The sequence below is a fragment of the Eumetopias jubatus genome, unplaced genomic scaffold, assembly GCF_037043125.1.
Source record: "Eumetopias jubatus isolate StellerSeaLion01/CBP00866 unplaced genomic scaffold, mEumJub1_p1.0 scaffold_11, whole genome shotgun sequence".
In the NCBI taxonomy this organism is placed as follows: domain Eukaryota; kingdom Metazoa; phylum Chordata; class Mammalia; order Carnivora; family Otariidae; genus Eumetopias; species Eumetopias jubatus.
Window position 1 is genome coordinate 4,881,036 of NW_028274817.1, and position 72,089 is coordinate 4,953,124.

The 72,089-nt window shown below is 38.1% G+C and overlaps 1 protein-coding gene across 12 annotated transcripts; it reads right to left on the minus strand.

The window, feature by feature from the left end:
- Positions 1-328: 328 nt before the first annotated feature.
- On the minus strand, positions 329-38,516 carry FMR1 (fragile X messenger ribonucleoprotein 1). 12 transcript variants are annotated; one of them, XM_088028628.1, is made up of 17 exons: positions 38,330-38,513; positions 28,146-28,198; positions 24,757-24,850; positions 22,093-22,164; positions 21,660-21,808; positions 20,470-20,563; positions 20,266-20,382; positions 17,874-18,044; positions 17,702-17,780; positions 13,718-13,827; positions 12,826-12,960; positions 12,251-12,313; positions 9,870-9,956; positions 7,199-7,394; positions 5,467-5,574; positions 4,905-4,987; positions 329-2,680 (listed from the first exon to the last, which is right to left on the minus strand). In XM_088028628.1, the coding sequence occupies exons 1-17, from the start codon at positions 38,378-38,380 to the stop codon at positions 2,570-2,572; spliced, it is 1,773 nt and encodes a 590-aa protein (XP_087884754.1). In that variant the 5' UTR covers positions 38,381-38,513; the 3' UTR covers positions 329-2,569. The 12 variants fall into 12 exon arrangements, with proteins under 12 accessions (XP_087884754.1, XP_087884753.1, XP_087884750.1 ...); XM_088028627.1 differs by having other exon boundaries at positions 5,467-5,613; XM_088028624.1 differs by having other exon boundaries at positions 5,467-5,649.
- Between the last annotated feature and the right edge of the window lie 33,573 nt (positions 38,517-72,089).

Sequence of the window (72,089 nt, forward strand, 5' to 3'; positions counted from 1 at the left end):
ATGGCAGGGTATATTTATGTGTGCACAGACAGGAGTATATGTTTAATATGGTTTGGTGGCACGCTGTGTAATTAATGTGTTGAAATCATAACTGGGAATACGGAGAATCATTTTCCAATAGGTATGTTTTTGCCTTTTAAGGGCACAGAAAACATTATTTTGCAAGGCATATACGCTTTGCATGATAAGTAACTCCCCCCTCCCCAGATACTGCTAATATTTGTTATATTTAGAAATTTAAGAACAGGAGCAAACATCTGTCAGACTAATTTTTTGCTTTTTCATAAGTGCAACTTTTTAATAAAAATTTACATCTAGATAAACAATCTTTAGATTTTTGAAACTTTAATAAGATTTTAAAAACATCATGACTTAGAACTGAAAAACATACACGTTTAGCACACAAATATTGTAATACGAATCAACTCCAACTCCATTTGAAAACATGTGAATCAAATTACAGTTTTAGAAGTTAGTAATTCACATTTAAGCAAGTTAGCGCCTTGCTGAATTCAGCCTTTGTAAAAAAAGATACTTAGTGCATATTGTAATGGCACAATGTGCTTTTGTACCATTTAGTTGATTTTTTTCCACCTTATTAAACAAGATCAAGTTCTTGAAAGTTGGTAGATAACAGCTAACTTCCTATGACATGTGAAACTTCCAGTGGTAACAGTTACATTTTGTAACAGAACACTTTCTATAGATTTCTTTTCCTATCTTAAAATTTTAAAAGCAATCATTTGTAAGGATTGCATCAACATCAATTTAGCAGAGGAAGATCAAACTTTATTGAAACTGCTTGCATACAAAATATATTGCACTATAACCAAACAAATGTCAACATAAAATCCAATCTGTTGTCGCTAATATGTACAGAGAATATTGCCCAAGAGCAGTTACATTACAAGGTCATTCTACCTTGGTTAATTATCTACAGTATTTTAAACCAAACAGCTTACAGATGATGTGTGCAAGGTACCAATTTCTGTTTTCAAATACTATACATTCCCAGAATAAATAACTAAAAATCAACATTAATGTTTGGCAATACTTTTAAAAGACTTTTTAATATTCTTGAAATCATGTGCAGTTTGTTGCCATTTTTATATGCTTATTTGTATGCAAGGAAAAGTAACTGTAAAATGAAAATTCAAAGAAACAAACTCACAAAATACATCAGAGGCAGAACTTCGGTTCGCACGGCTCTGTACAGACTCAGTGGTACCCCTACTTGGAGTTATTTTTTAAGAAAAATATAACATCTTAAGAGTGAAGGTCCTTCACATATTTTTCCTCAGTAAATTTCATTCATAAAAAAGACTCAAAAACAGAACCAAAACCCAACACATCAAAAAACAAAAGAAAAAAAAAAACTAAAGAAAAGAAGTATTTGTTAACCAATTCTAGTCTGCTTTCCAATTCCGCTTATACATTAGACCTAATACTTCAAAGCTTACAAAACATTTAACCTGCTTCCAATGTTTCTTAGACAAAGTACCTGTACTTCACAGGATTATTATGCACACATGAAAATGACCTTTCTATCTCCCCCAAATACCCTTGAAATTAAAATATGAAAAACTTCACAAAACTTGGGGAGGAGAAAATAAAAAAGGCTCTAAGTTAAAATTGGTCATCAGGCCAAAGAGCAGGCATATCCTACTAACTTTCGACCAGGAAGATTTGTTCCTAGCTGAAAACATTTTAGCCTCTCTCAAATGAAAAGATAGTTATTTCTTCTCCTGTCTATACAGAAAAATTACACATCCCTCTCGATAACACTATTTGTCAAACTTCAGTGCAACAAAACAAAAACAAAAACAAGTTCTATTCTTTATACTGCCTAACCTGATGTTTCTGTAAGGAAAAAAATATGGAAAGCATGCATTCTTCTATAAAGTACTAATGTTTGACAGGGTTTGCTACATCTTTTAACATTTAGTGTTTCCAACTTATCTTCCCTGAACTCTGCATCCAAATATAATATTCCTACCTGCCAAGATATAAAAAAGGCACAGATCATACAACTTTTTTTTTTTTTTGCTAATGAAAATGACAAACGTCACATCACACACATCTCAGGGTCCACTAAAATACTGGAAAAGTGGACCAAACATAAACTGACACAGGACATGAAATGACAGTATTTCATGGACTTCTATAGGAGATTGAAAACGGAATTGTAATATAATTACCAAAAATGCTATTTATTCAGAAAAACTGAAATGTACCGGCGAGTTATCACCCGATGCAGGAAAATGGTCCAAATTAAGAAAAAATATCACTGCTCAGTACTTTAAAAAATAAACCAAACTAAAATCCTGCCCTGAAGTGCTAAAGTGTACTTAAATGCAATGTTTCAAAATTTTAACGTATCTTTTTGTGCAAATTTGAAAATTGTTGCTTATGGCCAATACCAAAAAAATAAAATTCTTAACAGAATTTGTATTCATTTCATGCCCTGTGCCATCTTGCCTACTATTTGTCTTTGGCCTAACAAAGTTTTCTAATATGGAATAAGACTTATGGAAATGGTTTAGGAAATATAACTTCAGAATTATGCAGTTTAGGGTACTCCGTTCACAAGTGGTTGCTGACCATCCACGTTGTCTGGCTTTTCCTTCTTCTGGTTACGATCTTTACCCGTGCGCAGCCGATTACCTTCACTGGAGGTATTCTGTAATGTTTTAGTGTGGACACTCCTTTCATTATTGCAGTCAACTCTGATCTAAAACAAGTTATAGTTGTTATATACACAGACCATATCCTATTGTAATCTGTAACTGGCCTGACAAGAAATTTTAAGCCTGAAGTGTAAGTTCCACATGTTAAAAGGGGAAATGGGAGTGAGAATAGAGGAAGTGCAAGAAATTAAGGTCCGGTAGGATTTTTTATTTAGTTTATGATTTTAAAACACTCTTCTTCTTTAATTGGAACACAATGGTCATCTCATTGCATTCAAAGTTGGATAAAAACTCACAGTCCTACCATGTCTTCTTCTAAGCAGAATAAAATAGCGAGAAACAAATAGTTAAAATGAATTACTATTACTAATCACAAGATAATATATACCCATAATACTAGGGTTCAAAAGAATGGGTTGTTCTTAAAGATTGTGAAACACACAAGGGACCCAGATTGATGCCTTCCTATTCCACCTTTACCAGGATAAGAACTCAACTCACTTGTTACATAACTAGCCTTTAGTTTACACCTGAATTATCTATCACGGGCAAGATTAACTCTCTATACTGAGGCTCCCACTGTCTTACAGCAGAAAAATTTGAGCGTTGCTTTCTTAAAGCTTGTATTTTCAGTAAGGCAAGTCAGATATACAACTTGAACTCTGTCTGAAGAATAATACTGATATAGGGAAATTCAACAGCACTCATATGTGGAAGGACTGGAATCCCAAGACATGTGTAAAGATGAATGCAATTCAGAAAATAATATCCTAAGATTCATACAATAGTTTAAGTGTCAACATGGAACACTTAAAACACTGCTAATAATTCCAGATGCTGTATAAAAGGAAGATAATATTGACCAATGGGCTTAAAACAACTACAAATACTGATCTGCTTGAAGTACAAAAGCTATATAGATCTCAAAATGGTTTGCTCTAATTTCAGAAAGTGCGTTCAAGCTCTGGGTCTCAGTGTGTGTTCTAAATGTTTGGCTATCAAGGGTTTAGTGCTTTGACTTGGATCTATTCTCCTACAGAAAGCACAACGTTTTTATGTGATGTCCCATTTTAATTATAAATATGACTATGCATCCTTTTAACCGATACGATCAGATTGCCAAATTCCTGGAACGTGTCACCTTAAGCAGGGAATTAAAAGGCCGGCAGATAAATGCCTTACGTCTCTGTAAAGCACATGTATGTACATCATTTCTTCATCTCTTTACCTAGATCTAAGGTCTTTTCTATTCCTTAAGAACCTGCCAATAGTTAACACCTACTTACAACTACTATGAATCCTACGAAATATTGTCATGAAGATTCTGCTCTTAAAAAGCATCTCACTAATCTTGGGTGTTGGTCCTAAACCAATCCATGGTCAATAAGGTACCCTAACTACTTGCATTAAGGATTAAAGAGTTAAAAGAAGCAGAGGAGAATATGGGCTCTGGGAATCATATACACCAGGGTTCAAACATCACTCCACCGTATGCTATGTGACTGCAGACAAAGGACTGAATCTTTCTAAAAGCTTCAGTTTACTCACCTAAAGAATAGAAAAATAAAACTACTTACCTCAGGGGGCTGCTGTAAGATTCAATGAGATAACACACACACAAAGCACTTAGCAACGGTGTCTCACATGCTCAGGAGTAATTTTAAAATTATTTAACAATGGGTTCAGCATAGGTGATGACCAACTGAAATGGGGTCTCAGAATAGAGGCTGGTTCCAAACAGCTGGCTGATTCAGCACATACTAGCTGAGAGCACCACTGGCCCAGTCTATCATGATTATTACCTATGAGATAAACATCTTCTTTTCCTTACGTTCCACTCAAAGAGATCACCCTATCCCTGCAACTCAGGGGAGGAGGGGTCCACAGGGTTTACTCAGGTCTCTCAATACATTCCAGGATGTCCCTTTTCTTGGGGGACTTGGGGGGGGGGGACCACCAATGTGGTATGGAAATCCTAATGGACTGTCAAAGTCTTCACAAATGCTTAAGACTGCACAGTCTCTAGAGAAATTTTCTTTGTATATTTGTCATGAAGAACTAAGACTGCACACAATTATAATGCTGAAAGGAAAACATTTCTTTGCATGTACCAACTTTGCAACTTTCGAACATGCTTAAAAATCAAGTAAAATAAACTCGTAAGTCTCAAACTATAGTAATTCAAATAATTTAGATGTAAAGAGGCACACAGTTTACCTGGAGGGATCCATCTGCTGTTCTTCCTTTAGCCTCTCTTGGATTACGTGGGCGATTATCTGTTCGGGAGTGATCGTCGTTTCCTATAGGGTCATTTTCAAAAGGTTCAACAGTTAACGGATTCTGACGTGCTTACTGGAAGTTCTTTATTCCCACATTCTCAACTGATTTAGACCACAGAATCTAAAATATAATCAACAGTCTAGTGATTCCAGTTACCTAATACTTAGAAATGTAGCATGCTACCAAGAAGCAGAAAATATTTCAAAAGCATCATAATTCTGCATCAACTACGTTACAGGTCAACCCGAGCTAACGATCACATTATGTGTAGAATCCTCAAAGAAGCTGCATTAGTTATCAGTGTTTCTTCCTGTATTCTACACGGACCATGGGAAAGCTAATGTCCTGTTGACTACTGCTGAGCCTTTCCTCTGTTGACCAGTATAAAACAGGACAAATGGGGTTTCAGTAACACATCCCTGAATCACCAAGATGTTTCACAGAACTTCCGCGGTTAAAATTCACCTGTGATTATTAAGACATGAACACATCTGTGTACCTTTGAAGCCACCTCCACGTCCTCTTCCTCCCTGTCCTCTTCCTCCACCGCCACGTCGTCGTCCGTCTCCTCTGCGTAGAAAGTTCTCCCTCTCTTCCTCTGTTGGAGCTAATGACCAATCACTGAGTTCGTCTCTGTGGTCAGATTCTGTTTCAGAAGCATTTGATGCTTCAGAATTAGTTCCTATCGAGAGTTAAAAGTTATATACCGTTGTCCGACTTAAAAAAAAAAGTTAGGTTAACAGAAGCTTCCAGAGACGTTTCAGGGGTAATCCAATACTCTTCCCAATTTATAAGCCCAAAGAGTACTATCACCTTCCATTTTGTAAAACAAATTATCTTAAATTCAAAATGAAGGGTTTCACAATATTTGAGGTTATTTTGGTTTAAAACGTTTTTGGTTCTCATTAAAAAAAAATAAAAGGTATTTTATTAGCCATCTAAGTTCAAACCTGAGTATGCCACATCATTAAACAGCTGTGCTCCTTTAAACATCTGCGCTCTCTGGAGGAAAAGTTGTCTACAACAGTTAAATGCAATACCTTGATAAACAAACCTCTATAAAGAGAGTTCCTTTTAACAAGGTTTGGCCCAGGGACAGCGGGGAATGCATATATTTTGGTCACCTCTGAGAGGGTGGCAAAGGCCACCATGGCAACTGTCTCAGGGAAGGGTCTTTTGTGGGATCAGGGATTGAACTTAGCTGAAAGGGGATACGCTTGCCTGATGCTTGGTCCACAACCTTCCCTCCCATTCCCACTGAGATAATTTATCATTAATAAAGGAATTATTAAGATAAACTCATTATGCATGAGGGGGTGGGTTAATGATGTAGGGGGGATGGGAGTGGGGAAAAGAGCTCCATGGTGAGGTGGGACTTCAACAGCAAAAAGAACAGACTGCTGGGAGAGGGGTTAGGGGTTAGGTTCAAGGTTGGCCTTAGGAGTAGGTGTCTCTCTCCCCCACTCCAGAATATCAACTCTACTACCTCTCTCTCTTCCTCTGTTGGAGCTAATGACCAATTATAGCTTCACCATTATAGCTTCTTTCCTGTGGATCTTGAAGGCTTTTCCATCTTAAAGAGTTCCTTTTTGAAATGCAAATATTTGTGAGATGGATTATACCTTATACCATCATTAGCAAGTTACATAGTAGATACACAGTTGAGCAAGAAAGACAGTAGGCACTGGCAGGTGGGGACAGTGTTCAGTGGAAGGTACTGGGAGAGAAGAAAGAAGCACTGACAGAAGAGCTGGGAAGGCAAAGAGAAACTTTGCCTACTTCTTGACTGTGCCTAGGGCTGACTTTGGCCATGACACTCAAAATCACCTTATGAGCCATAGGATGCAGAGCCCTGATTTACACAGTCCATCCAGCAAGTATGACCAGCACATGCCTGACAAAAAATGAGCCACAGTACACAAATGAAAATAATTTTGGCTATACAGTAATAAAATCAGGAAAGGCCTTAAGAAAGTCATCAACACACAAGGGCTTAAGCAGATTTATCCCCAGTCAGAACGTGGACAGAACTCACACCTGCCCTGTAAACTCTGAGTGTTATCATCAGGTTTTAACTCTATATGTCTCTTGCAACACAATTTGACCCACTGTGAATCGGAAACCATGTAGTGAGAAACCGTTATAATGGGGTTCTAATGAATATTAGAGAGATTAGCAGCTATTAAGTCTAGGAACAGATAAAGTTACTGAGTAAAATGCTTAGTTTGTACCTGAAGTATATCCAGGACCGCGTCTGCCGTGCCCCCTATTTCTGTAAGGTCTACTACCTCGACCCATTCCTTGACCATCATCAGTCACATAGCCTTTTTCCTTATCTGTACGATTTGGTGGTGGTCTAGAACTAGCTCCAATCTGTCGCAACTGCTCATCAATTTGTAATCTCTCCAAACGCAACTGGTCTACTTCCTATTTAAAATATACAAGATAACAGTAAAAATAATTTGACATTTTACTTAATAATACCTTTCTCCTTTTCATCAGATAAAAAAATATACTGGAAATATTTCAATTTCAGTTCTAAACTTATAGTAAACACTGTTACACAGAATTATCAGGAAATTGAATGGTCTCCTTAAAAAGAAAAATTACTACAGATAACAGATTATTGATGTCCATAATTAGAGATATAACAAAAATACTCAGCATTAAAATTCTACTGAATAGAATTTAAAGTTGTTTGATTTGGCACTATTATCCAACAGAATCTGTTAAGGCACAGATATGCTAGTTGGGGGACTTCTTGATGATAGGATATTCAATAAAGCAACTTTAAAATGCAGGTAAATGACATTTAAGGTTTAACGAGCTAACCTTTAAAGAAATCACACACTGTAAATAATCTTAATTGAAATATATTTGCCAGTTAATATCTTAATTTACAAAGCACTGAGTTTGGGTCATCTTCTGCTTTCAAAGAACATATATTATGGTAGGTCTTTGGATGTGATTATACCATTAAGGAAAAATTATTTTCAGGGAACCGAAAATGCTCCTGTTCCTTATATGGCGGGGAAGGGGGGGGGAGCTATTTAAGAGCTAACCAAAAAAGTTAGATCTTAACATCATGCCTTGAAACCTCTTAAAGACTACAACTGTGCTAGAACAAGTACAACAAAGAGTATTCATGTTGATCAAAAATATACACCTGGGGTCCACTGACAGACCCTTACACACAGTGCTTCTGATACGTTGGGTTCTGTCAGATCCAGATGAAGCCTCAATTCTAACCCCCGTCCTTCCAATCTCCCCATAAAACATCTCCTTTAATGGCTAAGAGGGAACTGGATCCATAATTCTAATAGTACTGGGTGTCTTGAGTAAAGCAGCGGCCATCATAGGGACTGTCTACATGGACAGTCACTGGATAAGCCCTGTTAAGCTAAGTTCTTAAAATCTTGGTTGTGGAAGCTTCTGGCAAAGAAAGGGCAGATACATTTAATCTGTGCTCTGAACCAGAATTTCTGTTTTACAAAGGACTTGAGCAAAGGAGAGACTGAGTAGCTTACTCCAAGAGTACAGTTATAGCTCATGGGATGGGTGTTATCTTGCAAAACAGAATGGTAGTCCAGGTTATCCCACTGGGGCAAAGCAGTCACCTTTTGGTGAGAGATGCCAGGCCCAACCAAGGGAAGATCTGGTGATGGAAAGAATGGCAACAGGACAGCTGCTGATAACCAAAAAAGATATTCAATTGTGAAGAATAAATAAAAAGATCCAAAAAAAGAACATTAGTCAAAAGAACAAGGGATTGATCACAATGCAACCCTAACTCTCCAGGTCATCATAATTATTTAAGCTAAGAATATGAAGAAAAACACATACAAGAGATTACAAATAAAACACACTTTAGAACAAAAATAAGTAAGCAAACCAACAGGGTATCCTAACCATGCAAACCTTGCTGGATGAAACCTTCCCATTTTCAATTTATTAACTGACCACTCTAAGAATGAAATGCCTAACTATTACACTTTCTTCCCCCTTATTTGCATCCAAGTAAAATTGTTTATTTCTTTCAAGAAATCAGCAAAAATATTCTTATTAAGATAGGATCATAAATAAAATAGAAAGCTGGATTATTTTTAAAATCCTATTTAATACTAGTCACTTGTAATTTTGATGCATATGGATATAAAGAAGAAATTTTAAAAGTGACATGGGTAAGATTTTATTTAATTGGATTATAGAATATTTTGGCTAAAAGAAATTTTAAAAGGCATCCAATATAGGGAGAAGTGACTTGCCTAAAGTCACATAAGCTAGTTCATGGTAGAAGAGAGACAAGAAGCAAGTCGCTGGACTGCCAATCCAGTGCTCTTTCCACCACTAGTTCCTGATTTCCAGTTTGCAATCTAGAGGAGGCATAACTGTACAAATTCTAACTAAAACGAGCATCTACAAGACACAAGTTGTTTATATTTTGGATAAGAAAGTATAGAGAAAAATACAAAGGGTAAACATTTAAACAGAGGACTTCAGGAAACACTGGGATTTCAAATGACAAAAAAGGACAAACAAAGGCAAGTGTAAACAGACACAAAATTTGGCCTGGAAAAAACTCACAGAGGCTAGAAAGGATCAACTGGATGAAAAAGCTATGTACAGGCATACCTACATTGAGTGTAAGGGTTTAACAGAAAAATAATGGGAAATAGGGGGATTTATTGAGAACTGGGATATTGGTCCTTAAATTTATAATGATAGAAAATGGACTCGTGTTTTCAGAAGGAATATAATAAGCAAAACAAAGTGAATATTTGCTCTATTGTCATTCATTGTAATGTACAGGCTAGAATGAACCTTCACTGCTAAAAGACTGACTGTGGAGTTTTTATATTTTAGTACAAAAGGATCAGAAGTTAAAGTTCTTCTTGTTCTTACCTTTAAATAGTTCAGGTGATAATCCAGAAGAACGGTGGCATTAGCAATGCTGTCCTTTGTTCCCACAAAAACAAATGGTACCATACCCTGAAAAATAAATGGCAACAATAATCCTATAAAATAATGGATTAATCTGACAAAAATGCAAATAATAACTAAATCCCTAGCACAGGGCCTGACAAACAGTAGGTACACAAATGTTTGTTGAAAATATAAATCAATACATCGAAACAAAAGTAGTTGGCATATTTTACACATCTACTGTGAATAACGACAGATCAATACAGCAACCCCGTGAGTGTACCGGATTATTATGTTTTAAATGCTACTATTAAATGTTGGCAAAATCACAAATTATGTAATTCAAAATTATACAAGCTCTGATATGAGATGCATATACAAAATGAACACTTTAAAGTACTCTTATGCATACACTACAGATTTTCTCTAGATCAAATTCTTTAAAGAGAAATTCAGAGTTAAATACTAGGGCACAGAAGTAAAAACTAAATCCGTTTTGCTAACCAAGAGAGTACAAACAAAACACAAAAAGAATTAGGATAAATTAAAATGCACTAATTATTCTGTGCGGGGGTTTGGGGGTTAGAGGCAGGTCCATGAGCACAAAATTTAGCATTTCAGTAAATTTCAATAATGCACTCTGAAACTTATAAAAGGCTGAATCAGAAGGAAAGTTTGATCTTTTCCCTATGGTACTATTTTAATATAAAGATAGATTTTTAGAAAGGAGTATACTAAAAGATTTATACTTCTAGCTCATCAGTACAAATGAGAAAAAAAATATTTCTTGTCACAAGTTCTAAGGAAGCCTAGGTGTCATGCAAACTAATAGCTGGCAATTAGGGCCTTCGAAGTCAAGAATACGTCAATATTTTGCTAATATAGAGAAATACACATGGTTACTGATATTCACATGTGACTATAGAAAACCATATGGTGGCTTTGATGAGGATATAATTTTCTAGCTGTGAAAAATCAAGAAACTGTCTCTTTAGCAAGTGTCACTCTTTTAAATAAAAAGAGCATTCATTTGATAGGTGTGGCTACTGATGGGCTGCTTTTGCTTGCCTGCATTCAGGAGACAGCATCTTAAATGTATGTGGGGCTGGAACAGGGTTTTTCTTTTCCCTTCTACATGAACATGGCTGTTGATGGGGAACAAAACTGAACAATTAGGAAATAATGCTTGTAAAATGTGCTTTATCTGGTAGGCAAGGCACTGCTTCCTAGTAGCAATGATCACCTGAAGAGTCAGGTGCCACTGAAAACCCATGGGCTTCATATGGATTTTTTTGCATTGAATAATATATGAACTATGGAAATAATCAGGCCTGTGAATCAGATCTACTTTTCTCAAAAACATTTTTGACTGTTTTTTCCCCAACTGACATTGTTACAAAGCAGTTAAACCTTATTATTTCCCAAAATGTCATATGATGAAATGCTACACTCTTCCCTCTAGATCACGTATGTCCAAAATAGACTTTGAAACCCTATGTCATAGATTTAGTCTGACCACTTTGGAGCAAACAATTTTAAAACATTTTCTCTTTCCCCACATCCAAACTTTTGTTGTACCCAAGTGCCACTCTAATTTGAGCACATCACTAGGGGACCAGAATAGTAAAATGAAACAGGGCCAAGAGCACAACGGTGGCCTTCAATATGGATGCTAGGAGAAAGGGATTCCTTGACCGGGGTAAGAACTGAGCTGCCCAGCAGAGAGGAATATCCAATCCACTTGTGGTTATATTTCTCTTTATAAAATGGCAGTTTTTGCTTTTAATCTCTGGTAAGCCACAACATTTTTCCCATAAATAGTTCTCGTGGGCCAGGTAGGGGGCCCTGAGCCTTCAAGGAACTCATGATGTGGCCAAAGAGATTAACAAGTGAATGTCTATGTAGAAAGTGCTACTGAGAGGGATGAGCACACTGGAACACAGAAGGGGAAAAGGGGAGGAGACCGTGGCAAGTACACAAGGCAAGCTGCACAAGGAGCAAGGTCAAAGCAAGGTGGGAAGTTGGAGGGTAAAGAGCACTCTGGTGTAGGAAACATATGCATACAGAGATAATAGTGTTCAGAGATCTCTAAGTACTTCAGTATGGTTCAAGCCACTCTGGAAGGCAAAGGGGGGGGGGGGAACGGTAAGATGTGACATTGGACAAGTGAGCATCAAAGAAAAGCCTGATAAGCAACAGGAAGGAACTTGAGCTTTTGCCCCAGGGCAATAGATGAACATACCCCAAAACACTCCTCCACCATCCCCCAACCCTGATGATCATTTGTAGTCTTTCTTAACAAGGGGAATAAACATTAAAATATAAAATTAAAATGTATTTTTCAAGGAATGTTTTCCTACCTGCCAAGCCTTGAGTTCAGGTTTCTGGGATTCCCCTGCTACAATTGATGAAACCACTAACACCTAAAGCAGTATAAGGAATGCAAGTGATGTCATTAACTATAACAAATGATACACAGAAGCCTGAACGCAGGACTTTCACTGTAGGACTTCTAAACCCATTTCTAAACAGTTAGGTTAGTTCAAATAGTGAAAACCAGTTTCTAAAATATGGTTCTAAGTAGAAACTAAATGTATCTAACAGAAGGTACATTTTGAGCTACCACAGCCTGCAAAATTTCAAGATACAGCATGAAAAAATGAAAGACCACCCTCAAACGAAAAAATGTGATCATTAATTGTAACCCCATATTTTATGTTTATACCATCATATTTGTCACTGTGAGTAAACTGAGAAGTAGGTATCACTTTGGTTTGTAATCTCTCATAAGATGGCAATCAGATTTCAAAAAAAAAAAAAAAAATACATGAGTAGACTATAAGCCTAACCAGAGAAAACACCCAAAACACCAACTGTGACATCTGGGTCAAAGAAATTCCTTTTAGTATAATTCAAAGTGACAAATATTTCTTACCCTCTGGACTTTTGTACTGTTAGGTTGAGAAAAATGAGTGCTGTTTTCCTTTATATCTATATGTTTTTTTTCTTCAGAGGGAGCAGGTCCAACCCTCGAGTTACTGGAAGGTAGGGAATTTGGTGGCATGATTTCCTTGTAAAAAACACAAAACACAAAAGAGAAAAAAGGACCAATTTAAAAGACTGTATTTAGCCCTGATTTTGTATCAATGATCGTATTTTACGAATATAAATTATTATAAACATTTTTGGCAGACAGAATTAGAGAATGCAAATATTATGCAATAAAACCCCCAAAAGGTCTAATATCAGCTAAAAGCAAAGAAGACTAGACAATGTGTGAAAATTATGGCAATTTGGGGGAATTTTATTTTAAACAGTATCGTACAGAAGAGTACACCCTTACCTCCCCCAACCCACACAAATACTTTAAAAGTTGCTACCAAAAAGCATATATTCATGAAGATAAAAGTGAGGGTTATAAAATTTAATGACTGGGAAGAGATATTATGCCCAGATAAAAATTTAAGCACACAAAATAAATATACATACACACAAACTAAAAAAAAACAAAGGATGAAAGCCAGAAAACCTAACTAGTGTCCCAACTGGGTCTCTGTCAGCAACATTAAGTAGTATTTGAAAAGTGCCTTATACTCTTTTTAAAATTTATGACCATCCATTTTAAAGACTGAGAAAGAAGATTTGAAGGCGTTCAAATGACTAGTCCCAAGTCACTCTCCAGCTACGACAATGACTGGCATGACTCATTGTCAGAATTTTTACATTCCCAGCATGTGCATAGTTCAGAGGCCTCTAAATTAACATGTTGAATAAAACAATAAGAAACTTTTATCAGACAAACCAGAAACCCATGCACTATAACATACCTCTTCTTGTGGAACACTTTTCTCATTTTCGGCTTCAATTCTCACCCTCACAACTCCGGACTTGTCTACAATTTCCTGAATCAGTTTTCCATTTTTTCCTATTACTTTGCCTAAGTCAAGAAATGAATAATTCATGTTTGGTTTTAAAAACATGTATCTCAAACCAGTAAGCACACCCCACTGTAAACTATCACATAAAACTGTAAGATTTCAAAACCAAAACTTTTCAAAAAGAGTTAAACTGGCTTTCTGTTTTATTAGGTTGTCACTGTTTAAACTACTTTGGTCACGTATCAGAGGTATTTAAATCTCAATAACTGACGGGCTAATTTTGAATTTTTAAGGAATCTCCAAGATAGGCTCTTATTTCGCATAAAAGGGTCTACGTGAAACTTGCTGGTACAGTGGTATGTATCACTCTTTCTGCAAAGTTCTGTGAAAGGAATTAAGGGAAAGGACAGATAATAGAAAATACATTCGCTTATTCATTTGACCATTTTAGTTCTGTCTGTACCTGATTTAAACCTGCTTCTTTGCCCATGGTAAATACTTTTAGAATTTTGTATGTCACATTTATAAAAGATAGATTCTAAGTTTAAAAGGGATTTAAGCAGCTGTACATACATCTAAAAGAAGTGCACATTTTTCAGGCCAATGTGTTAACATAATATTACTCCTGTGTATCACTCATAAATTGTACCAGTATATTAAAACGTGAAGTGTGACTTCTTAATCTTTATTAGTCACAGAATAAAAGATTAAGAAATCACACTTTAAGATAACTCAAAACCAAAATGAAAAAACTTAAAACCAGTTCAAGATTAACTACTATTCAATACCATCTTTTAAAACTCCAAAGACTTCAAATACCGGTAATAAACAGTCATGCTTTCCCTCATTTTATAAAACTCAATCATATCCTTTAACTGGGAAATGACTGCTTTCATAGCCATCATCATGCATTAGTGTAAAGCAAGACTCTGCAAATAAACAAACTATTGGCTCCGGACGTCTACATGTGAATTACATCAGCTTCTAAGTGCCCTCCCAAGGTACCTAAAGCACCCTTATACCAGCCAAGACCATCATGTGCTTGTCCCACCATCCCATCTAAGGCAGGGATGGGGAAAAAACTGGAAGTCAAAATTTGCTTTGAGTCAATCCTACAGAAGAACCCAGGGAAAGCCTCACAACAGGAACTGGTGGTTCTTCTAATCAGCATAACCCTGGCACTCTTGCCATGTCTGGCAGCCTCACGCATCCCTGTAACCTCTTTTGACTGGTCAGTGGTCGGGGAACAGAACTGACACGAAATCAGGACTCCTGATATAGGTAGGTCCTTTTGTCAATTATTTCTGCTCCTCTTGTCTTCAAATGAAAAGAGGTGCGGGGAAGAGAGAAGTTACATGGAGTCATCCCACAGTTTGTTTTTAATCTATAACACCTGTATTTTCATGAATTAGTGTGATTTTAACAAAGGTCTAAGTGAGTCAGGAAAAAGAAAAATGAGCTTGGCACATGTTGCTCTTAATATCTTAACTATCCTATGTATTACATGTTAACTATAATTAACTGAATAATTAAACCAATTCACTGTCAGAGTGGATGAAAAACAAGCAAATTTTTAGAAAAGAGTGACACATCCATGTACATGCTAAAGAGAGTTTGTGAAAAATAAAGAGATCATAAATCATACTGTGAAACTCAAAGAAAACTCATGCAATACTAATTAGACATCTCCCCAAAGATCGGCCTTGCCAAATCTCTTATTATACAAAAATGCTTTCTGAAAACTCTCAACATTCCCAGTGTTGTAGTACACAATCTCTAAAACAGACTTGTTTTATTTTACTCACTAGAAACAAAACAAAACCCAGGCTGACTGTACTTCAGCAGGCTTTCTGGTGAAAGGTCACTGCTGGAGCCCTCTTCTCTTCAGGTATGACCAGAGGTAGAACCTATTTTTAACAGCAGATAATGCAATTCTACACTACACGGTTATTTCCAAATCCCAACGACAGCTTACTACAATTCTGCTCTACTAAACTAGATGGAATTGTTCTACATAAGGAGGAGAAAAGAGAAGTAACATTTACAGAGTCCCCTACTATGTCCAGAGCTTAGGTAATGTACATCTATCTAAACCTTTCTATCTACATCTTCCTGTTTAATTATCACGGCAACTCTGTGAGGTGGACACTATTACTCACATTTTTTAGAGGTAAGGAAAATAAGATTCAAGGGGGCAGTGTCAGTTACAAGGTCAAACAGCTACCAAAAAGTGAGGTAGGGACTGACATCTAAATCCAGCTCCAACTCCAACACCCAAGAACTTTCCCCCAGAGACATCATGCCATCATCTCCCAAATGAACTTTAGTGAATCCGACACACAATATTGAAAACACTGTCTACTGGCTATATAAGAATTCCTAAATTTAAAATAACTTTTCTAACTATAAAATGTATGCAATTGCTTGACGAACTGTAAATAAAAGGAAAATAAGTATCATTCAAAACCCCACTTATCCTGAGGTAATGACAGTGCTACACACACAACTGTGTCCTAGTTACCTCAATAACATCACATTCTTTAGCTGTCTGTAGAATACAGCTGAATGAATAATTCTGCATTAATGTCACTGGTATTTATCCTTAAACTAATTTTATTCAAGAAAAAAATAGTATTCCAAGTGTTTTTAATGGCATAGGAAGATGTTTATTAATTCTAAGCCGACAAAAAATAAAAGCAGGCTAAGCAGGACTGAAACTATTGGAACAAAATGCACAGAAGTCCTTATTTTCTTGTCCTTTAAACTTTCCAAAGGGCATGCATTACTTTTTATAATCAGTTGTGATATCAAGTTCAGAAAATAAAAAATGTATAGGCAGCAGGTCCCAATTTTATGTATAAAGACACAGGTAGTGTTCTTGATGGAAAAAAAAAAAACCCAAAAACTGCAACTTGTTTTGATATGTTCTGCTAACAATATCTGCAGCAGTTGAGAATATTGGTAGAGAGTTTCTGGTATTTGCTGGTACTTGTGATGATGATAGTAATGAAACAATAGTACTCAAAGTCAAAATGAAGAATTACCATTGATGTTGCACAAAGCCCCACAGACATTCAGAGTTACTTTTAGCCTTACGACTTATTAGATTTAAGTAACCTACATTCAGGTCTTCAACTCAGAGATAATTCAGAATGCTATCATTTTATAGCCCCATCAGAAAGATCAAATACCAATATCCTCCAAATTATAAAGCCTTCAAATGTCATTCATTTTGAAAAAATGGTTTAAGACTGATTTTTTAAAAGAGTTATTTATTTATTGAGAGAGAGAGAATACACAGGGGGTAAGGGCAGAGGGAGAGAGTCCCAAGCAGACTCTGCAGAGCGCAGAGCCCGCTCAATCCCACAACTCTGAGGTCATCACCTGAGCTGAAACCAAGAGTTGGATACTTAACCGACTGCACCACTCAGGCGCCCCTAAAGATTTATTAGAGAGAGAAAGAGTGAGCAAGCGCACAAGTGTGAGTGGGGGAAAGGGCAAAGGGAGGGGGATAGAAGCAGACTCCCCGCTGAGCACAGAGCCCGATGTGGGGCCTCGATCTCACAACCCTGAGATCATGACCTGAGCTGAAATCAAGAGTTGGATGCTTAACTCACTGAGCCACTCAGGCATCCCTTGAAAAAAATGTTTAAGATATAGAAAATATACACTGAAGAGGCTGTACAAAATTTATCCTTCCAGGCACTAGTAGGTTTGAACTAGCAAAATAGTATCTTTTGTATACCTTTTAATTTTTGAGTATCATATTTATCAAATATTTTCTGTATACTGTAACAACAGACCGTATTTCAAAGATTAAGCTTCAGTTAAATGACTCCCCAAGTGAGTGAACATGGAATTCTATCGGTATAACTAAACTATTTCCCTAACTGGTGTTTTTGCAGTGTATGTCAACAGTAATTTCTGACTCACCAACTAAGTTCCTTGGAACCTGTATGACATCTTCAGCAAATTCAAGAAAGCTTCTAGCCTTTTTCACTGCATCCTGATCCTAACAACAAAGGGAAAAAGATTTAAGACAAAAGATGAGCCATATGAAATACTGTTACTTTAGAAAAAAAAAACTACGTAGTAAAATATTTACCTCTCCGTAAATATGAAATGTGCAGGTATCTTCATCTAGATCAATAGCAGTGACCCCAGGTACTTTTCTAGCTTGCTGAATATTAGCACCATGAGTACCAATTGCTAGACCCATCAGATCTTCTCGTACGATAAACTGTTCATGAAACCTTGAGGCAAGTTGCCTTGAACTCTGAAGAGAAACACACATCTGATTAATATGCTTTATCAACTATTAAGACAACTGTATTTAGGTCAGCCATATAAATTATCTTGACCCTATATATCAGGGGACTATAAATTAGTTTCAATTGTAAACTAAAAGGTTTTAGAAAATACCTCCCACAGCCTAAGTACTTTTTAGGTTACTGAAGGTCTATACCATTTGATATATTTTTGTTAATAGAAAGGGATTCTTGTCAAGTTTCCAAGGTAACTTTTGAAAACCTATTTGCAAGGCTGCCTTAGGTAACCAAGGACATCAATAATGTAATAATTAAGAAGCAGATCAAAGGTTCCCAAATAAAAACCAGCTCACCGGATCTGACAGACTCAATGTTATTTAAGTAAAAAAAAAAAAAATTTAAATATCATCTTTACAGAAAATTGTATTCATTTTTATTAAAGGATATCAGTACACATACGTATATACTTTTTCAGTTTTTTTTTCCCCTGAAAACTGCACCATTTATGTAACTTATCATTAGATACTGTGGTCTAGATATCCATCTCTCTGATGAAGTGGTGATATTAAAATACTTTCCTTCCCCCACCTCCCCAACCTGAGGAATGAAATCATAAATATTGTTAGTGCAGTCATGAAATCAAATGATTACAGAATGCCAAAGATTTACAACTTATCTTGCATATGCACCTGTAACCTAGTATGAGAGTCTGCAAGACCTTGTGATCTGGATCCACAAGTATGATGAATTCTTTCAAATATTCAGTAATGACTGAACTACGTTACACGTGACACCCCAAACTTGTGGATAATTGCTCTCTCTTTAAACAGCATTATCAAAATTTAATGTTTAGTTCTAGCATGCCATTAATGAAAACCAAACATATTAGTGGCTCATGTTGAAAAATGGAAATTTCTTATCTGAATATGTGGATATCTTTAATATTAGTAGTGAGGAAAGATAGGCATGCACACTAGTATTCAACATACCTGCTAATTGGAATGAGTGTAACTAATGTAAACAATTTTAAAAAGTCTAACATCCATATTGTAGATTAGAGTAACAAAATGTACGAAATATTCCTAGGACTTTTCAAGAAGTCTTGTTTTTTGAATCCTGGTTCATTCACCTGGTCTATTCTTTTCACTGATAATTCACTGATAAATGGTAAGTCAAAGGTATAACAGATCATTTAAGAAGAATTAGATGTTTAAGAAGAGGCATGAGTATTTTTTCCATAATACTCAAAATGAAAATAAGGAGGCTGTTCTGGCCTAAAAGTTATGAGAGAATTGCTAAAGAAACCACAAATGTGTGAACATAGGGACATCAAGAAAGAACAAGAGTAAAAACCAATTAAACAGACCTCCATGACCATAAGGAAAACAAACTAGCAAAAGGAGATATGAGTGTTTCCTCTCCTGCTAAGAGTTCAGCAATCACGCATCAAGTGGGAAGGTGGCAAGTTTCACAGGGTTTTACGAGACTATAAGCCTTGACTACCTTCTCTCTTAATATGCAATGTGGAACTCTTTTTTTTCTTTATTATTTCAGCTGCATGGTGTTTTCCCTCTAATGAAATGAATAATGACAAGGAACTCTGGAATCTGACAGTAATACACTTGAGTTGGTACATTAAAATCCATTTAGTTTTTATGGTTATGGATGGAAGTACTAGATAGTTATCAATGAAAATAAATGTATGGTGATGGAAATTATTGGAAGATTAATAAAAGTAGATAAAATGCACCTGAAGAGACGAAATAGTAAGTTAGGGAAATAGCCTCTGGCAGGAATCTGAAGACAGGAGTTTTAAAGAGTGACAACCAATTAGAATGAAGAAGTTCTATACCCTTTTAAACAGAGATAAACATACATAATGAAAGGAATATGATTAGATATTTAAATACTCTCTAGTACTTAAATGATAACATGTTATATGGAAGAAGCATTGCCTCATTTTATTAATAGCTTTGATGAACTTCTAGAAAAAGTGAGTTGACCAGAAGTTCCTTAATATATATCAACTGCTGCTTAATTCTGAAACCTTAGGCATGAAAAACTTTAGTATGATTAGACGTTGTATAATTTTAATTTCTCAAAATATAAAATATAAGGAATTGCTAAGAAACAGCAAATAAAGGACAACCTGCCTGTACTCAAGTTTTGTAACGCCACAGTTATCATTTCTAGATAGCCTTGTAAGCAGCACTAGGGAAAGCCACATACCTCTAGCTGCTTACTGGCTTCTTCATTTCTCAGTATCAGAGATAGCTTAGTGCGCAGACTCCGAAAGTGCATGTCAATTAGCATGTGTGCTCGTTTCGAGGTGACTTCATTGATAGACTAAAGGATATTTAAATTAACACCATTATTATCAAAGCAAATACTCTGAATGAAGTACACCAAAACAGACGAGTCAAAAACACTCACCAAAATGACAAGCTGATAATTCTCAGGATCATAAGTTACAGAAAAGGCACCAACTGCCTTTTTAAAGTCCTTATGTGCCGATTCTTTGGCACACCTAGAAATAAAAAGAATATCCACTGTGAAGTTAAGATGAATGATTGCCAACTACTGGCATAAGTATATGCAGAGACTTGCACTTAGTAGAACTGTGAATTCATACTGGTTTAGTTCCTTTGCTGTACATCCCTGAAAATACTTTTAGCCCACTCAAGTATCTGAGATTACAGAGAAAGGTTCCTTTGCTGTCCACCTCCGTAATACTCAGCCCAATCAAACATCTGAGATTACAGAGAAAGGAAAAAAACTAGTTATGCTCTTAAAGGGATTGCTTGTGGTCCTAGATTACCAAAGGAGACATTACTTAGGAGAGTCACTCTCCTCTGACGCTTCCTTATTTCAGTTACATATGATTAGTAATTTTCTTAACTGTTGAAAACTTTTGGGGATATCTACATGGAACCCAGTTTTGTTCTGCTGCTTCTTTTCTATAGAAAAACTGCTGACCAATTTAAGGGAGAGAAGGAAATGTGTATGAATCAGAAAGCACAAAAATTTACACACATATGCAATCTCTTCAGTCAAAAAACAGGATTTCTATGTACTTTGAATTGCAAGTTAATATTTATCTATAAAGTGTGACACATCTAAATCAAACTCATTATACCCCCTTGATGAAACCTTTAAAAAGGAATCTCTTACCTAAAAAGTCTTTAAGCATTACTCCAGACCAAGGATTATAAGATTGAGACAACCTTTGGAAGCTTCTTTAAATCTACTTATTACATATTTATCTGAAAATATTAACTTAAAGGAAAAAGACATGTAGAAATCTTGTCTAGAATTTGATTTGTGACTTATGACAGAAATCTATACGAATCGATTTTAAAATTTCAAAATTCTATGAACAAAGTTTATTTTAGAAAACAAATGTGCACTAGCTATGTATCTAGCCAATGAAGTTTAGACAAGTGCAGTGCCTAATTATTTAACTGGAAAAGCTAAATTAGACATTTTTTCACTACTTTTGCAAACCATTTTTGCCAAAGTTCATTGAATTTAAAAACTGGTATCTATTGTTTTAAAATTTATATTCTTTTATATTAATTGCATATCACCTGTAAGTTCTCAGCATTTCTTGCATACTAACTTACATTTGTCGTAAGTCTTCTGGCACGTCCAGTTTGATTTTATGGAAAGTATCTTTCGTGGCAGGTTTGTTGGGATTAACCGATCGTAGACGTTCAATTGTGACAATTTCATTGTATGTAGCATCACATGCTGCATATTCTATCACATAAAACTGAAAGAAACAGATAAAAGTCATTCCTGGCCATAGTTTTTAAAGTAAGAACAATGAACTATACACCTATACAGTTATTTTTAAGTTCTCTAGAGGGAAGAAAAAACTCTATTTGATCAATTAACTAAAACATACAAAACATACTGAACATGTAGAGAAAACATTTTAATAAAATAACTCAAAAGTTAGATATTACTTTAAAATAGAAATCCACACTGAAATGTAATACCTGGGTTTAGAAAAGGCAAACAGTACAAAAAAGTTTTAAATATGCAGTTTCCTACCTCACCCTTTATCATCCTCACTTTAGCTAACCACCAACAGCAAGGCTCTTTTTCATTTGCTCTGGAATAAACCTACACAAAAATTACAACACAGATTTCATAATTAACATCATTCAGAAATCTATAGATTATCAGACATTGAAGAAAATTCTTAAAATGAGCCAGGTGTCTTTCAAACCCATATGTTGTATGCCTTAAAGCAGACTGCAACCCTATAGCTAGATATACATACATAATCAGAAACTACTTGATTACCTGGGAGAGCCCTATACAAAGCACCTTCCTATTTTCTTTGTTTCAGATCAGTAATAATCAGTCCTCTGTATATGAATGCTCAAGAAAAGCAGATTGCTCATAAACCTGGGCGAACTTGCCTTGGATACTCTGTCAACTACAAAAATAGATCTAAAAATGTATAAACTTGTTTTTGTTTTACTCTAATAAGTAAATAACTGATTGGAAGTTACTGACCCTGGCCTACTGCTTGGTCACTAAATGGGTGAGGCCTCTGACCACTCAAGCCCACTAAGGATACCACCCTGGCATTCATGTTTCCTGGTGCCTAAATGAACAGATCCTTGGTCACTCTCTGGTCTCCCATCCCCTTTCTCTCTCCACTAAAATGGACAACTCCATGCTGGCAATCCTCTGGATGGATACCACCTTCCTGCTCTCATATACTGGATCAGTTATTCTAACCGATCTCTCTGGTGACCACGTCAAAGTTCACTTACGATGTGCAGCATGGAACCTTTTGTAAAGATACTAGCAAATCAAGGTTAATGGGAAAAGAGCAGAGTGTACATGGAGATATAGACAGAAATATGCAGAAGCAGAAAGCAGGGAGGACAAGGGGGACAGGGAGAAGAGGAGAGAGAGCTCAGAGCCTAAGGCTGATGAGTAGTAACTCAAGGCTCCAATTCTTGTCTCCCTTTTACAACTGAAGTTAAAAGTCATACGACACAGTGACTAAATACAGCTTAACCTACCTTTCTCTCTCGCCCTCATCACTTCTTCTCAATTTTGCTCTAGCTAGAGAAATAACCTCAGTTAACTGTTATGTAATACAGTGAGGTCATCCTAGCAACAGCACCTCACTGGTCCCCTATCCATCATGTGACTAAGTTGGGAGAAAAGTTCCCTTAATCCATCACTATTATGAGCATTCCTGATACAGACAGACCAAAAGACCCGGTGTCTTGTGTCCCTTTCACAACCTAAGTTAATGGTTATACAATACAGTAACTAATACAACTTAACCTACCTTTCCCTCTTGCCACCATCAAGTCCTTTCAACTCTGTTCTAGCTAGAGCAATAACCTCAGTTATGTACCACTGTGAAGCAATACAGTGAGGCCACTCTAGCAACAGCATCTCATTGGTTACCACCTGTCATGTGACTCAGTTGAAAACGTCCTGCCTTCAGGAAGCTTGTAGTGTCCTGGCGTAGTGGACAAATAAAGGTTCTGTTTGGAATATTCCTCTAAACACAATAGTATCAACACAATGTTTGTGTTTCCTACTAGGATCCTTCACAACACCAAGCCCAGTCCCTTTGCCTAGTAGGTACTGAGTACATTTTTGGTAATTACATAGTACTTTATTCTACTCCACTTTAGAAAGAGAAAAGAACACAGGCCTGGACATCCAGAGACCTTCCCTGAGTATTCTCCAGAATAGTACTCCTGCCCCTGTATCACCTTCCGTCCTCTTACTTTTTTCTTCCATATGCCATAATATTAGCTACCCCGACTAGAATGTGACCTCATCAAAGGCAGGGGACTCTTCTGTTTCACTGTACCATCTGTACCCTAGCACAGGAAATAAGAATTCAAGAACCTAGTACACTTTACCTTATCTGTATATAAATGTCTACTTAGCTGCTTCCTTCATATCACAAATATTCATGAAGTTGCGACTATTAACAAGACATTGTGGAGAAAGAAGAGAAGCAACTCAAAATGGTGTGAAAGGAGAGGAAGGAGAGGAAACTACACAGACCAATTACAACATAAAGCGGAATCCAAGTGCTTTAAGTCCCAAAACAGTTTTCAGTGGCTAGAGAAATTATAAACACAATGTTTTTGTTAATGTTTTATATCTCTATAGCACATTTTAGTCCAAGACATCAATGGCACATGAGCAGGTGGTTCACAGCATGGCCAGTGAAAAGATGTTTTCCTTATATGTGTTTATATTAAAACTCATGGATGGGTTTTTAATAACATACCACAAGGATTTACTGCTACTTAAAGAAATTCTAGAATGCTGCTCTATTACAAGGCATGATTTCTTCTCCTTTGTAAGACTAATTTTCCTAATCCATTTTGCTTAAAATGGAGACAAAGTTGTAAGCTAACAATACATTATTCAAATAATGATTCAGAGATTGAAGGAAAGGGCAAAAGGAATTTCCTAGCAGGCAAAGGAAATTAGTGACTTTCAACGATGCGCCCTCAGTGCTGCTCAGGCAAGCCTCATTTAAGCATCATGTAGTATTTTAGATCATTATTAAGATGGCTCAATCAAAAGCACATGTCCATCACAGCTATAATTTTCAAGGTAGTTTAAGCAGTGTTCAAGACAAGAGGTACAAAAGGCACAGGCAAATTAAATGCTCTCACTCCTTCAGGGCTTAGTAACTTGAGGGCAGGGGCAACTTACCTCAACTTCATCACTTTCATTTATATCTTTATTATAACCTACAGGTGGTGGGAATCTCACATCATGGAATGGAATCTGCCTCTCTGGCTGCCAGCTGCAAATGAGCAAACACATAATTAACACGCTTTCCGGTTTGATGGAAACAATGACCACACTGCCATCAACTCTTGGTTAAGTGTGACCTTCTGTTTTTCTAGTTTAAAGAAGCAAATGCTTTTAAAACAGTCAGTGTTTTGCTGAGTGGGGCATAATGGCAATGTTGAAACATTTCAACAAAGTCTGCATGCAGCATAGCAGCCTTGTAGTTCTATTTGGAATATTCCTCTAAACACAATAGATCAACATTACAATTTTCCAAACAAGTTTTTCTTTCAGTAATTTCAACCTCTAAGAGTGCTAAATGCAAGGCCACAACAGCAATTTCCTCTGATGCTTAAATTAAATGTTAGTATCAGTAAGTGTTAGTAACATCATCACCATACTTCTACTTGCAAAGGAATTTTAACAACATTCTAAGGACCACAGAAACTGGTCTTAAGTGCCCTCTAATTCCCAAGCAAAATGGGGCAGCCAGCACATCAGGAATTCACAACTCACTTTTCCCCCTTTAAATTTAAGATCCCACGAGGTGGTCAATTCTTGCCATGGATAGCTGGCTGCTGATCAGCATGGCCTGGTGGGGTCTGCTAAACCACAGAAACCCGACGGAGACGGCCTACAGGAGTTTGGTAAGTTGCCTATGTTTTTAAATTTAAAATGATATGGAACAATTTTGAAAAACACCAAATTCTTTTATATCCAAAATTACATAAAATATTAAAAGACAAACTTTGCAAAAACACTGGAGGATTCAACTGCTGCAGCAGTCATTTCTGGGTTTTTTCCTAAAGAGCTTTCTTTAGTAAAATCCTACTGAGAAAAGTGCTCATTTTTTAAAAAAGATTTTATTTATTTATTTGAGAGAGAGCAAGCATGCAGGGGTGGGGGGGAGGAGGGATGGATAGAGGGGGAGGGGGAGAGAGAGAATCTCAAGCAGATTCCCTGAGCCAAAACCAAGAGTCGGATGCTTAACCAACTGAGCCACATGGAAGCCCCTAATCTTTTTTTTTTTTTTTAAAGAAGAGCCATATATAAGGTAGCAGGGTAGGTAATTAAGTCAGAATTTGTGGAAATCCAATTAGGCCCATATTAGACTGAACCCTTTCTCTGAATTATACACATTTGAAAACTATGAAGCTTTAGAAAACACTCTTTACTTCAGAAAAGTCTTTTTATATTTACTGAAAATTAATGACTTTTAACATGTTACAAATTCACTGCTAAATGTGATTGGAAAAACATAATAATACATAATTTTCTGGGTTCCAAAGGAAGAATTATTTTAAGTCTTAAGTGTACAGAGATAAAAATTCAAATTCTTTATAAAAAATGTGAAATATGGAAGGTAAAAACATAGCATCTAAAATAAGCTGGTGTTATAGTAATAGGAATTGCTTTATGACTGAAAGAAAGGGTAAATACAGTCTGAAGTTCTATAAAACATTAGTTTTTTTTTTTTTTAACAGAAAAACAAAAAGGAAACACCCAAGGACCAAGGAAGGGCAGAGACTACTTTGGTAGAGACCTATCATACACTAGTGATGTGCTCAAACAAAGTGTTGAATCTTAAACATACTCCACGAACACAAGGAAAACAGTTCATTGTTTCAAATTCCCAGGATGACATCTTGAAGAGAAACTTTTATGTAGCTATAGAACAGAAGAGAATTAGGATGTCCGAAGGTAGAATAATTTTACGTTTATAGTAAAAATCTGATTGAAAACAAGAGAGAACTGATCTGTAAGTCAGTGTATTAACCAGACACATTCTTAAATGCATGGAGGAAATGAGTGTTTGCTTAACACTTTAGATTAAAGACTACAGGAGAAATTGAAAGAGTGGCAAATAAAGATAACTCTTCCTTTATGGGAAACTGTTTAGTGATGGGAGCAAGCAGATAAAATTACAAAAAAAAAAAAAAAACACCTCTCAAGTCATCAAAGATACTTCTGTTAAAAGTGTGATGTTGCTGTCTAGTGTATAACCACGCAAACCCATGGATACTCAAACTGGCAGAGGCAAATTCTAGAACTTTTGGCTCTATGAATTCAGAAAAAGTTATTCTATTATTCATACTTGTATTCTGGACTGAGATTAGTCTAAGAGCTGAGAATAGGGTTGGATGTTCTAAATCCTTTTATCTCTGTCCCCTAAATGTATTGCAGGCATCCAAGAGTACTACTACTTTGTCCTCTTGGTAGCTAAAAGAATCTGCTAACAGTCAAATCACAGTATGTTTTGGTCAGATACTATATTTTAACAAATTTACTGATATAACTCACATACCATATAATCCATCCACTTGTATATGTACAATTCAATGGTTTTAAGTATATTAACAGATGGGTGCAACCATTACCAGTCAATTTTAGAACACCTTCATCACCTCAAAAGGAAATCCCATGCCCTTAGTTATGACTCCTCATCTCCCCCCCCCCCCCGGCCCGCCCCCGTCTTAGCAGCTACTAAGCTATTTCTTTTCTCTATAGATTTGCAACCTGCTCTTGGGATACTATCAATTCTCTTGGTACACAAAATCCAAAATATAACTGTTGACCATTCTTCAGAGTTCAGGATAATCCTAAAGTCATGACATCGACACTCTGGCTAAGGAGTTTATATGTACTTTAAAATCTTGAATGGCTACTCTGAAAATAGCCTTTATTAATAAGTATTCAAAAACCTTAGTCAAGAGATTTGTCTCTCCTGATAAAAGGCTACATCTATACCACTGATGTCTTCATATAGCTAACGTTCCTAGGCCTATAAGTATTTCTATTTACTCTTCTAGCAGAAAAGATGGGTTACCGCTATTACTGATTATAAATACATGAAACATATAAAATAAGCTAGTAAGTAAATATGATTATTCCCGATAAAATGTACCAGACAACTAAAACCATCAATTTTAGATTTAATGTTATAAAACCCACATTTTTACCAATACCCATGAATCCATTCATTTTCGTCTTGTAACAATTACAAACATTTCTATCCAAACTCTCAGTTACTAATACAGAAGAATCTGGTTTCTTTCTTTACATTCAAGGGGACTGGGATGTAGGGATCAAGGTTAAACGAAAGGGATCTCTAAGGGTCATTAGCAGGAATAGTCATTCCATTGGTGTTAATATTGAGTTGTTCAGGAACTTCCTGGTCAGTAACATGAAGATCCATTCCTGAAAAACACTCAAACTGGACTTCAATTTTTTTAAACGAGAAGTAAAAAGAATAATTAGTATTAAAATAGTATTGAACCCGAACATTAAAATTATATCAAGACACTTACTTGTTTTCAAATGCAACTGTTATTGAATCTTCATGAACATCTTTTACAAATGCCTGTAAGAAAAACACCAAGTTAAATTACCTTCTAAGCTTAAAGATCACGTTTTTATTTAATTTTTATAGAGATACCAAACATTTTCTGTTTAAGAAAAAAATGGAGCTTCAAATGAAAGTTTGTCAGTTTGTGAGGATGACTCATTCATGGATCACATCTCTATTTGGCCACCTACTATGTGCAAGGCCCTAGGGACATGGATTAGTTAAAACAAAACATGAAAAAGAAAGACGCTCCAGAGTTCAGTCCAGTGAAAGAGCTAAGTAATTGAAAATTACAATGCAGGTGTTGAGTACAAACCTGGAGGTGCACTTTAGGCTAGAATTACTGAAAACAAAGAAATTTGTTCCATGCGCCACATGCCAGCCAATATAGATCTGTTGTAACTTCTTAATAAAATTTTAGGAGAATACTACAATAAATGACTAAATATAATCTCAAATCTAGTATATACAAGCACACTAAATTTTCCTTAACAACAATACGCTGCTAATACCACTAAAATGTCCAATTACCAGAGTTTAATTAAATTCTCAATCTCATAGGCACTTGGAGGAAAAAACAGTAATACAAAGTAGAGGTTTAAATCTTTTAAATCTGATGACGCAATTGCTAGTAATCTGCAGAAAGACATAACAAAAGTAATAGCTAACTAATTATCAAGAATTCTTTAATCAGCATGCCATCCGTAATTCTATGAAATGACATAACTAAAGTAATAGCTAACTAATTATCAAGAATTCTTTAAGCAGCATGCTGTCCGTAATTCTATAAAATTAAGTTTTTAATAGGTGCAGGAAAGGAGGTTTTGTTTTTGTTTTGACAATTAGAGGAGTAGGATAAGACATAAAGAAACCCAAGGGGCTTTATACTGTAATTCATTTTAAAATGGCTTGAGAGATTTAAGCTTCTTACTCAATCTGTTCTGTACATGTTTCTCTCCTTCCTTGGTTTCTCTCTGCCTGTGAGATTACGGCCAAGATCCTTTTCTGGCTGTAAAAGGCCCTTCAAGACCTGGCCCTACCCCTCACCTCTCCAAGCTTCATCTTTCACATCCCTGGAGGCTGTGATCCAGCAGTGCTAAACTACTTGGGCCTCTCTCCCTAAATGCTGTTCCTTCTTTCCCATTGTCCTTCCCCTCTTTTCATCTAGCTACCTCCTATTAAGTCTTTTAGGTTTCAGTTCTGATGGCACCACCTATGGGAAAACTCAGACTAGGTTAAATTCCGTCCTCTGCATTCTTATAGCACATTCTGTGCTTATCCCTACTATAAACTTACCCCACTGTATTATTATTGCTCATTTCCCCACTAACAGTATGTTTCCTAAGGTCTTATTTTATTTACTGTTGGGACTTCGGAGTGCCTACTAAGAACTCAATGAGTAGTTATTAATTGGATCATTGCCTAAGGGGTTCCTATCCCACTAGAGGAAAGACCGTGTGTGTGTGTGTGTGTGTGTGTGTGTGTGTGTGTGGCGGGGGGGTATTACGTTCATCAGGGAAGACGAAGTTGGGGGGGTATTACGGCCTACTAAGAACTCAATGAGTAGTTATTAATTGGATCATTGCCTAAGGGGTTCCTATCCCACTAGAGGAAAGACCGTGTGTGTGTGTGTGTGTGTGTGTGTGTGTGTGTGTGTGTGTGTGTGTGTGTGTGGCGGGGGGGTATTACGTTCATCAGGGAAGACAAAGTTGGGGGGGTATTACGTTCATCAGGGAAGACGAAGTGAGGAAGGTGAGTTTCCTTATCAAACTTTGAAGGCTGGGGAAGAATTAGCCACACAAAAAGGAGTGGAGGAAAGAGAAGGCCTGCCAGGCCTACGGGGTAGGGGGGTAAGGAACAAAGACTCTGACCTGGAGAAACAGCTTAGGGTATGGTAGAAATAAATCCTTTGTGAACAAAGACGCCAACACAATTCAATGGGGAAAAAGAATAGTGTTTTTAACAAGTGGTGCTGGGACAACTGCATATCCACATGCAAAAGAATAAATTTTTGACCCTTATCTCAGACCATATACAAAAATCAACTGAAAATGCATGCGACCAAAATTTAAGAGCTAAAAGTATAAACAAACAAGTGATCCAATGCAAATGTCTTGGTAAACATCTTGAAAGGCTTGAAGTGAAAGGATTTAAAAAAACCTCAAGGGGCGCCTGGGTGGCTCAGTCATTAAGAGTCTGCCTTCGTCTCAGGTCATGATCCCAGGGTCCTGGGATGGAGCCCCGCATCGGGCTCCCTGCTCAGCGGGAAGCCGGCTTCTCCCTCTCCCACTCCCCCTCTGCCTGTGTTCCCTCTCTCGCTGTCTCTCTGTCAAATAAATAAATAAAATCTTAAAAAATAAAAAAACCTTAAACTTCTTCAAATATAAAATTAAAACATATCAAATATTAATTAGTTGCTCTTAAGAAAAATAATCAGGTGAGGCAGGGCCCTGGAAAACATTTATATGGAAACTACATAAACAGACACACCAATTTTCTGCAATTATGCTTAAAAGAATAAAAGCGAAGCTATGCTAAAAGTTTCCTTATAAGATCAAGGTGGACTATAATGGAATCCAAGTGTTCTGCTATACCCAGCATGGCTAAATTATTATTTCTAAGTTAAGTATGTGTATATATTTCTATGGATGCTGGTTTGGGGGGGGAATTCATATTTTCTTCCCATTACTTATCCTTAGCTATATTTAAATCATGAGTACTTTCTACAGCAGCTTTTGAAAAAACTGGTTTAATACCAACCATGATGTTTTAGAATATACTAGATTTCATAAGGGTGCATGCCCTGAATACTCTAAGGAGTTGTTTGCCTATTACTTCACCAACAGAAAGGCTTGATTTTGAGTTAAAGTTACAGGAATTGGTTACTCTTAATTTTATAAAGCCCCCAAATTATGAAGAATGGGAATAACAGGATCCCCCACCCCATTTCTCCCTTCTCTTTACCTGATACCAAATTAGCAATCTGCTTGTGGGGGAACGGAGTCCATCAAGGATGAAAATCAAGACTGCTATTAGGAGGTGATCCCTTATTTACCAAGAAGGGCCACTGCTTCTGTTTTCATTTTTGTCTGAAGTTTTATGTTTGTATGTCTTGGCAGTAATTAACATTAGTTCCTTACTGTATATTATGCTGAAAATGTTAAGTCCTTTAGTCAGTTAAGAGAACCTTGTTATAGGTGAGTGAGGAACTGTTCTCACTTAATCAGGCATCTTTCCAATACTATTGCCCTTGTCTAAAACTATTCTGTCTACCATAGCAGCCACTGGCCATATGTGACTATTTATATTTAAATTAATTACAGTGAAATAAAATTAAAAATCAGTCTCCCAGTTACACTCGCCACATTTCAAGTGCTCAATTGCCACACATGGCTTAGTGTCTACTGTAGTGAACAGCATGGGTAGAGACCATTTCCAACACTGCAGAAAAAGCCATTGGATGGAACTGATTTAAAACATTTACAGGGGCACCTGGGTGGCTCAGTCAGTTAAGTGTCTGACTCTTGGTTTCCGGTCAGATCATGATCTCAGGGTTGTGAGATCAAGCCCCGCCTCGGGCTCTGCACTGGGCATAGAGCCTGCTTAGGACTCTCTCTCTCTCTCTCTCTCCCCACCCCTCGTCCTTCTCTAAAAAAATAAATAAATAAATAATAACATTTACAAATGTTGGGGACTGCTTTCAAACCCACCTTAAAAGCATTCCAGAAGTCAGTCTCATTATAGTGCTGTACTTTTATTTTTCTCTCTTTGCCACACAGTTATTGCACAGTTTAATCATACTCATTCGCCACATTTGCCTAGTTCCTAAAATCAAACATTCCCTCAAAGGAGGAAAGTCTGCAACTGTTGTGACTATTAACAAAAGCTTTCAAAGGCTTCCAAGGCAATTCCGGATGTAGAGTGTCAGAAACGGTTTGAATAATCATCACAGCCTACTAGCCCATGGCCTTCAAGTTAATGAGGCTTATCTGTATGTGGATGTTCGCATGACTGTTCCAAAATCAGTCATTTTTACTCATTGTTTGCATATTAAGTAAATACAGAAGGCAGGTAATACCTTCTTGCTGCTGTAACACACTGAATACAAGAAACTATTGGTTGCATCTGGCCTGTACTCACACCAAGGACAAACACCTCTTTTAACTTCTAAGGCCTTTTTACTAAACTGTCATTCACTTCCAACAAGGGTACCATCTTCCTGCTGCTCATCATATTTTCTCCAATAACCATTCTTTTGGCCACCCCTCCCTTACCCCAACACTCCTACCCTTGTGCCCTGGATAACCACAGAGCACCATCACCCCACCTGCTACCAACCTGGAAAACTGTTTTGTTGTGATCCCTACCTATCTACACCAAGCAAAGTTGGTATTTGGGGAGAAGATAGGTTCAGGGGATTCCTGAGAGGTTACCAAAGACGGCACAGTGAATAACAAAGCACAAAGCGAGCTGCACCGCACTGAACGAGAGCGAGGGATCTTACAGGAGTCAGTAAACTTAAAATTAAGAGTTTTGCTGTGAATGAGACACAGCCTTAAAATTTTGGTTCTACCAGATAAGCTGTGAGACTCACTCTCCAAGTGGTCTCTGTGCCTCAGACTCTTCAAACGCAAGTAACAAATGGATAGAGCGGAACTGGACCTGCCTTCTAAGGGTGTTGTAATGAAACCACACGTGTCTATTGCCTACTACAACGCCCGCCGGGCGCATCAGTTGGCATTAAATAAATGAGAGGTAAAACAGAGAGGGGCGTATTTTATAAAAGATGCAGAACCATAAATACTCTTGCAGTTGAGAAAGTTACATCTTAACAAAAGCACACTAAAAAAAGATTTAAAAATTGGGATACAAAAAGAAAAGGCTGTTTCCTCAAAGATACAAAATACTGAAAGGTTATTTAGACTCTGAGAAGAGAAAAAATGTGATGAAAATCTTTGGGGTTTGAGAAAGGTGCTAAAGTGCAGTGCTCAAGACAGATACAGGCTCCTCATCGGGGGAATAAACAAGAAATCAAAAAGTCATTATGGGATCCCCAACTTACTGGCAAACAGATCAAAGAAGCAGTCACAAAATCATAGTTACCAAAGTGTGTGATGACTAGAGTTATCCAATTCAAACATTACATTACGAGGACTGATGAAACTAAGAAGTCCATCCTTATTTGGGTGAACTCTTACTCACCCTAACCCTCAATATCACACCCCTTAGCTTAGTAGACTCACAAAGGAGTCACTGGTCACAAGACTGCTTATGGTATAGACAAAATTTCAATGTAAGGCCCTGACCACCACTGAAAACAACTACTACATTATTACTGAAGACAACACATGTAATGCCATAATTCTCCTTAGACAAAATGTAGAACACTGTGCAAAATGTCCCTCCTAAAGAAAACACATAGGACCGGGGGTAGGGGTATAGAAATCAAACCCAAGGCTTCACATATAAAGTGAGTTACCTTTGTATGTGGGCACTAACAACACAAAGGCGTGAACAATGGAAAGGGAAAAAGCACAATTAACCTCAACAACCCTTCCAACCACAGCACAGGTCCAGGAATACTTGACTTTCCTTGGGCACTTACCACAAATTCTATGAAAAATGCATTCTTTCTGATTCATCCTGACCCAAAGATAACACAAAGGTAGAGAATAGTATGAACTTTCCTGTGTGTATGTAGTCTAACTTTTTAATACTTCAGTTCTTATGTGCTTCCAACCTAACGAAAGCAAATTTCAGAGCAAGGTCAGAGATTTCCAACTTTCTCTTTCCTTAGTGGGCATTCATATGAAGAATTACAGTGTAATAATATCAAGTTGCAAGAGCTGATAAAAAGGAAGTTGATACATAAGCTGAGTAGGTCGACATCTTTGTATCAATAGTAAAAAGTGGTAACATTACCTTGCAACTGTACTTAAAGAACGCTAAGGAGGGGCGCCTGGGTGGCTCAGTTGGTTGAGCAACTGCCTTCGGCTCAGGTCATGATCCTGGAGTCCCGGGATCCAGTCCCTCATCGGGCTCCCTGCTCGTCAGGGAGTCTGCTTCTCCCTCTGACCCTATTCCCTCTCATGCTCTCTATCTCTCATTCTCTCTCTCTCAAATAAATAAATAAAATCTTAAAAAAAAAGAACGCTAAGAAGGTGTTACAGTAACAAAATAAAATCGAAGGTTACAATGAAATAAAAAAATGGGCAGGAAATGAAATCCAGTTCATTTCTTCAAGCTAACTTTCATCATTTCACGAAGTCAGACTATCTGATCTCAAATCCCAGATCTGAGGACCTTTACTAGCTCTGGCACTTAGTAGTAAGCCATTTACCTAATCTCTTTGTACATCTTCATTCTCATCTATAAAATGGGAATAACAACAGTACCTCAGGATTGTAGTAGAGGATTAAGTGAATCATTTACAGATGTAAAAGTGTCTAGAATAGTGCCTGGCACCTAGAAAGCTCTCACTACCTCTTAACAGTTACCATGATCACGACTGTAGTCATCTCAGGAAGCACATTCCCACAGTGGACAGAAATCAGAAACCCAATTATTATACCAATGAATTTTGTATTTAATTAATAATTTGGAGGTTTTCAGGATGTGTGAACATGAAGTTGGAAAATGCACAGTTCAAAAGGGGAAAAATGATGCTTCCACAAAGACACCGAACATTAAAGTTAGACTCGGGGAAGAAAAAAAAATGTGGTTGACCTGAATAATTCACTTCCTTGAAGTACATAATAACACCTGTATGCAAAGTTATATCTAGAGACTTCAGAGAAAACATGAATAACGCCTTATGCAAGTTTATTTGTGGTAAACACTGATTTCTAGCAGGCTATGTAGCTAACATGACATGCTAGGCCAACCAATGTCTTCCTTAAAAATATTTCTTCCCAATTAAAAAAAAATTTTTTCTTCCTGATTGTACATTTTGTCATAGGTAGCTGCTAGTTCCATAATATTACTCACCATGTTAAAGTCTGTCCTCAGATACCAAACTTAAAAACATAAGATATATTAAATGAAAATCTAAAAATAAGAAGACAATTTAGCATATTCACACCATACCACATTAATCAGATATCAGTCACTATGTTTTCAGAAAACAAAAAGGTGTTATATCTTATGTTTCTAACACATGATTTATCCATCTTTACTAATTTTCATACTGGTACCCAAAACCTAGGATCAGGATATATTAGTACATTCATATCAGAATGACATACATTCTATACTTAAAATGGAGTTAAATTCATTTTCATTCTCAATATATCAAAACTCAGTCCTCCCCAAAAGAAGAAACCCCCAACACACACACACACACACACACACACACACACACACACACAAAAAAAACCCTCAAAACACTACACTATTTTAGGCAGATGCCCCTAGAAGAACTTATTTCAACATTATGTGTTTAGGAAATGTTTTGTAAAGATTTTGTGAAGTTTATCCAAGTGTCTTCATTTCTTAAAATAAGACTCTAAGCTGTACACAAGACTAACATTTTCTAAGTCAAAGAAATACCTAAGCATAAGAGTAGTCGCTCTGACAACTACTAAATCTAACTTTCAAGTTTTTAAGAATAAACACGAGAGGGAAAAATAGAAATGAGCTGTCCAATCTTAGGTTTAGGTTTCATGGTTCTGTAAATTCTGAATCCTGAGCTTTAGATATTTTGCAGAGAAAGAATCCAAATATGCCCAGCTATACTCTATCCAGTTTATATTGTAAACTTGGAGCATGTGCTCAGAAGATGGAGAATCATCCCTTGCAATATGGTGGTTCTGTTAGGCAAATCAAAGTTGAATTCACTAATATTGAAGTCATTTGAGTTGTTCATTTTTTAAAAGGCTTTTCTACCAATTTGATGAACCAGGTTCCCATTTTTTTCCCATAAATGTAACATTTCTCCTAGTAGTTCATTTTTTATTGGTCTATTTTCCATATTTTCTGCCCATCTCACTGGACAAGCAACTGAAGTTTACTTTTTGCTTTACTTTATAACTCACAACGATACTATGAGTCCTAAAAAAAAACCTTTCATTATAGAAACAATTTTTCTACCAATAGACCATTTGAGGTTTTCTTAAAAATAAACTTTAATTAAGTAAATGTTACAGCAATTCCTCTACACATATTTGATCAATTTTCACATTTCTCCTCAAGGAACTAAGGGACAATCCATTCTTTTTATTAATCTTCAAATTAAGCAAAGTCATTTTAAAAAAACCAACTAAAACGGGGAATTAATAGCAAAAATAGAGGGCATTTCTTATTCTATTCCAATCAGTTTGCAAGCAAAATCACCAGAGCAAATCACAGGTTGCTGGAAGAGAACAATAAATCCTTCAAGACCACGATGTGCTACTTGCCCTCTTATTAGCAGGCAAACTCCACTGAAAGACATTAAGAGTGGTGTCCAATCTAGGCAAATATCACAGACAAATTAGAATACTGCTCAATCATTAAGCCGTGCTTATATTTATTACAGTTAGCACCACAAATCTAGTGAGCAAAACTACCAATCTAGGAATCAGAATGATTCTACACTAACTAGCAGGAATTATTATGAATCACTGAAATAAATGCAACCAAAATTTTGCCTGCAGAGTCAACTGAAACAATTTTATATTGGTGAGACTTAAGAACATAAATGCTGGGGTTTTTTTCCTTTTACAGCTACAGGTTTTTTCTTTTGGCTAAAAGTATGAAACAGTTTACATACTTTACACACTTATGAAATATGTTGATCTCCAAATATCTCCATAGAATTGCTAAAACACACATGAAGCCAATTGTTATTTCCCTTTGCCAAATGAGTCTTGTTTGAAACGTTTAAGTTAGGCTATAATAAATTTAAGAATTGTGTTGGACAACAATAGCTAACTTCCACATGAACCTTCTATTGCCCAAATACTGTACTAACGTGGGATATTACTTACAGAAGTTACAGAGGAACATTCAAGAGAAAACGAGAATTTACAGATTACTAGATCTACAGTAAGTACCCACCAACAGACGCACGACCGATACATTAAAATCTTTTTAAACCTCCTCTTGAAAATCTAAGACATTAGTTAATCCGCAATAATGTAACTTAAAAAAGAAAAATCCACCGTAATACTACGCATGTCTGTCTAAAACCTCAATACTGTCCACCGCAACATTACACATTCAGATAAGACAGTCAAGTACTTGGAGCACAAAACAATTATTTCCACTCACGATTTAAAATTCTCTAGTAATGATGTACTTTCAGTTAATTTCCTTAAGTTTCATGGCATATATTCAGGCCTTTGGAGGGTTAAAAATGTTTTCCTTAAGTAGCAGAGTTGCTATAATGCTTTTAGATGCTGAAGCATCTGTATTCTTGAATTTGGCCCCATTTATAACAAGGGAGGGGGACCGCGAATATTTAAGGTTACGAACTTCTCTAATGCATTGCTCGATTATGTCAGGGTCTTCCTGAAACTTTTGGATCTAAAAATCTCTTCTGAAATTCACAAAGAGAGGCCACTAAAAATCAGTTGCCATTGTGATTCGGAACTGACTACTGCTTCTTACTACTCTTTCTCCACACCCCTTGCCCAGAACAGTGGAGCTCTCCGAAGTCCCAATGCTGGACCGGAAAAGAGAAGCCAAAGGAGACCTCAAACCCTCTTTGCAAGGCAGGAGGCTGCTCGACGGAAGCGCCCCCCGCTACTCAGCAACTACCCACACGTCAGGCCCGGATCCCACTGGGAGAGGATATTTAGGAAAGGGAAATAAGCCGTCGCCGTCACTTCGCGCGGATACCGGCCCTTCCCGCCGGGATCTTGTACCTGCCGCCGGCCCTTGCCCATCCCCAGCTCTCCCTGGGCTCCCGAGAGGACACCTCCTTCTCCTTGCCCGCTCTCATTCCGATAGGCACCGGGGCCTCTCACAGGAGAGGCAGCGGGGCTCGAGGGGCTTCCTACAGGCCCCAAGTCCGGTCCTTCTCTCCCAAACAACATCCCAACGAGCGCACCCTGGTCCCCGGGCGCGGTGCTCGGGAAGAGGGCCCCAGGCCTGCCTCCCGCGGAGGCCGAGAAGAAAAGGGAGGGAAAGAAGGGCGAAGATGGGGCCTGCCCTGGAGCCAAGTACCTTGTAGAAAGCGCCATTGGAGCCCCGCACTTCCACCACCAGCTCCTCCATCTTCTCGAAAGCCCAGCTCGCGCCGGGAGCCCGCCCCCGAGAGGTGGGCTGCGGGCGCAAGAGGCCCAGCCGCCGCCTCCGCCGCCGCCGCCGCCGCGCTCCCGCACGCCCCCCGGCAGCGGCGCCGCCGTCACCGCCGCCACCCGCGCTCGCCGTCGGCTCACCGCCCGCTCGGAGGCGGCCCCTCACCGGAAGTGAAACCGAAACGGAGCCGAGCGCCTGACTGAGGCCGAAAGCTCCGGCCGCTCCGCGTGTAAACAGTGAAACCGCATCACGTGACCGACACCGCCCCTCCCCCCGCGGGCTTGGCCCCTCGGCCCCGCCCTCTTTCTCCCCGCGGGCCCAGGAGCGCGCGCATGCGCGCTACTGGGAAACAGGCTGGGGGCCGGGCCCAACGTAAGGCGCGCGGGCTTGGCGTGCGCGGGCTCGGTGGAGGGCGGGAAGGCGGGAAGGGCGGTGACAGGTCGCACCGCTGGCCGAGGTCGCGCCGCTTCGCATCGCCTGGCGAGGGCCAGAGCGCCCATTCCTGTAGAAGGTCAAGTACAGGCGTGGGAAAGGTCCTTCAAGTGTATTCACTTATCCGAGTCTGGGCTGGCTTGGGTTGGATGGTTTGTTTTTTTTTTAAGTGGGGCAGAGTCTAAGCTGGAGGTGGAGTAGGGGACAAGACTAAAGGTGAAGAATTAGATTGAAGACGACTTTGAACTAGTAACAGTGGCAACCACGGTGACCCAGGCTTGTGTGACCCTTAGAGGCAGAAGGTGAGAGTAACGCCGCCCCCTCCCCAGGAGATTTTGGGCTGTCCTATGGATACATCCTGTGCCCTCTGAGGGGCAGTGGATTGTGTCAGGACCTCTAGAAATGTTAGTCTTCCCTCAGACCCAGCACTGACCCATGTACTTCCCTTCCCTCGATTCAGTTTCATCCTTGACATTTAAAAAAAAAAAGTCTTAAACACTTGTTAATTTTTTTACCGTTTATTTTCCTACTATTTTGCCCCTACTGTGTGCCCACCCTGTACTGGAGGGTGGGGTGGGCATGTGTGCAGCAGTCAGGTGACTTATCTACAGGGGCCAGAGCTCCTGTTTTCCTTGCAGCTCTCCCCCTTTACCCTCCACAGTACAACAAACCCCAACTCTTTCTCATTCCTGTTGCTGCGCTGTGCTTGTATCCACTTTGACCTAGGTTTCTTTTGGAAAGCTTGTATCCAACTGAAAAGTTTATTGAGCCTCTACCGTATGCCAGGCACTGTGCTAAGTGCTAGTGAGAAATTGGTGAAGAATAAAAAGAGAAAGATTGCCAGCATTTAACTTGGAACCTAGAGGCATAGATGGACAGAAATCAAATGATCAGAAAAGTAAACGTGGAGTTGCAACTGTGATAAGGGTGATGAAGAATTAGGTACACCTATGATAGTGGGACAGGACCCAGTCTGGGGTGGATGAGGGGCGGTCAGAGCTGGGAAATGACTCCAGCTGGACTGTGACCGGAGAGAGTTGGTGGAGGTGGGGTGAACTGCCTCAGGCTGGTGTCCCAGAATTAGAGGCGTGGTTGGGCCTCCAGTTCCCTTCCCACCCTACTCCTAGCCAGAACAGCAGTGTTACTGGGGTGGAGCTCCAGTTTTAAAGCAGTGGATCAAGGGCCACATTCCTTGAGGCCACAGTACACAAAAATGAGCCATTGGAATAGGGTTTCTGGGGGGGTAGTCACAAGATGTGAAGACTGCAGGATGGCTGAAAGAGAATCTCACCACAGACTAGATGGGAGCAGAGCCCGCTCTTTAACCCCAATGTAGTTAAAGGGGACAGATTGATTAGAATGGTTATACCATCCACATGTAGGGTGTTGTTCAGTTCACCCAGAGCTTTCAAACATTATCAGCTCTTCAGAACTTCTACAAGCCATGCTAAACCTAGTGCTGTTCCCTGATTCACTTTCATGCCTCCATGTCTCTACACAGACTTCTGGTTCCCCAGAACTACCCTTCTCCTTAGGGTTATCAGATGGATTCCTTTTTTTTTTTTTTTTAAGATTTATTTATTTTAGAGAGAGAGAGAGAGTGAGTGAGCAGGGGGAGAGGGGGAGGGAAAGAGAATCCCAAGCAGACTCCCTGCTGAGCATGGAGCCTGACTCGGGTCTCTATCCCAGGACCCTGAGATCATGACCTGAGCCGAAATTAAGAGTCGGATGCTTAACTGACTGAGCCACTCAGGTGTCCCTCAGATGGATTCCTATTAGCTAGTTATTTTACCTCAGGTGCAGAGAGTTGAGTTAAATTTGCTCCTCAATTCTCAGCACATTATCATCATCAGTCACTCCAGGCTCCTCTCTTATTTTCATTATTTTATATTATTATTTTTCATTGTCTTACTCAATGCCCACTTCCATTCTTCCTCTAGATACCAACTGCAATGTGTTGATATAGATTCTCGATAATTTAAGACATGCAATGTTTTGTGTATGCCTTTACATTTACAGAGATGGTATTGGACTGGAAATGTGTTTCTCACTGTTTTCACTCAACGTGGATATTCTTGAGTATATCCACGTTGCTGTGTGTACACCTAGTTTTGGCTTCTAACTGTTGCTGAGTATTCCACAGATTTTACTGATAAATTTCCCTGGTGATGGGTGTCTAGGTTACTGCCAACTCCCTGATGTCACACTGTGGTGAAAACCCTTGTGAATGTCTTTATGAACCTTTGCAAGAATTTTTGTGTGCTCTCATAGAACTTTGTACGTACTTACTTCCTCACCACACTGCTTGGCATATGGCAGGGATTCAGTAAATGTTGGATACCTCTCCTATGATGCTTAATGTACCCAAATCACTTATTTATATTTCTGTTTCCCTCATTGGATTGTGAGTTCCTTCCAGGCAGGAAAGATGTCTTATTTTTCTCTGTATCCCTGGCACAAAGTGGTTGATTTTAGGAAATGTTTGATGAATGAATACCTGCCTGGCTTCACTTCCTGTACGTGCTCTGACTTAGTCTTTCTCACTTAACTGTGTCTTAGCCTTGTTCTGCTCTCTAGCTCTTGCAGTGCCCCCTTTCAGAACAAGCTTAGTGAATTCAAACATGGGCTCAGCCCTGTTTGTGAGCCTGCTCCTCCCATATTCTCTCTCTCTCAGTCACTGGCAACCCTTTCAAGTTAGTTCCCCAGGCCTAAAACGGAGTCATTTTGACCCTTTCCATCACACACCTAATCCATCAGCCATCTTTTTCTGAGTCTATGATATTTTTCTCAACACTTGCAATGCTAAGGCCATGTTCCCAGCCCCCATCTTCTCTTACCTGGATGATTGCAAAAATTTCGCTGGTCTCCCTGCAGCCACTCTCACCCTCTTGTCTATTCTGGACACAGAAGAGACAGTGACCCTATTCAGGTGTCAGTCAAGCCACTCTGCCACTCAAAACCCCTCCAGTTGTTCCCTGATTTTCTCAGGGTCAAAGCCAAAGTGCTTATTTATTCTGGCCTCAGTGCCCTACATACTCTGGCCTCTATTATCTCACTTTCCACCTCCCCCTTCACTCCATTCCAGCCATACTGGCTTCTTTGCTGCTTTTTTTTTTTTTTTAAGATTTTATGTATGTATGTATGTATTTATTTATTTGAGAGAGAGAGCATGCACACATGAGTGAGAGAGAGAGAGAGAGAGCAGGAGCAGGGGCAAAGGGAGAGGGAGAGGGAGAAGCAAACTCCCTGCTGAGCAGGGAGCCTGATGTGGAACTCGAGCCCAGGACCCTGGGATCATGACCCGAGCCGAAGGCAGATGCTTAACCGACTGAGCCACCCAGGCGCCCCCTTTGCTGCTTCTCGAAAACACCAGGCAGGTCCTGTCTGTCTCCTCTCACTAGAATGTAAGCTCATTGAGAACAGAGATTTCTTTTATTCACTGCTTGTCCCCAGTGCCTAGCACAGTGTTTGGAACATAGCAGGCGCTTACTAAATATTTACTGAATGAATGAATGAATGAATGAATATGTGCTGAGGACCCAGCTCAGATCAAGTCTGCCCCCATGCCTACGTTTATCTGATAGTGGAATTGATGATTCAGCACTTCTAGCCTTGCCTTGGCCCCTAGCGTCCATGAAATTGCTGCCTGTTGTCTTTGCATTGATCTATTCTGTGTTATTTCCTGCTCCTTCGCAATTTGAGCCCTCTGAGTCTTTTTCATTCCTCAATCCCAGCTGAAATGCCCTTTCTCCTTTCTAATTCTAGAAATCCTGTGTATCCTTTAGGACCCAGCTAAAGCTTCACTTCTTTCATGACACTTTCTCTGACAGTTTCACCTCACTTTGACCTGTCCTTTGAACTAGGTATTAAAAAAAAAAAAAACTTTTAAAATTAACAATCTTTATGTTTTAGAAGAGTTTTAGATTTACAGGAAAAGTGAGGCAATAAGAGAGTTCCGATATAAGTTCCCTGATACTCCCCTCCCAGTTTCCTCTGTTATGAACATCTTGTATTATTGTGTTACGTTTGCTGTCCTTGATGAGCCAATATTGACACATAGTTATTAACTGAAGCCCATAAATTACAGTAAGTTTCACTCTTTGTGTTGTACAGTGTATGGGTTTTGCCAAATGCATAATGCCATGCAGCCACCATTACAGTATTATATAGAATAATTTCACCACCCTAAAAGTCCCTTGTGCTTCACTTGTATATTCATCAGCTCAACCCACTAACCTTTGGCAACCACTGATCTTACTGTCTCCATAGATTTGCCTTTTCCAGAATGTCCTATGGTTGGAATCCTACAGTAAGTAGTCTTTTCAGATTGTCTTCTTTCACTTAGCAATAGGCATTTAAGATTTCTCCATGTCTTTTCTTGACTTTATAGCATATTTCTTTTTATTGAGGAATAATATTCTATCGTCTTATGTGCATGGTTTCTTTGTCTACCAACTGAAGGACATTTGGTTGCTTTCAGTTTTTGTCGATTATGAAAAAAGCTGCTGTAAACATTCGTGTGCAGGTTTGTGTGGACATAAGTGTTCAACTCATTAGGGTAAATACCTAGGAGTGCAGTAGCTGGGTTGTATGGTGACTATGTTTGGCTTTGTAAGAAACTGCTGTCTTCCGAAGTGGCTGTATCATTTTGCATTCCCACCAACAATGGGAATAAGACTTCCTATTGCTACACATACTCCCAAGCTTTTGGTATTGTCAGTGTTTTGAATTTTGGTTATTCTAATAAGTGTCTAGTGGAGTCTCATTGTTTTAATTTGCAGTTCCCTAATGACTTATGATGTTGAGCACCTTTTTATGTTTATTTGCCATCTGTATATCTTCATTGATAAGGTCTCTGTTCAGATCTTTTGCCCATTTTTTAATTGGGTGTTCTTATTGAAGAGTTTTAATAGTTCTTTGCATATTTTGGATACCAGCCCTTCATCAGATTGTGTTTTGCAAATATTTTATGCCAGTCTGTGGCTTCTCTTTTCATTCACTTAACAGTGTCTTTCACAGAGCAGAGGTTTTTAATTTTAAAAAGGTCTAATTTAGCAATTTTTTTCTTCATGGATCATGCTTTTGGCATTGTATCAAAATATTATCACCAGACCTAAGTTCACCTAGATTTTATCCCATTATCTTCTAGAAGTTTATAGTCTTGCACTTTCCATTTAGGTCTTGGATACATTTTGAGTTAATTTTTGTGAAAGGTGTAAGATCTGTGTCTAGATTCTTTTTTTTTTTTTTGCATATGGATATCCAATCATTCCAGTACCATTTTTTTTTTTTTTTTTTTGAAAAGACTACTGTTTCTCCATTGAATTTGCTTCGCTCCTTTGGAAAAGATCAGTTGGCTGTATTTGTATGGGTCTAATTCTGGTCTCTCTCTTCCATTCATTGATTTGTGTATTCTTTCATTAATACCATATTCACTTGATTATTGTGGCTTTAACATAAATCTTAAAGTTGGGTAGTGTCAATCCTCTGACTTTCTTCTCCTCCTTCCGTATTGTGTTTGCAAATTCTGAGTCTCGCCTTTCTAAACTCTAGAATCAGTCTGTCAATATCTACAAAATAATTTGCTGGGATTTTAATTGCAATTACATTGAATCTTTAGATCAAGTTGGGAAGAAATGATAACAATATTGAGTCTTCCTATCCATGAACATGGAATATCCCTCCATTTAGATCTTCTTTGATTGCTTTCATCAAGGTTTTATAGTCTTCCTCATATAGGTACATATTTTGTGAGATTTATGCCTAAGTATCTCATTTTTTTGTGGTATTGTGTTTTCAATTTCTAATTGTTCATTGCTAACCACTGCTTTTGCTGCAATCCATAAATCTTTTTAAGATTTTCATTTATTTATTTGAGAGAGAGAAGAGAGCAGGCACGAGCAGGGGGGAGGGACAAAGGGAGAAGCAGACTCCCCACTGAGCAGGGACCCCGAAGAAGGACTCGATCCCAGGACCCTGGGATCATGACCTGAGCTAAAGGCAGATGCTCAACCAACTGAGCCACCCAGGTGCCTGTGCAACCCATATATCTATCTTGATAAGTTGTATTTTTTTCATTTAGTTCAAAGTAGTTTTAATTTTCTTTTGAAACTTCTTTTACCTATGTGTTATTTAGAAGTGTGTTGTTAAATCTCCAAATATTTGGGGATTTTCCAGTTATCTTTCTTTTATTGATTTCTAGTCTAATTCTGTTGTGATCTGAGAGCAGACATTGTATGATTTCTGTTCTTTCAAATTTGTTAAGGTATGTTTTGTAGACCAGAAGTTGGACTGTCATGGTGAATGTTCCATGTGAACTTGAGAAGAAATTATCCTGCTGCTGTTGGATGAAGTAGTCTGTCGATGTCAATTAGATCGAGTTGACTGATAGAGCTGTTTAGTTCAACTTTATATCCTTACAGATTTTCCGCTGCTCAAGCTATCAATTACTGACAGAATGGTATTGAAGTTTTCAAATATAACAATAGATTGGTATGTTTCTCCTTGTAGTTCTATCAGCTTTTGCCTCATGTATTTTGATACTCTCTTTTTGGCTGCATAGATCTTAAGAAATTTTATGTCTTCTGGAGAATTGACCTCTTTATCATTATGTAATATCCCTCTTTATCCTTGATAATGTTCCTTGCTCTAAAGTCTGCTTTATCTGAAGTTAATATAGCTACTCTCCCTTTCTTTTGATTAGTGTTAGCATGGTATATCTCTCTCCATCCCTTTACTTTTAATCTATTTGTGTTTATATTTAAAGTGGATATGTTGTAGACAACATGTAGTCATATCTCCTTTGACAGTCTCCATCTTTTAATTCATTTTTTGTAGACTATTCACATTTAAAGTGATTACTGATATAATTTGATTAATATAACATGTGTATAACTGTTTTCTATCCATTGCACTTGTTCTTTGTTTCCTTTTGTATCTTCCTCTTTTTCTACCTTCTCTGGTTTTAACTGAGCATTTTATGTGATTCTATGTTCTCTCCTTAGGATATCAATTATACTTAATTAAAATTTTTTTAGTGGTTTCCTTAAAATTTGCACTATATATAGCGAAGTTAGGTTTACTTTTTTATAATTAACATATAATGTACCATTTGTTTCAGAGGTACAGGTCTGTGATTCAACAGTCTTACATAATTCACAGCGCTCACCATAGCACATACCCTCCTCAATGTCCATCATCTAGCCACCCCACCCCTCCCACCCCCCACCACTCCAGCAACTCTCAGTTTGTTTCCTGAGATTAAGAGTCTCTTAATGGTTTGTCTCCCTCTCTGGTTTCGTCTTGTTTCATTTTTCCCTCCCTGCCCCTATGATCCTCTGCCTTGTTTCTCAAATTCCACATATCAGTGAGATCACATGATAATTGTCTTTCTCTGACTAACTCATTTCACTCAGCATAATACCCTCTAGTTCCATCCACATCCCTGCAATTAGTTTACTTTTAAATGACACTATATGGCTTCATGGGTAGTATAGGTACCTTATAGAGTATTCTCAATTCCTCTCTCCTGTCTCCTCTGTCATTTAATTTCACTATTCATGCACAATAATCACGAGTACATTGTTGCTGTTATTGGTTTGAAAAGACAGTTATATGTATATCTATTAAATCAATTAAGATTAAGAGAAACAGAGGTGTTTTTTTTTTTACCTTCATTTATTCTTTCTCTTCCTGTCTTTTTATAGATTTGAGTTTCTAACCTGCATCACATTCCTTTTCTCCAAAGAAGTTTTAACGTTTCTTGTAAGGTAGATCTACTAGTTAGAAATTCTGTCAGTCTTTAACTGAGAACATTTTTATTTCTTCTTCCCTTTTGAAGAATAATTTCACTGTATACAGAATTCTAGGTTTTTGTTTCCCTTTCAGCACTTTAAATATTTTACTGCACTCTCTTTTTGCTTGCATGGTTTCTGATGAGATGCCTGAGGTAATTGAGGTAATTCTCCTTATGCCTCTGTAGGTAAACCCCACCACCACTATCCCCTGACTTCTTCCAAGTTTTCTCTTTGTCTTCAGTTTTCTTCAGTTTGAATATGATATGCCTAGGTATGGATGTTTTGGTATATATTAAGCTTGATGTCCTCTGGGCTTTCTGGAGCTGTCGTTTGTTGTTTGTCATTAATTTTGGAAAATTCTCAGCCTGTATTAGTTCAAATATTTTTTCTCCTTTCTCTCCTTATCTGGTATTCCCATTATGCTAGTGTTAAACCTTTTGCAATTGTTCCCCTGTTCTTGGATATTCTCTTTTGTTTTTTTCTTCTTCCATAACTGTTGTTCTTTTTGCATTTCCATTTGGGAAATTTTCATGTACATATCTTCAAGCTCACTGATTCTTTCCTCAGCCATGCCCAGTCTACCAATGAGCCTATCAGAGACATTCTTCATTTCTGTTACAGTGTGGTTTTATTAATTTCCATATAAGTTTTTTGATTCTGTCTCAGAGATTTCATCCATTTGCTTACACTACTGATTTATTCTTTCGTATGTTTTATACATATACATTTTTTGTTATTTCTATTATCAAACAGTATCAAACTTAGAGAAAAACTGTGAGTACAATACAGACTTTTTTCCCCTAAATTATCAGGAAGTAAATTGCTGACCTGATACCCATCACTTCCAAATACTTCACTGCATATTTCCTACAAACAAGGACATTCTGTGCATAATGACAATACCACCATCAAAATCAGGAATTAACATCAATAAAATACTACTATCCAATCCTGGTATTCTATTCAAATTTGGCCAATTATCCCAGTAAAGCCATTTATAGCAAATGGATCCAGTCTACCATAATATTCTTACATTTAATTGCCATATATCTACAATAGTTACTTGGTTTTAGCTTAATTTTCATGCCCTTGACACATTTCAAGATTATAAGATAGTTATTTTGCACAATGTCACTCTGACTGAGTTTATCATATCTTCTATTTTGTCGATACTAGATTCAGTTTGTACGCGCTCAGTAGTAATATTGGAGAAATGAGGCTGTGTTTTTCTTATTGCCTTTTGTTTCTGCTTTATTCCATTACTGCTGATGTTCCTGAAAATATTTTTCCTCAAATTTCCACTAAAACTACATTTAACCTGGACATTTTAAGGTTGTAAGGGCAGAAAAAATAAGATTAGAGACAATAGCAAAAATTGTAAGCTGGACACCAGTTGTGCGTGTGGTATCTGATTTTGACTACTGATTAGTTCTTGCATATTGTCTCCTTTTCCCATTAGAACTTTAATGCATGTAAGTCATAGTTATTTTAAATTCCCTATATGATACTTCTAAAACCAGTGTCATATTTAAGTCTCATTCCTATACTTGCTTTGACTGTTCAGACTGTGATTTTTTCCTTGCCTTCTCATGTGCCTTGCAATTTTTTGTTGAAATTAAGGCATGGTGTATTGGGTGATAGGAAGTGAGTAAATTAGGCTTTTAGTTTGAGGTTTTATGTTAATTTGGGTAGGAGCTGAGCTGTGTTTATTCGTTGCAGCTGGAGGTGGCAGATGCTTCAGTTTCCTTTAGTATCCTTGCTTTTTTTTTTTTTTTTTTGTCTCCTTTGTTATCTTTGGGTTTCCCTGAGAACTCCTTCTTACATAGTCTGTCGCTTAGCTCTCTTTGGTTTATGACACTGGAGCCCTGTTGATGTGGTGGCAAGGTGTCAGGGAGGGGAAGCATTCTATCATCTTATGAGTAACTCTCAGAGTTTTAGTAGGTCTGAGTCCCTGGCCTCTGTTCCCAGAAGCACTTCTTAGCTTTTTCCCCCTCACTTCAGGTGATACAGGAAGGTTAGAGGGGACTAGCATTGGCAAGTAGCCCCTCTCCCAGGTCAGGACTGGCTCTGGTAAGTAAATTTCCCTTGGAGGGCAGGCCTTTGTTGTGGAGAACAGGGGGTGTATTTTAGAATATTTTCTTTTCCCCACCTTCTGCAGGAAACAGGAGGGACTTTTTCTCTAATCTTCACTGTGAGAACCTAATGGGTTCCTGGAGGCAAAACCCATGAAAATGTAGACCTCCCCCCAAGACTGATTCCCTGGGAGTTTTTAACTCTCAACCAAGTCTATCCCCAGCCTCATCAACGCCACCATTTAAGTGTTCCTACCAATAATTGGCTCCATCAACTTCTGCCTTTGGTAATCTGATCTCTGCTGTGATTCTCTGTATACACCTGTCTCTCCACATTTTGGGCTGACAGTTTGCCCTGTGACCTCAGTTCTCTGGGTCTAAGAAAAGTCATTTCTTTTCTGTTTGCTCAGCATCTTTCTTGTTGTGAGGCTGGGAGTGACAACTTCCAAGCTCTCCACATGTCAGAGCTCCGTATTAGACATTTGAGTTGGAATTTCTCTTGTACCTTGGGGTTGCGTGTCAGAACACCGATTCGTAGCCCAAACATCACCAATAAGCCTGCACAAGTAGAAGTATTAACTTTCAAGGTCAATTAAGTGTCTACTTCACTATGAGATAATTATATATATATATTTTTTAATCTATTAAGAACAAATACACATGCAATCTGTGGCAGGCACTGGGCTGGCTAACTCCACTTCTGTTCCCAGCCTCATTCTCCCTTGGCTGCCTCTACCCTAGAGGCCAGAAAACCTAAATATGCTTTTTTCCAGCTACCCAGAGGTGAAAATGACTACAGAATGTTTTTCTTTCTTTCTTTCTTTGTAAATAAGATGTAAATATGAGTTTGTTGACAAGTTTCTGAGAAAGTGCTATTTTGAGAAAAGCAGACAAATTTGGCTGGTGTTGCTATTTCCTCTGTAATGCCTGCCTTGATTGTAGATTTGATACCTAAAGCTAGGGAATGGCCAGGTAGCATCAGTGAACCATTGCCAGAAGCCACCCACCATCAGATTTCTTGAGTCAGAAAAATAAACCTCTATTTGATTAAGCTTTCTTAAGTTGGTTTTTCTATAACCTACAGACATATGCACTTCTAGCTCATGGAACACCTAACCCATATGGAATCTGAGCTATAAAACCAAGAAATGAGTCTAATAGATAAACACTAGCAAAAGCAGGAGTAAGTTTGACTACAGTAAAAGAGTAATGCTGACACCCACCCTTTCAAAGAACTAAAGCAGAGATTAGTCTTAATGTTGAAATACCAGGGACTAGAGTTTTGCTGATTGCCATTTATTCTACACATACGTTATGTGAGATGTGGAGGGAATGTTGATTCTGTGTAAGTTCAAAGTCTCAGGGACAAGTAGCATGACAAAAGGGCAATTTTTAAGGAGAAGGGGCTATCGTAATATCCCAGGACTGCACAGATGAAATTAACCAAAAGATAGATTTCTCAAATTGTCTGACTAGGGGTAAGAGGTTCTTCCTTAACCAGTCTTTTTGGGCTTATTTGATCTCTGTGTGCTTCAGTTTCCCTATTCATAAAGTGAGGATAATAATAGCATGCACCTCACCGAGGCAGTCTGAGCCTTAAATGAGATAATCTATGTGAAAAGTTTAACTAGTGTCTGCACACCAGAAGTGTTGTATCAACAGTGTTAGAACTGGATTGTGGATGTAACCCTCTGCTTTGCATTGCCATTACCAGTCACAAACTCACACAGAACATTGCCTCACTCTGGGGAGCAGCACACATGACTGGCTTGTTCTTCACACATCAAGGAGCCCAAGAAGGGCTCCTAATAGCAGGGCAGAGAAATGTTTCCAAGTTGCAGTGGACCTTAATTTGATCATTTATTTGAGCTCGATGAGCTGCCAAAATTAAGTGAACTTTAACCTGGAGGGCAGTAAGTAAAGTCCTTTGGAAGCGTGAATTTGTTGAGTAACAATTGTGTTTAGAGTTCTTCCAGGAATTGACTAAGCTTGGAGGTCTGTCCATCCTCTTTGAAATGTGGAATATTGTCTGTCTTGAGTCTCCTGGCATTTTTCTCATCCCCTTGATTTCTCAGAGATTATTTACAGAGGTTACCAACTGTCACTGTCTACTGTAGTACTAGGCCAGTACATATCGCAAGCGGGGCTCTGTTTATCAGTATGATTACATTTGATTATGTATCACTCAAACCTGACAAATATTGACTTAATTAAAGGGTTTCTAAAATATTATTTTATTTATTATTATTCTCATGTGATGAGAAGCCTAGAGACAGGCAATATGGAGTTATTATGGGGGAATCCTTCTGCTTTCTACTTACTGTTCTTGATGTCCCCATGCTTGCAAGTTGACTGCTCTTTCTCCAGGCCTTGAGTTTATGTTTTATGCAGGAAAAAGAGAGAAGAATAGAATGTACAAGGCACATGCCAGCTGCTCCTTTTTACAAAAAATCAGGAAAATCCTAGCTTTTCAAATGCTCCATCCATTAGACTTCTGCTGACATCTCACTGGCCGGGATGTTTCATGGCCACACATAGCCATCTTTTAGCCAGGCACATTGCAGCTCTAAACAAAACTGGGTTTTTGTTTGTTTGTTTGTTTTGTTTTGTTTTTTTTTGGAAGAAGATGGGAATGGTATTGGGTATGCAGCTGGCTGTGAGTGCCACACTCTAATCCACACTGTGGACTGTGGAACAATAATAGCTGAGGAGCTGACACTTGCAAGCTAGTCGACAGAGCAGAGGGTGTCAGTGAAATGTAGACATGTTTGCGCCTGGCCTCTCTGGAATGATTGCCTGTTTTGAAGGAGTAGAGGAAAGTCTAACCTCAGAAATATGTAATTGTTATATTGTAAAGCTATATTCTAGAGCTTTCTTGCTCCTCTCTTTATTGGCAAACCTGTCTTTTCAGAATTAATGGGAAAAATATTTTGTATAACTTTTAGAATCTAGGCAGAGCAGGGCTTAGACTCTTCCTGTAGAACTGACATAAAAAATATTTCAACCATTTAAAAATTAAAGGGGCAAGAAAAGACTGAGGAATGGTAATAGACCAAAGGTGACTAAAAAGACCTGATGACAAAATGCAATGTGGTGTCCTAGTTTGGATCTCAGAAGAGATGAAAGAAGGTAGCAGAAAAACTAGTGAAATCCAAATAAAATCTGTAGTTTAGTTAATAGTAGTGTACAGAAGTTGGTTTCTTAGTTGTGACAAATATAACAAGGTGATGTGTATATTAATACTAGGGGAAACTGGGTGAGTGTTTATGGGAGCTCTGTATTATCCTTTGTAACTTTTCTATAAATTGAACATTATTCCAACATAAAAAGATCGTGAAAAAATTAGGGGAATGTTCTAGGAAAAATTGTTACATGACAAATGAGGTGTTTCTATTTAATTAATAGCAACTGTAATTAGAGTGAATGGGATCCAAGTATACTAGTATGAGCATAAGATATTTTCATAGCTCAAATTTAGGCATGTCCAAAAAACTGATGGGAGGAAGGCCCACCATGAGTCTGTTTTTCATGAAGAATGAAAAGCCTATTATGACAGAACTTACGTTTGAGGTAGAGAGATCAAGCAAATGTGGTTCAAGGACTGAGGCCGCCATGGGACAGGAGGACCAATTCTAAGTATAGTGCAATATTAGTCATTCAGATTGTATCCCAGTTCTAGAATCCCTGGCATCATGCCAGAGTTCTAGATATAAGAAAAACATTAAAGAGCTCATAAAGCTTGCTGACAAAGGTGTCAACTGCATTGGGCCCATGATTTTCTCCAAGCAATAGACATGACACGAGCCGTTTTAGCAGTGATGGGAGTATGCATCCTTAATTTTCTTATTGTAGGACTGTTGCAATGGGCCTGAGCATCAGTGGTCTGATTGGAGGGCAGTGGTAGCACAGTTTTAGTGATAGGATATGTCAGTATGGGAGAAGAGGGACAGAGAAAATGCCATGAGAACCAGAAGGCTGGCTCCAGGAGAACACATGAAGCAGAGCCAGGGGACTCACAAGAAGTATATTTGACATACTGAAGAGGCCAACATTTCCCCAGAACTGTATAGGAGCATGGGCAGGGAACTGCCATTGCCACTTTCCTTTTACATTGAGGTTGGTATGACCTGAGAATCACAGTTTATATGAGAATGCATTTTGCAAGGCCTCACTGTAGAACTGATTGCTACTTGCTGGGTTCTTTAGTACATGAAATCTGACTCATGGATGCTGACCAAAATACAGAATGATAAAAAAGGAAATGAAAATCACTTTGGCTTGAAAGATGTGTATTTGAAAATGCTACTTTCTTCAAGTAAATGGTGATCTTGTCTTGTAAGAAAGGAAATAAGCTACACTTTAAGCATTATTACTATTCGTGGAAACTAACCCCTTAATTATTCAGGAGAAATTAATTCTCTAGCATTAGGGTTTGGGGCTGGTGTCAATCTAATCACTGACAGTTAAGTCTTATGATAAGAAGACTATATGAAGAACACCAAAAAATGTTACAAATCTTGTAATTTTTAAAATCAGAAACTTCTTTACCATAATGAATTTCTGAAAATGCTTGCAATAAATCTAGAGGAAAATCAGGCAGAGTTTTAAAATTCAAAGTCAATTTATAGCTTGAAATTAAAAATTCCCTAATTTTAGTGGAGTTACAAACTCTTGGAAATGGAGAGGGAGAATTTGAACATATAGATTCCCAACTCCAATCCCTCTCCCTCTCTTGAGACAGATGCTGACACTTCCAGCTATTGAGTGCAGGTAAAGCTTAGGGCTCTGCTTGAGCTCCAGTGGAGACAACTGCTACAGGACTTTCTCCTACGCAGGCTACAGAAACACCTGGTGACCAGCATCCAAGAGTCCTGGGCTTAGGGGAAGAATCCCAGGAAAAGCTTGGTGGTCAGAGCAAAATGGAGTCATCTTCAGTGCCTGCTTGCCGGGGACTGGCAATCTATTTGCTTCCATATTCGTGACCTGTGGGGCTGAATCTTTTTCACCTGCCTCTAGCTGGAGGACTGCCTCAACTTAGGGCTCTCTAAAATCCAGAACTGAGCCCCAAAGAGGGAAGAGTAACAACAAAATACTCATCAGCTCAGGGGCTCAGCTGCCAGAGAGAAAGATCCATCACGACCCGTCCAGCTGAATGGCCTGCTAGAGGAAACAGGACAAATTGAACAGAAAACAACAAGAGCATTTGAGGATATTCAAGAGCACAGAGAAGAAGTCTAAAGCTCTACAACCGGATCTCCCAGCTAAACAATACAGTAGATGAATTGAAGGAGAGTCACTGTTGGGATCCAATTTTGTGGCCTGGAACATCAACCCAGAACATACACAAAAAATAGAGAGAAATGGAAATCACGAGAGAAAAGAAAGGACACTTGGAGGACAGACACATATTTAATGTGCGAATTAGTAGGAGACCTAAGAGGAGAAAAAGGAGCAGATGGGAGAGTGTCCACAGTAGAGACATGAGAAGAAAGACCAGGGTCTCTAGGATGAAGGAGGTCACCAGGTTTCCAACTGGGGTGATGGGAAGAGTCACTGAGGGGAGATGGGCTTTCCAGGACACCAGAAAGCCATGGGATGAGGTATTCCACAGTGAGACCATGGCACCGACTCTGCTCCCTGCCCTGGCTGGGGCCAAGTCCCAGTCGAGAATCAGAGAGCTCAGTGTTCATAAACCTTGCCTTGAAGGAAAGCACCCAGATTATTCAAATTGTCCAGAATGTGATGTGAGTTTGAGACTAGAAGGGCAGTGGTGTAGCAGTAATTTGGCTACTTTCTGGGGTCTGGGGGGATCCTGCCTGCAGGGAAAGTGCCACTGGCAGCTGCACCCCTAGGTGGAACTTAGAAGCAAGGGAGAAGCCATGGAAAATTATGCTGCATCTACTCCCATACCAAGGTAGCCATTAGTGCTGTTTACCAAATATTTCTAGTTCTCCTCCATTCTGGGAAATTGGTACTATCTTAATGTTTCTGCAATCTTTTTTTTTTTTCATTTCTCATGTATATTTTTTTAACAGCAAAAGGGAGTTGGAACCCTGAATGGAGGGGAAACCAGACATTCAAGCGGAGGCCTGAATAAGTATCTCAGATGGATGCCCCAGGTCCTGTTACTGCAGATGGTAGCATAGGAAATTAGGGATGTCTTGAGAACCACCTTGCAACCCCAAGAAATGAACAGTTGCTAACTTTTCAGGCAGGGATTTGATAATACCTAGCGCTTTTAGAATCAGGAAGTAAGTGGTGACAGCAGTGATGAAAAATTTGTAACTTTCATGGAGCTAACTCTCCTTGTAGAAATGGTCTCAAATATGGAGACTACAAAATCAGGGGATTTAAATGGATACCTAAAGTTTTAAATGTAGGAATGGATAATACCAGTAAAAGTTTGAAAAAAACTTTATTAACTTTCCTTGAAAAACTGGCTAAGGAGGAAATACACTTCAAGTTAAAAGTAACTCTTGTAAAATGTGTACTAAACCTTTCCCCTTTATTTTTTATTTTTTTTAAGAGACTTTTTTTTTAACTTTTTATTTATTTATTCATGAGAGACAGAGAGAGAGAGAGAGAGGCAGAGGGAGAAGCAGGCTCCCAAGGAGCAGGGAGCCTGATGTGGGACTCGATCCCAGGACCCTGGGATCATGACCTGAGCCGAAGGCAGACGCTTAACCATCTGAGCCACCCAGGCGCCCCTAAACCTTTCCCCTTTAAAGGCAGCTGGAATCTTTGCGCTCTGTGATTTGTGTAGGTGAGTTCTTTTGCTTTTAAGTGATGGTCAGAGGACAAGGATTCAGAAATGATTTTCTCCATGGAATTTGACCCTTCCCCCCAAAATGTATATGTAAATATTACATGAAACTTCCCCTGGTTAATGGTCCAAAAAATTTCTGTCTGACATTTTGTTTAAAAGATGACTGAGTGTATGCGTGCATTTTGGGCAGATAGATCAGACAGTGTTGGGACTTTGAATGCGTCTGAGCAATTGATATCTAAGTTTTGGCATTTCCATAATGATCTATGCTCTCCAAGTGTACTGAACTGAAGTGACTTTGAGGTACTTTACCTGAAGGATTAAAATAAGTATAATTTTAACAAATTAGGTACCTTTTTTACTTCAGACATGATTTTATTTAAGAGAGAAGATGATCTTACTGGAGTGGGATGCTGCTGAGATGGGGGGCAAGGGAGTAGGTGTCAATAAATCCAGACTGTTGTTATTGAATAGTTCTTCTCCAAGTCTACAAGACTTGGGAAAAGAGTAGTTTGTTTGCTTTTCTTTTGTTTTCTGACCCTTAGAATGTCTTAAAATCTCAGCTTGAAGCTGAGGTATCTGAGCTGGCAAATAGAGAATTAGGACTATTCCTTTAATAAAAGCTGGAGAGATGTAGATTTTAAAAGATGACAGGAGTATTAAATGGACAGTATCAGGCAGGATAGAAATCTGTTGTGTTCACAGTGCAACAGTACTTCTGACATTGAGCACACAAGAGAAGAGAGAGTAGGAGGAGATCCAGCAAGACACCAGGAGAATTCCAATCTCCCCACACTGCCAGGTAACAGGGGGCTTCTCTTGCAGGTACAGCCAGAGTTAGCCAAGATGAAAGATGTCAGAGTCTCATTTTAGACCTAAAGACACCTGCAGATTGAAAGTGAGGGGATGGAGAAACATCTATCAAGCAAATGGATGTCAAAAGAAAGCTGGGGGTAGCAATGCAATGCTTATATCGGACAAACTTTAAAACAAAGACTGTAACAGGAGAGGCACAGTATAATAGTAAAGGGGACAATCCAAGAATAAGACATAGCAATTGTAAATATTTATGCCCCCAACATAGGACCACCCAAATACATAAAACAGTTAATAACAAACATAAAAGACCTAATCAATAATAATACAATAGTAGGGAAATTTAACACCCCACTTACGTTGATGGACAAATCATCTAAACAGAAAATAAACAAGGAAATGATGGCTTTGAATGATACGCTGGAACAGATGGATTTTACAGATATATTCAGAACATTCCATCCTGAAACAGCAAAATACACATTCTTTTCAAGTGCACATGGAACATTCTCCAGAATAGATCACGTATTAGCCCATAAAACAAGCCTCAACAAATTCAAGAAGATCAAAGTCATACCATGCATCTTTTCTGACCACAAAGCTATAAAACTAGAAGTTAACCACAAGAAAAAATCTGGAAAGGCCACAGATACATGGAGGTTAAAGGACATGCTACTAAGCAATGCATGGGTCAACCAGGAAATGAAAGAAGAAATAAAAAAGTATATGGGAACAGATGAAAATGAAAACACAATGGTCCAAAACGCAGCAAAGTGGTTCTAGAGGGAAGTTTGTAGCAATACAGTCCTACCTCAAGAAGCAAGAAAAATCTCAAATAACCTAACCTTACACGTAAAGGAGTTAGAAAAAGAACAACAAATGAAGCCCATAGCCAGCGGAAGGAAGGAAATAATAAAGATTAGAGCAGAAATAAATGACATAGAAACTTAAAAAACAGTAGAATAGGTCAATGAAACCAGGAGTTGATTCTTTGAAAAAAAATCAATAAAATTGATAAACCTCTAGCCAGACTTATCAAGAAAAAGGGAAAGGACTCAAATAAATGAAATTACAAATGAGAGAGGAGAATAACAATACCACAGAAAAACAATTATGAGAGAATATTATGAAAAACTATATGCCAACAAATTGGACAACCTAGAAGGAATGGATAAATTCCTAGACACATATAAACTACCAAAACTGAAACAGGAAGAAATAGAAATTTTGAACAGACTGATAACCAGCAAAGAAATTGAATCAGAAATAAAAAAATCTGCCAACAAACAAAAGTTCTGGGACCAGATGGCTTCCCAGGAGGAGTCTACCAAATATGTAAAGAAGAGTTAATACCTATTCTTCTCACACTATTCCAAAAGATAGAAAAGGAAGGAAAACTTCCAGATTCATTCTATGAGGCCAGCATTACCCTGATACCAAAACCAGATAAAGACACCACAAAAAAGAGAACTACAGGCCAATATCCCATATGAACATAGATGCAAAAATCCTCAACAAATCATTAGCAAACCGAATTCAACAATAGATTACAAAAATCATTCACCATGATCAAATGGGGTTTATTCTTGGATTGCCAAGATGGTTCAATATTCACAAATCAATCAACGTGATACATCACATCAATATGAGAAAGGATAAGAACCATATGCTCCTCTCAATAGATGCAGAAAAAGCATTTGACATAGTATAACATCCATTCATGATAAAAACCCTGAACAAAGTAGGTTTAGAGGGAACATACCTCAACAGTATGAGGCCATATGTGAAAAACCCACAGCTCACATCATCCTCAATGGGGAGAAACTGAGAGCTTTTCTGCTAAGATCAGGAAAAAGACAAGGATTTCCACTCTCACCAGTCTTACTCAACACAGTACTGGAAGTCCTAGCCACAGCAATCAGACAGCAGAAAGAAATAAAAGGCATCCAAATAGGTAAGGAAGAAATAAAACTTTCACTATATGCAGATGACATGATACTCTATGTAAAAAACCTGAAAGACTCTACCAAAAAATTGCCAGAATTCATAAACAAATTCAGTAAAGTCATAGGATACAAAATCATTGCCCAGAAATCTGTTGCATTTCTATACACCAATGATGAAGCAGCAGAAAGATAAATTAAGAAAACAATACCATTTACAATTACACCAAAAATAATAAGATGCCTAGGAATAAACCTAACCAAAGAGGTGAAAGACCTGTACTCTGAAAACTATAAAACGCTGATTTGTATGTAACCCAAAAAAACCCAAAATACCAAAGCAATCTTAGAAGAGCAAAGTTGGAGGCATCACAGTTCTGGACTACAAGTTATATTAGAAAGCTGTAGTAATCAAGACAGTATGGTACTGGCACAAAACAGACACACAGATCAATTAAACAGAATAGAAAATCCAGAAATGGACCCATGACTATATGGTCAATTAATCTTTGACAAAGCAGAAAAGAATAGCCAGTGGGGAAAAGACCATCTCTTCAATAAATGGTGTTCGGAAAACTGGACAGCAACATGCCAAAGAATGAAACTGGACCACTTTCTTCTACCATACACAAAAATAAATTCAAAATGAATGAAAGACCTAAATGTGAGACCTGAGACCATAAACACCTTAAAAGAGAACACAGGCAGTAATTTCTTTGACATTGGCCATAGCAGCTTCTTTCTAGATATATCTCCTGAGGCAAGGGAAACAAAACCAAAAATAAACTATTGGAACTACATCAAAATAAAAAGTTTCTGCACAGTGAAGGAAACAATAAAAACTAAACCTAGGGAATGGGAGAAGATACTTGCAAATGACATATCCAGTGAAGGGCTAGTATCCAAAATATATAAAGAACTTATAAAACTCAGCACCAAAAAACAAATATTCCGATTAAAAAATGGGCAGAAGACATGAACAGACATTTCTTCAAAGAAGGCATACAGATGGCTAACAGACACATGAAAAGATGCTCATCATCACTTATCATCAGGGATATGCAAATAAAAACTACAATGAGATATATCACCTATCAGAATGGCTAAAATCAAGAAAGACACAAGAAACAACAAGTGTTGGTGAGGATGTGGATAAAAGGAACCCTCATGCGTTGTTGGTGTAAATGCAAACTGGTGCAGCCACTGTGGAAAACAGTATGGAAATTCCTCAAAAAGTTCAAAATAGAACTACCTTATAATCCAGCAATCACACTACCGGGTACTTACCTAAAGAATAGAAGAACACTAATACAAAGAGATACATGCACCCCTATGTTAATAGCAGCATTATTTACAATAGCTAAGATATGGAAGCAGCCCAAGTGTCCCTCGATTGATGTAGTGGATGAAGAAGTGGTATATATATACAATGGAATATTATTCAGCCATAAACAATGAAATCTTGCCATTTGCAATGACATGGATGGAACTGGAGAGTATAATGCTAAGTGAAATAAGTCAATCAGAGAAAGACAAATACCACATGATTGAACTCTTATGGGGAATTTAAGAAACAAAACAAGTGAAGGGAAAAAATAAGAGAGAGAGAGAGAGAGAGAGAGAGAGAGAGAGAGAGAGAGGAATCATGAAACAGACTCTAGAGAGAACAAAATGCTGGTTACCAGAGGGGAAGTGGATGAGGGGATGGATGAAATAGGTAATGGGGATTAAGTGGTGCACTTGGGATGAGCACACGGTGATGTGTGGAAGTGTTGAATCACTATATTTTGTGCCTGAAACTAACAGTTTAAGCTAACTGGGATTAAAATTAAAACTTAAAAATAAAGAAAGATGTCAGAGTCAGACGTGCAAAGGAAGTCAGAAGGGACCTGGTGGAAGAGAAGCTGCAATTCTCACCTCCAGAGCTCAGAGAAGAGTCTGAGCACAGGCACAGGGAAGAGGTAGAATTAGAAAAACAAAAAACTGTTCAGAAAACTGAACTCTGGGGAGAGAAGCTTGACTGAGCCCTGCTCCCAAGCCAGATTGCTGCTGAAAGCAGGTGCTAATTGGACATACAAAATGAGAACTGCTAGTATTACTGGCCCCTAGAAAAGGGTTAATCTAAAGCAGTTAAATTCCTGAAGAATACATTACTGGCCTTGGTCCCACCCAAGTTTGAGTAGGAATTTCAACCCCTAGTTAGCCTGTTATGGGTCTGGCAAACCCATATTCCATACTTGAGTCTCTTGTGGTTTGTATTCACTAGATTGCTTCGAAGGAATGGACTTTAAAGTTTATCACTATGTTGATCATGAGGTAACCACAGAGTGCAAGATTAGGCTATTTTGTTTCTTTGGGTTGTTTTATGATTGGAGAGTAATTTACATAAAGCACAATGTACTCTTTTCAATGTATGGTTCTATGAGTTTTGACAAACAGTTACAGTTGTGTAACTACAACCTTTCCCTCTCACACCCAGCTCCTGGCAACCACTCTAATCTATTTTCTTTCGCTACAGTTTTATCCTTTCTAGAATGTCATATTAATGTATTCATATGTAGCCTTTTGAGTCTGGATTTTTGCACTTAGCAAAATGCTTTGAAATTCATCCACATAGTTGTATGTATTAGTGTTTCATTACTTTGTATTGTTGAGTAATATCACGTTTTGTGTATATGTACATGTACCATAGTTTGTTCATCCATTTGCTATTTGGAAGCCATTTGTGTTGTTTCCTGTTTTGAGAGATTATGAATAAACCTGGTATAAACATTTATGTGGAGATATTTGTGTGAATACAAGTTTTTGTTTCTCTCAAGTAAATACCCAGGAGTGGAATCGCTGGGTCATATGGTAAGTGTGTACTTAACTTTATAAGAAATTGCCAACCTCTTTTTAAAAGTGGCTGTACTATTTTGCATTTTGACCAGCAGTGCATACATCTTGCTCAGAATTTTTGCCAGCACTTGGTATTGTTATTTTTAGGAAGAGCCATTCTAATAGGTGTCTAGTGATATCACAGTTGGTTTTTAATTTGTACTTCCCTGATGGATAATAGTCAAGCTGAGTTGATGTGCTTATTATCCATTCTTATATCTTTTTTTGGTAAATTACCCAAAAATCTTTTGTCCATTTAAAAAATGGGTGTGTTTCTTTTATTATTGGTTTTTAATTTGTACTTCCCTGATGAATAGCCAAGTTGAGTTGATGTGCTTATTATCCATTCTTATATCTTTTTTGGTAAATTACCTAAAAATCTCTTGTCCATTTATTTATTTATTTTTAATTTTATTTATTTATTCGACAGAGAGAGACACAGCGAGAGAGGGAACACAAGCAGGGGGAGTGGGTGAGGGAGAAACAGGCTTCCCGCCGAGCAGGGAGCCCGATGCGGGGCTCAATCCCAGAACCCTGGGATCATGACCTGAGCCGAAGGCAGACGCCTAACGACTGAGCCACCCAGGCACCCCTCTCTTGTCCATTTAAAAAATAGGTTTGTTTCTTTTATTCTTCTGGATCCATGTCCTTTGCTACATATGTGTTTTGCAAATAGTTTCTCCCAGTCTGTAGCTTTTCTTCTCATTATTTTAGTGTGTCTTTTGAAGAGCAGTTTTTAATTTTGATGAAGTTCAACTTATTTGTTTATTCTTTATAGACTGTGCTTTGTATGGTCTACCTAAAAAATCTTTTCTTAGTCCAGGGTGGTAAAGCTTCTTTCCTGTTATCTTCGAGAAGTTTTCTAGTTTCAGCTTTTAAGGTTTAGGTCTATCATCCACTTCAGTTTAACTTTTCTATAAAGTGGGAAGTATGGGTTGTGCTTCACTTTCTTTTCAAATGGATATCAAATTGTTTTAGCACCACGTGTAGGGTTTAGGCTGGAAGATGGGAAGTGAGTGGAAATAAAGGCCTTTTAAAAGATAGAGAGAGGTGGGTAGGGTAGAGTGAGAGTATTCTAAATGTTTCATCTTACTGGCATGGAGAAAAATGGGGGAGGAAATGGAACATTTTGATATTTTGTTCTATATTTTTAGAGAGAGAGAGAGCATGTGTAGGGAGGGGAAGCAGAGGGAGGGAGAGAGAGAGAATCTTAAGCAGGCTCCATGCCCAGTGCAGAGCCCAACACAGGGCTCAATCTCACGACCCAGAGATCGTGACCCAAGCCAAAATCGAGAGTCAGACTCTTAACTGACTGAGCCACCCAGGCACCCTTGATATCTTATTTTAAATAAATAGTAACAAAATATGTATATTAGAGGAAAGGGAAAATTAGCAAATGGCAATACAAGATAAATAGTAAATATAAAGCAAGATGTAAAACACAAAACCAAGCACATCAGACTTTACATTATATTTGAATAGACTGATTTCTTCCAGTAAAATACAGAGACTCTCAAGTAGATTAAAAATACACTTAGGGACACCTGGGTGGCTCTGTCGGTTAAGCATCTGACTCTTGATTTTGGCTTGGGTCATGATCTCAGGATCATGAGATTGAGCCCTGTGTCCGGCTCCATGCTGGGTGTAGAGCCTGCTGAAGATTCCCTCTCTTCTGGGTGCCTGGGTGGCTCAGTTGGTTAAGCGACTGCCTTCAGCTCAGGTTATGATCCTGGAGTCCCAGGATCGAGTCCCGCATCGGGCTCCCTGCTCAGCAGGGAGTCTGCTTCTCCCTCTGACCTTCCTCCCTCTCATGCTCTCTCTCTACCATTCTCTCTCTCTCTCAATAAATAAATAAAAATCTTTAAAAAAAAAAGTTTCCCTCTCTTCCTCTCCCTCTGCCCCTCCCCCCGCTCATGTGCATTTTCTCTCTAAAAAAATAAAAAATAAAAATATGTACACTTAAGTGATAATGTTTGACATTAGGGAATAGGCAAAAATTATCAGGCAAATACAAATAAAAAGGAATGCAGGAGGAATTTAATGTTAAAAGCACCAAAGAGGACAAAGAAGGAAATTATGTAGTTATAAAAGGCAAGGTTATAATAAACATAAACATAAACCTATATGCAGTAAATAATGTAGCTGCCAAGTACATAAAGTAGGAGCAGTCACTGATCTATGAACAGAAATCATTGGGTGGGGGTTCTAGGAAAGCTCTTTAAAGAGGGCTGCCTCAACTATAAGGTCTCTTTTACCCCTCCCCTTTCCTCTTCCTGTTTAGAATGTTCAATGTGATGGCTGAAACAGCAACAGCTATTGTTTGGTCATGAAGCAACTTTGAGGTTGGAAGGTAGCACTCAAAATTGCAAAGCAGAGAGATAAAAGGAACCCAGAGCATTTATGACAGAGAACTGCCATGTCAGTTCTGGGCTATCTATTGCCAAATTTCCTTGCGCGTGTGTGTGTGTGTGTGTGTGTGTGTGAGAGAGAGAGAAAATAAATCTCTATCTTGTATAAGCTACCATCATACTGGTTCTCTTTCTAACAGCAGAACACAATTTCTGTCTGATACATAGAGGCTTTGAATAACATAATAAATAGACTTGAGTTAATAGCTGTGTGTGGTTTGGTAAGCATGCTATTTTGTGGGGAATAAGGAAGGAAGTAATGGAATATTTACACTATAAATCACGAGTTGGTCTAAAAAGAAAATCAAAACACAAATTTAAAAGTAGTTCCTTTACAGATTATATTCACTGATTCAATTTAAATAAAATTTGAAGTATATAATATAAACTTATCAACAGATATTTATTTTAAATAATTTATTTATTGAGAGAGAGAGATAGCATAAGAGAGCATGAGCAGGGAGGAAAGGAAGAAGCAGGCTCCATGCTGAGCAGGGAGCCCGATGTGGGGCTTGATCCCAGGACGCTGGGATCATGAACTGGGCTGAAAGCAGATGCTCAACCAACTGAGCCACCCAGGCACCCCTCAACTTAGATATTTAAAAATACATTTTAAAATAATCTCTGGATCAAAGAAAAAGAGAAAATTGTAAACTATTTAGAAAGGAATAGGAGTAATTAATATATATTTTGAGGGGAAAATTCATAGCCTTAAATATTTTCATGTTAAAAAAATGGTGAAAAATAAAGAAACTAAGTGCTCATCTAAATTTTTTTTAGAAAAAGAACAATGAAAGAAACTAGGAGAAACTATGAAAAAGTGATTAAGAAAAACAAAAGGTAGAGTTAATAAATTAGAAAACAAAAATGGTAGTACATAGGATAAAAATACAAAAGCTTGTTCTTTGAAAATACCTATAAATCAGATAAACCCTTTTGCTAGACTGATTAAGGGAAAAAAGCAGAAAAAACAAAATCCAGTAAATTTTATAAGAGGAAGAAGACATAAACTCACATGTAACATAGCAATAGAATTATAAGTCAGTATTACATACAGGTCTTGACAGCAGATTTGAAAACATAGAGGGATTTTACTGATTTCTTTGTATTATGTGATGACCAAAATTGACCAAAGTAGAAGTAGAAAACTGGGAAAGATTAATTTCATAGAAGAGATTGGAAGAGTGATTTAAGGTGTACTGTGTCAAAATCCACCAGAGAAAGTTGGACAAACTTTTCCAAACATCCTTTGAAAAGCATATCTGAACTCAAAAGAAAGTAAGGGCAATTCCTGGGGAATAGATCAAATGGAGCTGAGAACCAGAGGGGTAACTGGAGATGGGGCTGAGTCTATCACTGTTACGCAGGCCAATCTCAGTAACAAAGGGTTTAGAATGCAGTGACTGAAGCAGGACAGGAGATAAGCCCATGGGACTGCATAACATGGAGAGTTGAACTGAGACCCCCACATAAAGCTGAGTGAGGCAGTCTAAATGAAAAGCGAACTAGAAAATTTCATCCTCTAGGAAATGGGGAGAACAAGAAACCTTCTCTTTCTCAGCCAGGGCTCTGGATGGTGCATCCACCTGTATACTCCTTTCCTCTTCCCATCTTCGCACCTTCCCCCAGAGGTAGCTATTACCCTGAATTTTGTGTTTATGTTTATATAAATCTCTGCTTATTTTTTTTTTAAGATTTATTTGAGAGACAGAGAATGAGAGAGATAGAGAGCACGAGAGGGAAGAGGGTCAGAGGGAGAAGCAGACTCCCTGCTGAGCAGGGAGCCTGATGTGGGACTCGATCCGGGGACTCCAGGATCATGACCTGAGCCGTAGGCAGTCGCTTTAACCAACTGAGCCACCCAGGCGCCCAATCTCTGCTTATTTTTGAGCTTTATAAAAATGAAATGCTGAAGTAGTACTCACTTGCTTTTTTTACTCAATATTCCTAAAATTCATTCATGCTGTTGCATGTAGTTATAGTGAATTCATTTTCCCTGCTATATAATATTTCACTGTCTGAATTTACCACCAGTTGTCCGCATTCACTTGTTGCTGGACATATGATTTTTCCTCTTTTTATTTTTTGCTATTGTAAACTGTGTAGGTATAAGCTTGGCGTTCATATACAAGAACGTCTAGGCCTGGGGTACCTGGGTGGCTCAGTCGTTGAGTGTCTGCCTTCAACTCGGGTCGTGGTCCCGGGGTCCTGGGATCGAGCTCCACATCATGCTCCCTGCTCGGTGGGAAGCCTGCTTCTTCCTCTCCCACTCCCCCTGTTTGTGTTCCTTCTCTCGCTGTCTCTCTCTCTGTCAAGTAAATAAATTAAAAAAAAAGAATGTCTAGGCCATATTCCTAGGAGTAGGATTGCTGTTTTCAGTTTTTGAATTTCAACTTTGTAACAGTGCCAAATTGTTTCCCCAAGTGTTTTTACCTGTTTCTATTTCCACCAGCAGTTCCTAGTGATCTTTATATCCTGACATTTGATGTTATTAGATTTCTTAATTTTTGACAACCTAGTGGCTATGAAATGATATCCAATTGTATTATAATTTGCATTTCTCTGATTACTAATGAGTTGAAGTATCTTTTTACATGGTTATGTGCTATTCATTTTTTTCTATGAAGTGTTGGTTCATGTCTTTTGCCCAATTTTCTGCTTGGCTTTTTTTTTTTCTTATTGATTTGTGAGGGTTTTTATGTATTTTAGATATTGATATTTTGTTAGGCATATTTGTGGCAAAGATCTCCTAGATTATCGCTTATCTTCTTTCTTTGTTGATGAACAAAAGTTAATAATTTTAAAGGAGTCAAATTTATCAATATTTTCTTTGTCATTGCTTTATGTGTCTTATTTAAGAAATACTTCTTTACTTTGAGTTTATAAAGATATCCCTCTATACTGTTTCAATTTTTTTTAATTTTGTTTTCTCATATAGAGTTTTAATCCATCAGCAACTGATTTGTGAATGTGGCATATGGTAGCATATCCAGTTGTCTCAGCATCGTTTGTTGAATGATCTATCCTGTCTCTGTAACACTACTCCTGTCATTTATCATTTCTATATATTCATGGGTCTCTTTCTCCACTCTATTCTGTTTTTTTTTTTTTTTTTTAAGATTTTAGTTATTTATTCATGAGAGACAGAGGAGGAGAGAGAGAGAGGGAGAGAGAGAGAGAGAAGCAGAGGGAGAAGCAGGCTCCCAAGGAGCTGGGAGCCCGATGCGGGACTCGATCCCAGGACCCTGGGATCATGACCTGAGCCGAAGGCAGACGCTTAACCATCTGAGCCACCCAGGCGCCCCTCTATTCTGTTTTATTTGTCAGTTCTTTATCCCTATACCAATATCACATTAACGTTGCTTTATAATAATTGCTGACATGTGTTATAGCTAAGGCAAACCTTGGATATTCTAAAGCATATAAATTTTAGAATGCACCTCTTGAGTACCTTTAAAAAATCTGTTGAGATTTTAGTTGAAATTATACCAAATTATAGATCACTTGACCATGAACAAGGCATACCTTTTCTGTTTTTAAGATTTTCATTAATAGGGCGCCTGGGTGGCTCAGTTGGTTAAGTGACTGCCTTCGGCTCAGGTCATGATCCTGGAGTCCCGGGATCGAGTCCCACATCAGGCTCCCTGCTCAGCGGGGAGTCTGCTTCTCCCTCTGACCCGCCCCCCTCTCATGCTCTCTATCTCGTTCTCTCTCTCAAATAAATAAATAAAATCTTTAAAAAAAGATTTTCATTAATAACTTAAGGATTTCAAGACAAATGACAGCAGACCATTAAACCAAGCACTTAGGGGTTCTGGCTGTGATTGCACAGGTCGCATACCTAGGAAGCCAGCCCTGTCCACATTCCACCTTCTGTACTGTCAATATTGCCTGTATTTACATTCTGTCCAAGAGATACAATCAAAAGTTGATGGAACTAGAAATAGAGCTTTAAGTACAGTATTTAAAGTTACCAAGGTAACCAGAGAGAGACTAAAAATAACAAAGATCAACAATCGGGGAGATGAGAAAGGGCCAGAGGGATCTTGTGAGTTAAGAGCTTCTTTCATTTCAGGGCTATCAGGGATTCAACAGATAACAAATCAAGAAATAGACATCTAAGCATATCACCCATACTTCCCGAGAGCTAAAAGCAGAAATAGGAAGAATGGATTGCTTTTGAGAAGTGGGTTTAGGGTTGGGGAAGGGTGTGGTAGGAGGGAATCTGCAGGCTTTTGTCCTAGGATTTTCTGTACCCTTTGGTTTGTTACGATTTACAGTCATTACTTTGATAAAATAAAAACAAAGACAAGGAATGCTGCTTTTTGTTATGTGTTGTGATAAGCTAATATGCATGAATTACCATAATTCACTCTCAGCTGATTGTGGACAGTATATTTGATTGCTTTTTGAATATAAAAATGCAAAGTTTATAATGATTAATTAGACCCAGATGTTTTCTTATTCTCATGAATTGGATATTTATAACAATGAAATTTCCTTATGTTTTACATTCTTAAAAATGGTTAGATCTGAGTAGATGTTTGCAGAATAGGAGATTTTATTTCATTAGGTGGCTGGTATTTCAACTTCTATATTAAATGAGGCTTTCTGTCAGACAGGATGAAGTAAGATTTTTTTTTTTTTCTGACTCATCAGCTGTTTCCAGGGTACATTTTCCCAAACCAGTTCTGAGTTGTAGGCACTAGAGAGAAGTGGTTAAGATTATGAGACCGTAGTGCTGGAGGTTTTCAGATCCTGGTCATTCTATTTATTAGTTGTCAGACCTCTGGCAAGTTAATAACTCTATTCCTCTATTTCCTCCATTCTAAAATGCAGACAGTAATAGTACTTACTACATAGGATTTTGTGACAATTAAATGTGGTAAAATATGTAAAATACTTAAGCAGTGTCTGAGACAAAACAACTGTCTAGTTTTTATAGGTCATAGGGAAAATCTGCTTTCAAATATCTTCCTTTTTATCCAAGAAATGGTGACAGAACCAATAATTTCATGTATTTTACCTCTTTTTGAAAGTCAATTTCAAAGAATCATAGTTGGTGATTAGAATATTGTTTGGTTTTTAACTTTCCTGAAAATCCTAGTTGACTCTATATCCTCCATGGTGAATAGCAGATAGACAAAGGGGTGGCTCAGTTGGTTAAGCGACTGCCTTCAGCTCAGGTCATGATCCTGGAGTCCCGGGATCGAGTCCCGCATCGGGCTCCCTGCTCAGCAGGGAGTCTGCTTCTCCCTCGTACCCTCCCCCCTCTCATGCTCTCTCTCTCTCTCTCTATCTCATTCTCTCTCTCAAACAAATAAAATTTTTAAAATAAAAAAACCCCAATTATCTGGATCAAGTGTTTGGATGACTCTAAATCCACTTAAACTGACCTCACATATGTCTAGTAATACATAGTTTATTTGATTCTTCATTCTGGAAACAGTATTACCTTAAACTGCAAAGGTAAAGCTAACTGGTTTTGAAAAATTTCTTTCCTCTGAGTTACCATAGTGGGGAAATGCATACCCTGAATTACCATTTGTTTTACCAAGCTTAGAACACATCTATTTGGAAACCTGGCTTGATAGAATTATAATTATGCAAAAATCTTCTGCCTTGTATTTTTATGCCCCCAAATTTGAAATTATGTTTATATTTAACAATTCAAGGTCTCTCTATTCTTTCCTTTTCCTTTCTCTCCTTCTCTTCCTTCCTCCTTTCTCTATCCTTCCTTCTTTCCCCTTTTCTATACCAAAGTAGAACCTCACACTACTCTGAGTTCCAGATAAGCTCATTGTTTACCAACAGTGTTTGAAAACATTTTTTTGCCTTTTATTTTTGAAAATATACCCTGAAGAGAATATATTTATGTATACATATGCATATATATGTGCATATATATGTATATATGCAGACTATGAACAGTAGTAAATTGTATTTTTTATTAAGGATTTTATTTATTTGTCAGAGAGAGAGAGAGCATGCACGGGCACAAGCAGGGAGGAGGGCAGAGGCAGAGGGAGAAGCAGGCTCCCCACTGAGCAAGGAGCCCGATGCGGGACTCCATCCTAGGACCCTGGGATCATGACCTAAGTCGAAGGCAGATGCTTAACAGACTGAGCCACCCAGTTGTCTCTGAACAGTAGTAAATTTTAACAGTTACACATAATGTTTGGAAAATTTAAGAGATTCCAAAGGATTTGTGATACTTAGCAGATCAGAATTACAACCTCCTTTTTAACATGTCTTCATCTCTACCATATATCTTAGAGTTCACATTTAGGATTTATACCATTTCCAAAAATAATACTGCCTTTTAAAAATTAACTTATGTACACACGTCACTCATATTGATTTATAAATACAAGATTACTTGATAGACTAATAGGACCTCTCTCTATTCACTTAAAAGATCTCATTGAAACGTGAGTAAATCCTGGGGGCAAAAGCTTTTATAGTTGTTACTTGAATTTCTTGAGTGAGCTAGGAATGCTTGGTACTATTGGAATCTACCCTTGGGAAACAGACAAGTTTAGCATATTCTGGTGGTTACCCTCTCATATGGTTATTCTCCTCTGAAATACCGATGGAATGAGTTATTGAATTGGTCAGGACTCTTGGTTTTAAGCGACAGAAACTTATCTCAAATGAGCTTAAGCCAAAAAGGGGATTTGTTGGCTTACAAAACCTTGGATGGCCAAGAGTAGAGCAAGTTCTAGGCGTTCAAACAATATCATGTCAATTCTGTTTTTTCTTTCCATCTCTTGGCTCTACTTCCCTCTCTACTTCCCTCAGTGTTGGCTTCATTCTCAAGCAGGCCTCTTATACTTGGCTGCCAAGACAGCCCTTGGCAGCTCTAGGCTCACATTGTTTCTGGTGCTTACAATCTCAGAAGAGGCCCTTTCATAACCAATATCTATATCAGTCCCTGAAAAAGAGCTGGACTTGGCATTATTTGTGAAATGTGTCCATCCTAAACCAACCAGCATGTTCAGGAATATGAGGTTTATTGACTGACCTGGGGCAAGTGCATTCTCCTGAGGTAGGGGAAGCAGAATTGTGTGCTGATGGATAATCTCCCTAGTGGGGTAGTGGAAGGTTACAAAGGAGAAAAGATAAAGGGCAGTCAAAAAACTAACAGAAGCTTGTAGGCTCTTTTCTTTGACTTCAATGTTCTGAAATTTCTTAATGAGAGGACTTAGTGTGGTTCTATTTTCATCTATTGGATTGGGCACCTAATGGTGCCTTTCAAGTTGGAAAGTCATGCCTTTCAGTTCTGGAAAATTTTCTTGTATTTTGATATTTCTTTCAAGTTTTTCTCCTGTGGGACAGATTGTATTTTCCAGAGATGGTGATGCCTATATAGCTCCCATCCTATATACTCCATTAAACGGTGTGACCTTGACATTCCTCCAAGGAGTGGTAGGGTCTATATTCCCTCCCCTTAAGCATGAGTGAACCTTTGTAACTGCCTCAGACCCATAGATGTGTCAGAAGTAACACTGTGCAACTTCCAAGGCTAGATCATAAAAGGAAATATGATTTCTGCCTGGGTGTGTCCTCTCTCTCTCCCTCCCAACCCCCTTCCTCCCTCTCTCCCTCTTCGTCCCTCTCTCCCTCCTTCTCCCTCTCATTCTCCTTTCCTCTCCCTTCTTTCCTCTTTCTTCTCTCTCTTTTATGTCCTCTCTCTCAGAACACTTATTCTTGGAATCCAGCCACCACATTGTGAGAAAAGCCCAGGCCACATGGGTGTGCCAGTTGACAGCCCAGCTAGAACTTCAGTCAACAGCCAGCATCAGCCACTAGACTTATGAATGAGCCTTCAGACGAGCCTCCAGCCTTGGAGCCTTCCAGCTGAGGCCCAGACACTGTGGAACACAGACAGACAGTCCCTGCTATGCCCTGTCTGAATTCCTGTCCCACAGAAACCACAAGAGATAGTAAGTGATGATTGTTCCTTAAGCCACCAAGTTTTGGGAGAATTTGTTATGCAGCAATAGATAACTAATACACTTCCCCTCTTTTCTCTCTATTGTCTCTATTGAACTGCCATTATAATTCTGGGCTGTATCTCTTGAACTGGTCCTCTAATTTTCTTAACTTTTTTTTCCTGTTGTTTTGTTCTTTATCTTTTTGCTGTACTTTCTGGGAGATTTTCTCAATTTTCTATTCCTATTCTTATATTGAATAAAAAATTTAATGTAATTTAATTTCTAGGAGCTCTTTTTTTAGAAAGATTTATTTATTTGAGAGAGAGAGAGAGAGTGAGCACAAGTGGGAGGGGCAGAAGGAGAGAGAGGGAGGGGAAAGAATCTCAAGCAGACTCTCCACTGAATTCAGAGCCCATGCGGGCTGATGGGACCCTGCCACCAAGGCGCCCCTCCAGCTCTTTTTAGTTATTTTTTTAATGTTTCTTGCTTACAGCACCCTGTTTACATTACATGTATGTACTATCTTCATATATCTCTGAGGATATTATTGTATAATTTATCATCTATCTATCTATCATCTATCTACATGACAATTATTGAGACATAATGTATGTACCAAAAATTCACCCTTTTAAAGT

Excerpts from the sequence above, each read along its gene's own strand:
- FMR1 (XM_088028622.1), bottom strand. The coding sequence starts at position 38,380 with ATGGAGGAGCTGGTGGTGGAAGTGCGGGGCTCCAATGGCGCTTTCTAC. Across the intron at positions 7,395-9,869 it reads ATCACCTGAACTATTTAAAG|GAAGTAGACCAGTTGCGTTT; the intron begins GTAAGAACAAGA and ends TATTTTAAATAG. Across the intron at positions 4,988-5,466 it reads ACGTGGAGGTGGCTTCAAAG|GAAACGACGATCACTCCCGA; the intron begins GTACACAGATGT and ends ATGACCCTATAG.